We start from the raw sequence: 72,089 nt of genomic DNA on the forward strand, positions 1-72,089 counted from the left end.
AGTGAAAACTTCAAGAAAGTGTTGCCGTTTTTCACCGCAAGTCACTCTTTCTCAATTCAATTCAATTTCTTTTTATATAGCGCCTTTCGCAACAAGGTTGCCCCCAGGGGCTTAACGATGCAAGTGACCGTACATGTTGTGAAAACAGAACAGAAAAGGCCAGAAGACAATGGAGGAGAGGAACCAAAAACTCCTTAGTAAGGAGGGAAAAAACCTCTAGGGGTCCAAGTTCAACTGGCTGCCCAACCCCTTTGGGCATGCTAACGTTATATAATTAAAAAAAGGAATAAATGAAACAGAGTAAGTGATCTCTGCCAGGTTTTGGAGTCATTAAACACAAGTTATTATACATTCCCTTTAGTCTTTAGGTTTTTAGGCTCCAAAGCCTAGATTACAGACAGCAGTGTGAGCTCTTCATGGTTTCTTGCAACCAGGATACTGTAAAACAGGAGCAGATCAGATCTTCAAAGGAAGCCAGTCGCTCGGTGGGTGAATGCTACTTCTCATCCTTGCACTTGAGTGCGCTGAGGGGAGCGAATCTTTCTGCACACCTGCTGTGAACCATTTGAACCAACCAGCCATTCACACTAGGTGCCTGACTGTTCATGGTGCGGGAAAAGACTGTGTGGTCCAAATACTTGTAGTCTGCGACAATGCCTTTGCCTGCAATAATATAAGAATGTGATGTAATTATGACCAGAGACAACTGTGACCTGCTGCCCTTCACTGGGTGTGACAGAAGAGTGGAGGAACATGCCAGGACTATGGTGATAATGAGGAAAGACACACCTGATACTAACTTCATCTGAAATATATTGAAAAGATATCTGTTTAACATAGCTCATTTAATAGTTCAGGCCTTAGTATTGTGATTCTTTTGTACATCAAGACAAGTAAGTCCTTAACGTCCAATTCTAAAGAAGGATTGTGCAACCAGAATATGACAACCTACTCCTAGCACGTGATTTGCTTGAGCTTTGGTTCAGTTGGCCAGAACAATCTCTTTAAAATGAACTACTATGTAGTAAATTAATTATAGTTTCTGCAATAATTCTGTGCAGGCTATTATAATATTTCTGCTTTGCATATCAAAATACTCCCTTGAAAATGTATTTGACTCCAGATAAAGGATTCTGCGTGACACTATACTGTATTTGCTTGGGTAGGTTAGCAAATTATCTGAATTTAATCTCCGGTCTTTTACAATAATGCACACAACTGCAGGCAAATCAATTAAAAAAAATTCAAAAGTGAAATATTGCCTCAGCCCATGAGCTGACAAGTTCCATTTATTAAAAATATGAGAAGTGAAAAGCTACTTTCACGCAAAAGTAGTGCAATTCCATGATCTATATTCAGTTTTCAGGATGAGAATTGAAATTCTCAATACCAGTTTCCTCTCAATATTTTTTTTTTATATTTTTTAAAATTTAGATATATTTTCCCTATCAGACTTAGTGCACAAAGCACCTGCACTTGTGAATTATATTTGAGTGTGGAGGTTAATGAATTGTGGTTTTAGAAGCATGATCATTAAACTTGTTTTATATTTATTGGGTTTGTGAATAAATAACTTTCTAGGTGGAGTCTGCACTTCCAGAGCAGAGCTTTTCTAGACGGATGTTCAATCTATCTTCATGTTGTCATTTCAGGGCCAATGGCTTGATGAACTGCATCTGCAACCAATTGCATTTTGGGATTTGTTTAAAACAAATACTTACAAATAATACTTGCAAGTGCTTACTTCAGCACTTGCTTTTTAATATTTAAACTTCTCCTTTACTTCCCATTTAAATGTTATTAACTGACGTTTGGGGGAGATAAAAATGACAAAGTCAGTCTCGTGCAGCTATACCTGATCACCATCTTTACGAAATTAGCTCTATATTAAATACAAGCACCTCCCTTCGCATTTGTCTTAAGCCTCCCTCCTGCACCTCCCTCCATCTGAATGAGGTTCAAGCCTCTTCATTCTGTGGATAGGAGGCTACAAACATGAACCAAGCGGGTTAAGCCAAACCTTTCTCACCAAGCATTACCAAAGCATTTCATTCTTGAATGTTGTTGTCACTGGTGAAATGGAATTAGGGGCTTACAATTCCATAACCATTTTTCAGTTTTAAGGAAAAAAATGGCCCATACTGTATATACTGTCATCCCTTGCACAGTTTTCAAGTTTTGTTGCTCTAAAGCTTGTAGTCACGATACTTTGAAGTAGCACTTAATGTGTTACAGACACAGCTACTTCCACCTATTCGATGCAAAAATAGTCAGTAGGTGTATAGTTAGACACCTGTCGCTGTGAGTTTCCTTGGTCAGATTGTGAATTTCAAGCGAAGGTCCAGCCATGAAGACTAAGCAGCTTTCAAAGCAGATCAGGGATAAAGTCATTGAAAAGCACAGATCATTAGAAGAGTTAAAAAATATCAAAGTCTTTGGATATCCCTGTAAACAGTCTGCTTGCTCACCACGAAACAGAAGGTGGATTGTAGCACCCACTGGTAAGGAACACCACTGAAAGGCCACCTTTGGAATTTTTAAAAGAGCTACAGAGTTTAGTTGCTGAGATGGGAGAAAATGTGCATCAAGCATCCTAAGACCTGTGTGGAGTTTGCAGCAAACCACCTGAGTGTTCCTGCAAACATATGGCGAAAGATGTTGTGAATAAATCAGCCGAAATCGGATTTTGAGCTAAATGTCAAGCATTATGTTCAGTGCACACCAGACACTGCACGTCTTGAATTGTGGCTGTAATTGCGGTCAAGTGTGCTTCCAGAAAATATTGAGTTAACGACCGCATACTTGTGTAATCGGCATATTTGACTTTTTTCTCTTTAGCTTTTGTTAAATTTACGGCAACTTATCTGAATCTTCAGTCTGAGCTATCAAGCTGTGAATAACATTAAGTTTAAAGAAATCATATGCATCATTTTGTAATTTCACAAAATGGGATACATTAGGAAAGGTCAGAATAGTTTTGCAACACACTGTTTGTATTACATAAGAATTAGCTCTTCATCCAATCACAGTACTCCAAAACACAGAATTGTCTTGCAACTGCTTAATCTGGAAGAAAGTTTAATCAAATTTTTTGGTAAAACAGTTCTGGTAAAAGTGATCATTAGAGGTGACATTGGATAGCATTATACACATTTATAGGATTAATTCCAAAATAACACTAGTCATAGATTTATTTCAGGCTAGCATGAAGCTGCAGTACTAACTTGAAGGTATGAACTGATCTAACAAATTATAATGTAGACTTTTGTCACCTGTCATTCAGCTATTCTTGCAGTTATTCAAATAACAGTGTTTTGGTAGAAATAGTGTAAATACTGTAGTTATCACCCCTGCATGAAACAGAAGAGAATCTACATACAGTGTGTCTACAATATGTATTTTTATATTACAATTACAGTATTTATTTTAGTAGAGATTATTTAATTTATCTTATTTTTCATAAGTCAAGTTAAACGTTTAATTATGTAAATCTAAAAAATGTCACAATTTTTGAAAAGATGGCTTTTCAATTGATCGTTTATATCGACTTCCCATTAGAAATTGGAATCGGGTGAAGCAAGATCCAGAGGAAAGCAGATGGTTTGATAGTAGGACTGTAAGTATGTAAATAGGTTAAAGAAAGGTAGAAAATGTACAGCTCAAAAAACTAAACAAGCGATTTGAACATTTTATCAGCCCCTTTACAATGTAATGAATTCCAGAGTCTAAGTCATCTTTAAAATCGTGATGCCCTCTCCAACACTAATTTGCTAAGCGCAGAATATTTCTGGAGGCTTACCCTGCATTGGCATTTAATGGATGAAAAATGTTCTGCCCACATATTCTTTATTTAAATTCCCAGCTCACCTCATCCTGCTCAGTGTGTTGCACTCGCTGTTCCCGGCTCACACTCGGTTGGGTAGTCCTTTCAGACGTCTTCAGAGAAACTGGGTTTTAAGGCCTGTAGGTGTAGTATGTTCTCTGAAATTCAACGTTACTGGTCTGGCCTGATTCACTTGTCCCCTGTGTAACATGGGGTTTCCATCTGTCAGCACCTGGATCAGCAATTTTATTTCATCTCAGCCTTTGTTATGTATCTCTCTATTACAAGAGGGTCATAAAAATACCCTTGGTAATGTAAGGATATTGCAGAAAAGCAAATATGGATTTTTTAATATCTTTTATGGGTAGCTTGGTGGCACAGTGGTTAGCATTGCTGCCTCACCGCACTGGGGCTCTGGGTTCAATTCCAGATCTGGAGTACTATCTGTGTGGAGTTTGCATGTTCTACCCCATTTGTGTAGGTTTCTTCTAAGTGTTCTGATTTCCTTCCACACTTCAAAAAGTGGACTGGTACAGTAGGTTAATTGGCTCTGGTGTGAATGTGTGTGTGGTTGTGTCTGTATGTGCCCATAGACTCTGTATTGAATAAAGTGGTTAGAGGATGGATGCAATATTTTTTTATTCCAAACATATTACTTATGTACTTTAGCAGGCAAAAATGAATAATAATAGGATTGATTTAGTAATGCAGTACATCCATTAAAAGAGAAATAATTAGACCCTCAATAATTTGTTTTGAGACAGCTACAGTATGTATCAGCAATATGTTTGGCTGGAAAAAGCAGTTGAACTGTACATGCTGACTATTACTAATTTCTGAAGTACTGAAACAATATATATTTTATTAGTTTTAATAAATACATTAATAGTAATGATACAGTAATAATACTTTTCATGCATTTCTTTCTGTTTCTCCACTGTATGGGAAGATTTAAAATTGTATACAGTATATAACTTCTTTTCAGGAAAGGGCTGCACTTACTGGTCAAAAAAAAAAGAAATTTGGAAATTGAAAAATACCATCTGAATCGTAGCACAGTAAATTTCCCCTGTTGCATCCAGTGTTAAGATGCAAGATGCAGTGTTAAGATGCTAAGAAAATAATTGGGTTGTTAAACTTAAACTTGAAAAATATTAAACTTCATGGGCATCCACAATTAACGTGATTTTCCTGTCAGTTGCCAGCTGGACTGAAAAGCTCTGGGTCGGGTGAAACATTATAAATGACTAGCAAATGAAGAGCTGGAGAAGATAGATCTTTCCAACGGAACCTCGTATATAATAAGCCCCTTGCCAAATTACAAATAAACTTCTTTATCCTAATTATAATCTCCTGCAGACTAACAATTGAAAGTATGGATGTTTTGCTTGTACCAGTAAGTGACAACTCCAGTAGTAACTCTACTCTAATACTGTGGTAATATGCCGATGCATAATGAATTCTGTAATGTTATAAGGAGCACTGTAAGACCTGTGGGATTGTAGGGCTTGGTGTCTCCTTGTCAGAAAAGAGAGAAAATGCCAATGGTTCTCAAAGCTTTCAATCGGTTATTTTAATGAATAGGTAGAAGATACTGTACACGTGATTCAAAAACTGCAGTTTGCCCTGATGCAAGGGTGGAACAAGCAGGACAAACCCCTGAGAACTGGCAGTAGTTGTGATCTTTGAGTGGGCTCTAAAAACGGCTTCAAAGGCATGTCTGAAGTCAACATTCTGGAAACGCCGTCTCAGAAACACTTTTAATGAGCTAATTAAGTCACACTGGGGATTCTGTGAGAAGGATTTCACTAAGAAGAAACTAGAGCAGCTTAGAATGACTTTAAAGTTTTGTCATGTCTTTGATTTTCAGTCTCTAGTGAGACTACATTGGCAACAGTAGGCCTCAAGCAATTTATAAAAAATGGCAAAAATCTTAAAACCCATTGGACTCTGACCCTACAGGTACAGTATGGAGATACTGTAAGTAATGCAGTTCTAAAGTCTGGTGGTAATTTGTGGTAATTATTTGTGGTAATTTGTTCATCATTTTGTAAGTATTTTCTGTGCTGCAGCTGTGTTCCCAGCTGGGTCAGACACAGACATCACATGGCTAAATTTACAATTCCACTGCACGAGTGTTTCCAAATCGAGGAGAAATACAAGGAAGACGTATTGATGATCGGCTTTTTTTAAGTGAAAACACAAAAAACATGATGTTTGGAAACCTGCACAATCAATTTCTGCCAGTGGAACTTGTGCAGCAAGCATTTGCATTATTCAGAATGTGTAAAGGCAGGGTTGGAGAAAAGTAACTAAGCTTTTTACGGTATTTTAAAATAACTCCTTTTATTTCTCAGTTCAATGTGTGTGTCTATCAACTCTACATCTGCAGGGCAGGACATTTCTAGAGAACATCGCTCTGTAGTGCTAATCATATCATCTCCTTTACAGTTCTGCTTCCCATTAATTCAACTGATCCCTGCTGGATATTCCACTAAAATCCCAAAACAAGTTGCATAACACTCATGCAGGGGCTGCAATAAGTATTTTTACAATAGGCCTACAAAAACTGTTTGGATGCTCTTCGGAAAAGGATTTTAAATCAGAAAAAAACTAGGACATTACTAAATAGAGAAAACAAGCATGAATTAATCAGCATTACTTATATTTCCTTAGCTTTATATGACACTTTTCATTCCAAGGGATCACAAAATGCTTTACATATAGGAGGAGACCCATTTCATCCATCACTGAAATGCAGCTCCCATCTGGGTGACAGGAGGCAGCAGTTCTGCACCAGTAACCACACCACACTACACAGCACATCGGGTAAAGAAGTAAGGATCTGCTTCACCAGGTTACCTAAAAGGGAAATTTAGGAAAGACAAATCATACAGCAGAGAGTGGAATTTAGTCTGGACATGGGATTACCACTCCTACTGAGAAAATGTTATCTTTCATGACTTAGTAGTCAGGATCTTGTTTTAATATTGCCATTAAAAGGCACCACCTCCAGCAGTGCAGGGTCATCAAAATGGTGCATTTATGTACAGCATAGAGATTCTGGCTCTGAGGGAAGAACACCTTCTACTGGTCCAAACAATTTACCAGTAGTAACCAGTACCAGTAATAACCTGGTTGCCTGCTGAGATCTCCCATCCCAATACTGAGCAGACCCTAATATCTCCAATCTGATGAGATCAAGACACATGCCATGATCACTACCGTGACAGGAAGACTGCTTATTTATACACACTTACTGTACCACATTGGACAAAACAGATACAGTGTAAGTATGGTCATAGTATGGGGAGTTAGACCCATTTAATTCAGATTAACATCCTTCAACATATCAGAAATGCTGGGGTCGAAGTATAGAAATTCTGCCAAAGGCACTTATTTTTCTTTAGAGACCCTTTCAGTCTTTCTTCTTACAGTTTGTGTTTAAACTGGACAATTGCTGCTATTACCCCTTATTTAGAGCAGAGGTGGGCAGCTTCAGTAACGCAGAGCCACAGAGTTCTCTAATATATACTGTAATTTTGTTCTTATCTTCATTACCTAATTGACCTAATTATTTTGATAAGAAATGAATTCAATTATTCAGGACTTGCTACTAATGGGAAAGTACCCATGAAATCTGGTAGACTGTGGCTCTTCAGGCATGAAGCATCCCATCCCATCCCAGTCTCAGAGTCAGGGGAACTGCTAATATTTATTGTACCTACAGTACGCATATTTTAAACAACTAATTTCTGTACTAGACTGAAATGTTGAAAGAAAAAAAAGCAGTGCACATATTGTATATTCTATCCTCAAAAAAACCTTTGCTCCAAAATTGCTGATAATACTGTTAGCAACGAATCTCTAATTAGACTAAATGCTGGCAAATATTTTCGAGCAATTATTGATGGGAAATGTTGCAAGCAATTGCTAAGTGTACAGTCACCCCTAGATATGTCAATTTATAACCTGAAACATTGCGAGATTTGCCCCAGAATGCTCTGCCAAGGCTTAAAACACTTCATTCCGTGTTCTGGGGATTCAAAGAAGCTGATTAAACTGTTTTTTTGCAAGTTGTCCTGGAACACTGACACGGAAAGGCTTTGAAATTGCTTCAAAGGCATTATTTCCACAGCAGCAAGAAAATGAAAATGCACCGTGGTAGTACGATACTACTAAATCCTTCTGCAATCGTGACATGATGTGAAAGAAAGGCAGCAGTTTGAAGAACCTATTTAAATAAAGACATCTAACAGCACATTTCAGAATTATGGAGATATGTGTTCACAGCACCTTACAGCTCGTATTTATTCATTCAGGAATTGGCAGGCTTTTACTGGTTGTACTCTGTAATTTGACAAGCAAGAGGCTGATACAGATGTTGCTTTGCTTTAGGCTCCTGTGTCAAACAAAGCATGTAAAATGCATCCAGGTGGAGACTCCAGAGTAATAAGTGAATGCACAGACATTAATAAAGACTGAGCTGCTGTCCACCATCGTGATAAACATGATCGTGTGAAGCCAAGAGAGATTAGATCGGAGATGAATCCTGGATTTTCTGTAAATATTGACTTCAAGGTGAATTACTGTAAGTCTCCTTTAACATAATGAAATGATACAAATGTGAAACAATTACTTTGGACATTTTTGTTTTTATTTAAATAACCTATGGATACAATCCAATCATCTTAACATTACTTGACATGTGAGAATGGAACAGACTATGAAAATCAATTCAATTCTGAATCGGTGGAATAAGATCTGAAGAAAGGAAAATCCTTCACTTAAATCGTCTTCTATGTCCTTAAATTAGTATTTAGATAGATACTTTATTGATCCCGTGAGGGAAATTGCAGATGAATTGCAGATAGATGAATTATGTTACTATTTTAGGAGAATAACAAGTTAATATTTTAGGAGAATAACTGAGGAAAACAATCCATGCAGACACTAATTAAGTGGATTGAGTTTTTAATGTCACATTTGTCATACATACCCAGTTTTCCAGTAGAGAGCAAGTTTGGATATTTCCATGATATTTGTTCACTTTAAAATGAACTTCCCTCTGCTTTTTATTACTTTACCATGTTTTTACCATATTTTTTACCTTAGATTATGAAGATACCATGTTTTCCACTTACAAAACATTATCTGAGGTGTCAGAATATAAATGTAGGTGGTTTGATGATGAATACAATCATTATCATATCCAGCTGTAGCAATTAGCAGTATATGTTCATGCACAATGTACATAGAAAAGGCAAAGTTATTTCAATACATTTCCTCAAACGTCTGTTTTCATAGATGTTTATGCCTGTATTTCTGTAGTTACAGCAGAGCTGCAAAAAACAAGCTCAAATTTCAACTTTGTTTTTCGACCTTGTGCTCAGTAATCTTAAGCTCGTGTCATGAAACCACCACACGAATATGCCCTTCCGAGGCTGGCAGTGAAATGAGAAGCCGAGGACTGATGATAATGAAAGTGAATTCCCCTTTCTCTCTGCTGAATAGGCTGTCGATTTCAAGTAGGGCTCAAACAGCCAATAGCATGAAAAGTATTCCAAGCTAAAGACAGAGAGGAGACTTTACTGCCCAGTTCTATCTTTCTAGTACCTTACACTGTCACAGAAATGTAAAGGCAGTTGAAAAACACCCCAAATAAACATAAATCTACAGTATCGATGAAAATGAAAAGCAAAAACATTATTTTGAAGTTAAGGTCCTATAGACATTTTATAAAAGTACTTCGGTCTCATTTTCTGTTTCTTTTGTATTACGATGCAGTATTGGATGATTCTAAATTTAATATTGTCATCATAATGTCAGAGAGCTGGCTGTTGCACAACACAATATCACTTACCTTGTCTGGATGACCTGAGGACAAGGCCAGAATTAAGAAAACTATGTAGGAGTACATTTGAAAACAGTCAGATTTTTCAATAATGACATGGGATATATTAGCCTACTGTACATAAATAGAAAATAATTGCTTTCTCAGAACAAGCATTAAATCTGTCAATCTTCAAACATCATGGGAATACCTGGGTCTAAGTTGGACACATGCATTATCCTCCGGTTCAATCAATAGATTGATTGGATTATACTGGAACAATCAGTTGTCTTTTCTGTTATCACCTTCACATACAGTAAGAGTGGAGGAAAGCGATTTCCCCCCATTTCACACATAAGTACCCTGCAATGCTCAACACCCACTGCCCCACCCTAGTCAGGGTGAGATATTTGAAGATACATCAATGTACATTGCAGCACAAAAGTCTGTCTTCAACTACTGTATGTGCACATGCACAGTTTGGCTTCCTAATTTTTGTTGTTGTGCTGTGAAGAACTTTGAAAAGTCACTTTTAAAGGTGTTACATAAAAATAAACTTTATGATTATTATCAAAAATTAGTTACCTAGTTGGAATTGAAGTCGTGTTCAAATCTCTCTGTGCCTTCTTCATATCTAAGAAAACTGTCAGCTCTGCAGTGTGTGATATGCGTGATGTGTGTGATATTTCATTTCATAATTAGTTTTCAAAACATGTATTACATTATATGGTGTTCTATGTATAGCCGCCTTACAGTGCTGAGGTCCTGGGTTCAATTTCAGGACCTGGGGTGTTGTCTGTGTGGTTTGTATGTTCTCCTCATATTGGTGTGAGTCTCCTCCAGCTGCTCTGGTTTCCTCCCACAGTCCAAAAACATACACATGGTGGATTAATTGACTTCTTTGAAAATTGTCCCTGGAGTGAGTGTGTCTGTGTTGGTGTGTGCCCTGCGATGGACTGACGTCCCATCCAGGGTGTACCCTGCCGTACACCCTTTGAAAGGCTCTGGCTTCCCTGTAACCCTGAATTGCATGAAATCGATAGCAGACACATGGATGTTCTTTCATTACAAGGATCAAAGATCTGTGAAATATCGCCTCCACATCTAAAGAGATGCTGTGTAATGAATCTTTATGTCTACCTTTCAACTACTTGTTAAGTGATTTAATTCACTGGGCAGAGTGGCCAAATCAGATTTGATAGAATGATTTTATAAAATCAGTTTTGACTATCGGTGATGATCAGTTTAGATTACTGCACAACTTGTGGTTTTGCAGTGCACACAGACAACATAGCAATCATTTGCAATGTACATGCATATCTGCTGTATGATTTTTATAAATCAATGACTATAGATACTGATGTACATTGCATGAGGACATTCCATATGGGGAAAAAAAAATAATTATAGATTGTTACAATGTTGTAAAAAAGGGGGAAATATATTTCATTACATATCTCAATAAATGCACATAGTTCTTCCATTTTAAAAAAAATAAATGATAATTAGCATCTAAAATTTACTTTTACAATAAAGATATTTGTTTCTTTGTGTAATAAGTCTACTACTAATAATAAATGTTTTATATTCCACTCACATCATTAGAAGAAAAATAAAGTATACCAGATTCCTATCTTCCATGGGAATTCTTAAGCTTTGTCAGCACTGTGTTCTGACTGCAAAATTACAGTACACCAAGTTCCAAAAATAAATATACCATTACAACACTGCAGTCAATGTGGCACCAAGAATGTTTCGCTGTGATAAACACCCCAGGTGAAATTGGATTACTGTTTCTGCAAGCTTATCACAGCAAAGTGTTCCCCTGTGGATGTTTGTAGGTGAAAGAATTATTGGAAACTGACTGATTCTGCATTATAAAGACCTAAACATCTAAAGACAGGGATGTGTGTGACTTCTGTGCATTTAGTATAGATAACAGATGATATGTCTAAAAAATAGCTTCTCTGTTTATTTCCCTTTGAAATATTCAAGGATATCTGCCATGCAAACCACATTCTGAATTTCATTGGCATATGGTACACTCTAGCAATCTGTAACTAAAGGACAAGAAGTAAAATAGGATATGTTTCCAGTAACAGCTTTAAAGCTATTGTGTGGAGTGTTCAGAAAAAAAAAGTCATGATTAATTAACCTTTTATTTTCAAGAGAAAATGCAAACAAGCCATCATTACATCATTGCATTTTTTTCCAAGACCTCAGGTCTCACAATGTGGAGCTAAAACACTCCTGTAGTAAAGTGGTCAAAACTGAAAATAAAAAAAATAAGAACTTTAAATTGAAATGGCTCTTGTGTGTTGTCCCTAGCTGTCAAATTAATTCAAGATTACCTTCATAAATTATAACTAAAAACATGTCCACACGATATTCTGGTGTTGATGTTATGGCTTAATTCATTAGCCTTCTTAGTTCCCTGGTTCCACTCGTCAGCTGTTTCATCAATATTCTTTTTAAAACCGATCACTCACATTGGTTCACTTAAACAACGATCAGGTTATAATGCTCCAGTTACAGTACTAGCACAATCATCCATCTGAGAAACCTGCCACATGGGTGACTTTCCTGAAATACTAAACTGCAACGTTTGTACTTCTTGTTCTGTAAACTAGATCAGTTTAAGAAGATATCTTCCACATCTGTGAAGTACAGTAGTAAAATATTCACTCATGCCAATACCAAGAGAAGCTAAATCTATCACAACATATGCAACACTGCCTTCAAGTTAACAATGTGTGCAGCACAGTGATGGAGATTTAAACATAATGTGGTTGTGGAATGGAGCGTCTGATGGCTGGTGAAGAGTTAAGTACTCGGCCGTACTCTGCTGCCAATTATCCAAGACAGTCAGAGCTGTTAAGTAAGACCCCATACGGATGTAAATTTTAGCTCATTGTAGCGGAAATGAGAATAAGGGAATCAGAACTAGAAGTGAGAGAAAAAGTTGCTCTTGGTTTACCATTTTCCAGCAGGAAAAAGTATCACACACTGGTGGCAGATTGAGCGTGGCACAGGTTTCTGCCATAAAAAGGAAAGAACAACTGATTCCTCAGACAGAGCAAGGTCCATTTTTCCAAAAGCCAAGTTTGTGTCTTTTCTTTCACAAAAGTCTGTTCACACTGGCTTGTCTTGTCAGCCCTCTATTGTTGTTGTTGTTGTTGCTAATGCTGCATGCGTTCAGTTCATTAACTATTTTGCCCAGGTCCTTCTCGGGCTGCTTGTCCTGGTCGCTGTCAGGTGGCGCACACGCTTTGTTTTCCTCCTCGCCCTCTTCCTCTCCCTCCTCCTCCTCCTCCTCCTCCTCAGCAATGGAGCACAGCCTCGGAGCGCTCCTGCCTTTATCCATGGGCGGCCGGTAGTGGCACTGCCCGTTCAGAAGTTTCCTCAGGGGCACCAAGGGGATCATGTCCTCCCCTAAGAGCTGCTGCTGCCTGTGCCGAAAGTCGTTCTGCCTCTTCAGGCGTTTGAACTCGTTGAAAGCCGAGGTGGACGTCTGATAAAGGTGCAGAGCCATGACCCTTGCCTTCTCGGGCTTTGAGACCAGAACGGCGTGGCACCGAAGCACCACTGCTTTGTTTTTGATCTGATGCCGGTAGACCCAGGCAAATATCTTTGGTCGCCAGGGGTCCGCAGCACAGTAGGTGATCCGGTGCAGGAAGTAGAAGTGGCCCGGCTTCTTGGACCCCTTGTCCGTGTGGCTCATGCGGATGCCATGTGGCCCGATGGTCAACTTCATCTTGGTACTCTGGCCGCCATAGTCGCTCTTGGTCCAGATCTTGCCCACTGCCTCCTCAGTGCACCCCTCACCCTTGGCGGTCAGTGTGACGGCATTGCCCAGGTAGCGCACTGTGTACGTGGGGTCCTCTTTATTGAGCTCCACCTTCTGCCTCTTGGTCTTGAACATGCTCCCCAGGCGCTCAAAGGAGTAGTCTGGGAGCAGATCTGGGCAGGAGCGCATGAAGGAGGAGATGATGGAGTTGTAAGTCAGCCCCGTCGTCAGGCTCTTGGGTTTGGGTTTGACTTCAGCCTCCACCAGGACAAACTTGCTCCTCTTCCAGGGTAACATTGTGCAGGGCCCAGAGTGGTCTGAAGTCTCTGGCCGGAGTGCGTCTCCCCCTCTCTGGCTGTCTCCTTCTCCGCCGGGCGAGCTGTGTGTCTGGAGCAGTTTCCAACGCTTCTGTGTGTTCGCAGGCAGAGCAGCAGCACACGGCAGCAGCTAGTCAGGTCCATCACTTGCTCCTCCTCCACTCTGCCTGCATCACGCAGGGAGAAAACCCAGCCTGCGCTGATGAATGCTGGAGAGGCTCGCATCTTATTAACCATTTGAGCACTTAAATGGCTATTCTATCAATTTTCTAAACCAAAGCTACATACACTATCTACTGTACACACTACTATCTTTGTTTTCCTATTTTCTTTTCACATCTGCTTTTCTTGTTTATCACCACCAAGCATGAGAGAAATATTGCTTTTGTCATAGTGCCTCAGGGGACCCACTCATCTCATTGACCCAAATGTCAGAGAGGCTAAGAGCAGGGTCAAGGGAGCCTTTTGAGTTAATTTGATTCTTGAGAAGTCTGATATTACACATTGTATAATAAGTGTGTCACACAGACCCTGTTTTTTTAGTCACACACATTATATATACTGTACATGTAGCACATCATTTATATATGTATATATATGTGGGTGTTTTATGAACATTTACAGTAATAACATAATTAGCAGTATTTTATTTTAAATCCATACTTTAATTTAAAACAATTTGGCAAGATCAGCCAGCACCCTGGAATGCGCTTACAAATTGGTTTAAATTGGGAAAAAAAATGGTAGAATAAGGACAAGAATAGGCTCGTGAATTTGAGGTGTTTTGTATTTTAATTTCATGGACTTTAACCACCTGCTGACTGCTCCATTTCCTAGTTTAGTTTTCCTTTGTTTTCGGTTATCTTCCGTTGTTTGTTCGAGCAGCAGAGTAAACATCTATTCAGTAAGTGCATATATTTAACGAGCCCCTTTCCCAGCAGACAAAGCTGGTGGAATAAATCATTTTGATGAAAACAAAACACAAGGTAAAGAGGAGAAATCAAATGCAGTAGAAATCTCAGAAAGAAATCTAGCCTTCATGCATAAAAGAAAATTGAGATGTTTGAAAAAAGACAAGCGAGCATGGCACCATAGTGATCAGCATTACTGCCTTGCAGTGCTGGGGCCCTGGGTTCAATTCTGGGCCTGGGGTGCTGTCTGTGTGGAGTTTGCATGTTCTTCCCATGTTCTTGTGGGTTTCCTCCCACAGTCTAACAACATGCGGGTAGGTTTTTGAAAAACTGGCCCTGGTGTGTGTGTGTGTGTGCGTGCGCCCAGGATAAGCCCTTCACTGGCCCTGTATTGGATAAAGGGGTTAGAAGATGGACAGAAAATAATAAGAAAATAAACTTCATATGTCTGACTCTGGCATGTTTACTCTCAGCATGGTTTCTCAATTCTCCCATGTCAATCCACAATTCGGTTCTGTGATCGTTGTCCACACACTCTGCACACAGAGAGACTGATACCCAGGCAAACGTCCCCATATTAATATCTCCTGGCATACTCTTTTCACCAAAGATACTAAGTGCAGATGATGAATTTGTGTCCAACAATTTCAATCCAGTCACAGCAGAGGATCTTGCTGTGATAATGTGCCACAAATATATCCTCACTTTTAAAATCTGTTTGAATCGCTTTGAAAAATGAATTCCATGTTAAGATATGCACTACAGTGCTGCTTCTAGAAAAAGCCTGCAGAGCAGTAGGGTGTCCAGGAGTACACTTGCTTGTGCCTTAAAACTATATTGCTCCTGGCTTCTTAGGCAGTTTCTGATTTAGTGAGTGAGCCACTAGGGATCAAGAAAATACAAAGGAAGAAGACATGTTCACAAAATCCCTCCACCTCATCCTCACATCCATTTCTCTTTGATTTATTATTCAATCTCATGTAGCCAGCAGCGCTACCACCTTGTAGCCTGACCTCATCAAATGAGTGAAACGACAGGAGGCTGGGACAGGTCAGTTCTCTGCTGGGGGAAATAAGGAAAGTCAGTTTGCTTCTGGACATAGTGTGTGTATGACCTGTACTGTAAGTAGTAGGTTCTACACTTCCCTCAGAAACAAATTCCAAAACCAGTATGGTGGCAGCTGACATTGGCCTGCCCCTTAGGTGAGACCTGTTCCCGGTACTGGGGTGTTAAATTCCCTGCAAACGTCAAGACCAAGAGTGAGCATGAGCAATCTGTAATAGTAAGAAGATATCAGATTGATTCAATATTCCTGTGACAAAGGCAGTGCATGCCTTTGTCACATGACCTCTCTTGAGTTTGTCATTTGCTGTTCAAGGGTCCTGTTTTAATAATAATAATAATTAATAATTGCTTACACTTATATAGCGCTTTTCTGGACACTCCACTCAAAGTGCTTTACAGGTAATGGGGATCCTCTCCACCACCACCAGTGTGCAGCCCCACCTGGATGATGCGACGGCAGCCATAGTGCGCCAGAACGCTCACCACACATCAGCTCTCAGCGGGGAAGAGAACAGAGTAATGAAGCCAATTCATAGATGGGGATTATTTGGAGGCCATGATTGGTAAGGGCCAATGGGAAATTTGGCCAGGATGCCAGGGTTACATCCCTACTCTTTTCAAGAAGCGTCAGGACCTCGGTTTTATGCGTCATCCGAAGGACAGTGCCTGTCTACAGTATAGTGTCCCCGTCACCATACTGGGGCATTAAGACCCACATGGACCGCAGGGTGAGCGCCCCCTGCTGGCCCCACTAACACCTCTTCCAGCAGCAACCTTAGTTTTTCCCAGGAGGTCTCCCATCCAGGTACTGACCAGGCTCACACCTGCTGAGCTTTAGTGGGCTGCCAGCTGTGAGTTGCAGGGTGATATGGCTGCTGGCTGTTTTGTCTTACCCCTTTGGATCCACGGTCTATCCTTGTCTGTTGTGCCTCTATGTTGTCAGGTTACAGAGCTGTGCCATCCTTTGGTTTGAATGGAGGGGAGCTGGGGGCTGGAGCCAGGGTATTTAAACCCAGCACTGATGGTGGGGAACTCAGTCTTGTCTGTGTCGCTTTATTGTGTTCTGAACACTTTCTTTGTTTTGATTTCTTAAGTTGGGTACCCTCAAGATCTGATTATTTTTTGTGTAGAGCACTTGTGTTATTCTTCCTATGACCCTGTGACCCTCCCTGACTGGCTTGTTCCAGAACACTTTCACTCTCTGATGTGGTGGACTTCCGTATCAGTTGACTGCGCTGGAGCAACAAGCTGCGCCTCTTCAGTTTAACATCACGCTTCAGAAACGGAATAAAAAAAATTGCCCGAAAATGAAAAAGCTCGTTCAAGGCTTTCAGTCTCTCCAAACAATCATCTCTGCAGTTTCTGCTATCTGTACGGAGAATTCTGGTCCTGTGTGTGTTTGACAGAATACAACAGATGCGGAGCAGTCATGCAGAAAGCATCTGGTATAAGACGTAAAGCCTGATAATCTGCAAGAAACTGGGGAACACAAAAATGGGCAAAGCTACTATTTTTTACATCTGGAAAAGTCTTTACTCATGATGTCCTGTACATGCTTTGACTCTACTGCCCTTTTACTAAAGATATTGCTCTTGAAGTTCCATTAAATAAACATTAGTATCATAAAGCAACAGGTAAAGGTTTATTTCGTGCAGAAAAGAAATGACAGAAGACACAACGTTTCAGCTGTGGAGCCTTTTTCAAATGATAGGGAGAGAGGGAAAATCCAGCAGTTGAAAAAGCAGGGGAGAACAACAGCCAGGAATGGAGAGGACGTGGGAGCAGGGGGGAGGCAGAGTGGGCACTCAGGTGGTGTGAAGTCGAGAGAGAGGTGAAGAGCCGTGTGAAGTTGAAACCTGCAAATGAATACAGAGGATTAGAAGGAAACAAGTCTGTCGTTGAGAGAAGGAGGAAGTGTGATTCTAGTTTCAGGATAATTTTGGTTTCAGATGTCTTTCTGCAATAGGAGTTCCGAAACCCCTCTGTGAGGACACAGACGGAGAAACCAGTATGATTATAACTATTAGAGGTGTCTGTGAGAACACGGACAGAGAGAACAGCATGAACTGCAGTACGATTTTTTTTTAAGATCTGTCATTATGAAGCAAAGGATTTTAAGAAGGAACAATTTTTACATCTACCCTTTCGTTTCAATGTACAGGAGAGTGTGATGTTCCGAAAATGAAGCTCCTTGCCTTTAGCCATGAGTCCTTCATGAAATCATGGAAATAAATCCGCAGCTACATGCGTGTTTGTTTTTAAAGAAAGATTAGCTTTCTGTTTTTTATTTTGTTTCTGTTTAATTTTGTTGCTGCCATTTTGTTTGCAAAGTCAAACATGTTTGTCAGTTTCAGCTACATGTCCAGAGTTGTTTTGAAAAACAACAAGTATTACCATTCTACCACTTTCAAACACCTTCAATTCCATAGCTGTGAAAACCCTGCAACAAGTAAGTTACTCACAGCAACTGTAAGAGCAATAAAGTAGGGATGGCATTTCTTAAATTTCGAGAGCAAAAAGTCTCACTGACAATGCCTGAGGGAAGCCTGATAGCGAACAGCTTTGAGCAGTAGCGAATTAACGTTTGGCCTTGTGAGATGTGTGGGATGGAAAATGTTTCTTCGATTCCATTAATTGCCTCTCTATATGACAGGATTCTAAAATCTCTGTGCCTTCTTTGCTGCAATTTTGTCTGTGACAAGCTTCTTTCTCCAAAGTGCTAGGTGAGATTCTAATTAATTTAAAGCTTGGTCTTTAAGCAGTCTATCTTTTTAACTGATATGAAAAGATTGGCTACCAAATCACAATAGATTGCTTTCGTGGGCAAGCCAAATTGCATATTTGAACATAAAGAGCAGACTGCCTTAAACCTGGTTTTGTGGAAATTACCTCTATTCCTGCCTCCGTCTATGACATGCTCACTCTTCTGAGGATTCCAGTGCTCGGAATGCCAGACTGTTAGCTTGGTCACTCTAGTGTGAAAATAATGGGAAAAAACAACTAAGAAACAGTACTAGCAGTCCTACAAAGGGGCAGAATGACACTGACAACAGGTCTTGAACCCACAGATGTGTCTACTGAAATTTCTAGAGTGGGAAAGAATATCAAAAAATAACTTTCTCCTTCCAGTGACATTAGTCTCCCACTCTTACATAAAAGTTGTCATCACCTTGGCTTTTGTATACATCATAAAAAATATTTATGAAGGGTTGATTTTTTTTATGGTCTTCCGACACTGTTTTTATTGACTAATGCATTTCATTTGTTCTGCTGTAGCCTGTCTAACTCCACTGGCGTCGCTGCAGAAATCCCATCTCTTCCTCATACTGCCTGTATTGTGCAGTGCAGAGTGACACAGGCGCAATTCAATTACTGTTATCTAAATTGAAAATTTAATCCATATCCTTTTGTTATTTTTTTTTATTCTCTACTTTTGGAGATATCTGCTGTTTTTTTTTGCTTTATTTTCTGCCACATGTTTTCCTCCAGTTGCAAAGCAAATTCTGTTGGACTCCCAGTTCGGCGTGTGGCACTTATCCAATGCCATCAACAGGAAGAGGAAAGAAATACGTTGCAATGAGCAGATGATTTATGGTTTTGCATGATGTTCACCAGTAATACTCTTTGGCAAAATGTAAATGATGAGAAAGCGACAGTTTTCAGTGTATTTCTCCCACCAGCCTCTTGTTGCTTGATTAATTATACCATAACCACAGAGTACTAGATAGGCCAATTACAAGTCACAAAATTAAACGGAAAAAAATCAATTCCAGTTTTCAGTTACAAAAGAAATTAAAGCATAAAAGCCAAAGAGGATCCTACTAGAATGTGGACAATGGCTTAACCTTATCTCCTTGACTTATCTTTTAATATTTCTTTTGGTTTAAGTATAAAACATGCATTGGGAAAATGTTATATTCATATTTAAAGTATCTACATTTAAGGGATTAGTTCCTAGAACTAGCAACGTAAGAATAAAAAATAGTAATAGAAAAGAGAACAGAAATTAAAATCAAAGCATCCTTTTAATTCTAGTATGTAAGGCACTTTCTAATAACAGTTGTAAGAATGCAGACATACAGCATAAAGAAAACATTTTGTGTCACTTGTGCTGACAATGCAGGTATACATATACAGTATAATTATTAAAATGTTATAAATATACAGTGAATATATACCCTGTACTCTATATTTTTACAGTGTGTATGAATCCACTGACGGTTTGAGTAATTTTTTTTACAAACCTGACATATTTGGCTGCTTACCATTCAATATCAGGCTGAAAATCAGAGACATAATTACTTTCCTCTTGTTATTTTGATAAATAGAAGGATTTCTGATTCATTAATTTTGTCTGGATCATACATGCCAGTATTTGCTTTGTCATTCTGGAAAGAAACTTAATTGCCATACTTAAGCATGCCTAATACAGTGTTTCAGTGTTTATACAAGAAGCAACCAAATTAAACAAGATATAGCATATGGAGCCTGTTTAAAACACACAATATCCCATTGTAAATATGCATTTTTGGCATTCTTGTTGTCAGTGCTATAGCCAATAAAAATCTTCAAAATACAGCATTGTGCACATAGCATTAATGGGAAATAAATATCACTGCTGGGATGTTTGTTTTTATTTTAAATGTCCTTTACAAATACATAGAATATTAAGTACCATTCAAAAGTATTCACCTCCTTCCAATGGTGTTCCACTTTGTTAAATTACAAATAATGTCTACAGATTTTTTTCAAAGTAAATATTTTTCAATAAAAATACTCAAGGTAAACACTCCTATGAGTGAAAGATGTCAAATGTCATAAAAAAAAACAAAATCCATAAAACGTGTCAATTGCAAAATTATCTGCTGTGGCAAATGCCCTTTGCTGTGGCGAGCCTAAATTAGTTCAGGTGCACAAAGTTACTTTGGCAAATCCTACAACGGGTTGAAAAGTTAAAAAATGCGATTACTCCCAATTTCAAAGAAATATACAAATATTTATCTTTGACGTAAAGTGAAGAAAACTACAGTTAGCCATTGAATTCACTTTCACATGAAGTGCAGAACAAAGCACTTGCAATTGCTTTATACAATGTGTGCTTAAAGTGGTGGGAGATCTTTATACAGTATATTGTCCCAGTAAGGTCTACGTATATGCTACAGTATGTGTCACATAAGGTTACAAGGGCATTGTTTCCTGATGTTGCATTCATTATTCATGCCCTAAGCCTGCTATCCTCTCTCATCAACTTAAGCCCATTATTCATATTAAAATGTCACAACAAAGTTATTAATCAGGCACTTTTCTCCAGCATACTGGTATTTTAAATACCCTGGAAAGGAAAGAGACAAAATGAGAAGCAGAAATGTTTAATACTGGAGTGTACCCAGTGCTTGGGGATAATAAGATTTTAGAAACCCTCTCAGCCTGTGGAAAGGAATACTTCAGTCAGTGCAGAGCGTGTCACCCGTGATTTATGATGGAGAGAGCTGGGTATTGATCTTGAGAATGAAGCGCAGGCTGTGAGCAGCACAGGCAAGGCGAGATCTGTGCTTTGTGGAAAAAGCGTAAAAAGGGTTGTTAAAACATTGTGCAAGATTCAACTTCAATGAATAGGATAAGTCAGAAAAGGGTTGAGAGTACCATCTCCTGATATACTGTAGGAGTAGGTAAAAAAGGAAATGTTAAATTTTTAAGTCTTAGCAAGAACCCATTCTGGTTTAAATTTTAATATTTCATGCTAATATCATTTGCGAGACTTCTGGACCGAATTGCAATATACCTTAGTGTGTTTTAATTTCTTATGGCCATTCTCTGTACTCCTGACAAAACATTAATATCTAAATGAATGGTTCTCCAGTGCTCTCCAAAACCAGGGAATGGACAGGCTCACTGTGTTGCAAATGTAAAAAAAAACCTTTTCCTTTACTCATTAAACAGATTAATAAAAATATTTTTCCTGGGAATTCAGACTTTTGTTGTCTTTCTTCATTCATTACTAAAACAAGTCCGTGGAAACTTCTCATTTTCTGTTTATTAATTAAATATTACTGCCCATCACCTAGACAGTTTTCCAAAAAAATATCTAAATATTTTTTCTTAGGTGTACACGCAATCCATTGAATCTCCTGTACTTTTTTGAAGCAATATTTTATTTCACTTGGAAGCCCTATGATACACAACAATAATGGGTTAAAGAAAAGGGTTAAAGTTCAAGTTTATTGTCGTTGTACTTATACACAGGTACAGTATATGGTATAACAAAATGCTATTTAGCTAGCTCTTAGATGGTAAGTAGTACAAAAAAAACAACAATACAATTGTATAAGAAAAGAAACAGGCAATGTGCTACACAACAACAGATAATGTGCAAAACAACAACAGGAAACAGGTAATGTGCAAAACAACATCAGTTGTGCAAAATCATCCATCAACAGAATGAAATAAAGGATAGAAAATGATGGGGAGTGAACTTCTTGACATGTGAGGTAGAGGTAGATTTCAATGCGTGTTTGAGTTTTGATAAAGAGATAAGGCACTGTGAGGGTTCAGATCGTGGGCGAGAGAGGCCGGTAATTTAATAGTTTGATAGTGCGAGAGAACCACATCTAATCATAATAACACCGACTGTACTGAAGAGCACCATTTTTCATTCTCACAGGACATGAGACATTTTTCATTCTCACAGGACATGAGACACACAGTACAGGCGTTCTGAAAGCAACACACAGGTGTTCAATTAGATTCAAACCAGGAGAAATTGGACTGGTGGCGATGTGCAGAATGTAAATGCAACATCCAGTGTCATTGGTGTGGGATACAGTATATCCAACTCGCAGCCCATCGCTACAGAGACTGTAGTCATTGTAATGTCTGTAATTGGACATCTCTGTTGTCGTGGATTCCGATTGGCTCTACTTTGTCTCCCAGTGCTATGCAAAGCAAGGTGGGAAGTTGGCACAGGCTTTCTTGGTTTTCAGAGAGTGGCAGCTGGTGTTGCCCTGCGTTGACCTGAGTTGCCATAATCATGAATGCTGACTGTCCGCTGGTGTTACTGCACCTGCTTAGAGATGATCAATGAATGAACTTGCTGACTGGAGAACTGAAGCCCCAGCATCAACATTCCCAATAAAACTCTCTCTCCTGGAATCACTGACATGTACTGTAGCTTCAGGGCAACGTAATGCAGGTGAACATACTGTATGTGTATATTATCTATAATGTACAAAATATTATGTACTGTATAATGTATCCATCTGTGGCACTGTGGCATAGTAGTTAGCATTGTTGCTTCACAGTGCTTGCGGCTCTGGGTTCAGTTCTAAAGCCCTTGGTGCTGTCTCTGTGGAGTCTGCATGTTCTTCCTGCATTCGTGTGAGTTTCCTTGCTTCGGTTTCCTCCCACAGTCCAAAGGCATACTAGCAGCTTAAAGAGCTTCTGGAAATTTGGGCCTGGTGTGAGTCGGTGCATGTGTGTGTCCCATCCAGGGTATACCCTGCCTTGGGCTCGTTGCTTGCTGAGATAGGAGGTAGACTTTGGATCCTCTGTGGATTAAGAGGTTAATCAGATGGTCCATCATTCTGGATATATTTTGAAGCCCAGAATGGAATGTAGCCAATTCAGTGGAGCTAAAACCTCTACTGTTATAAACAGTGCCATGTGCTTTATAATGATCAGTCGGTTTCATTCAAAGGATGGTATACCATGCAGCACAATGTCCTTGATCACCGTACAGGAGAGAGAGCGCCACCTACTGGTCGACCAACACCACTTACGGTTTCTTTCCCTGGAGATCATCCACTCCAGTACTGACCAGGCCTAGCCTTGCTGATACCTGAATAATCAAACTAGAAGGTGGGATGATTTACAAGTGACAGAGATGTTCTAGGTAGTTTTTAAAGAGCTGTGTTCACAGAGACCCATGCATATGTGAAGTGTGGCCACCAGTTGCTTTACTGAGTAAAGGCTTTTAAATCATTTTAAAGTATTGTCATGCTTTATACTTGTTGTGAGGCAAAGGCTTTAGAAAGGACAATGCCAATAACAATGAAATTGATCCAAGTGCTCTAACTAGAAGTGATATGCTTTAACTCCAGAACAAAACCTGCATGTCAATACCATGAGCCTGCAAACAACCTGTTCCTGAAATATGAACAGTACATTGTATACTGTAGATCCAATAGGCATATTTTACTGAAGCTTGTAGGTCCGCAATTTACTGCAGGTCACACACATATTACAAGTCAGTGAGGGATTCCTTATATTTTAGCCAGTGTGTGTGTACATATCTGTCCTTTGGATGAGACGTAAAACCGGGATCCTGACTCTCTGTGGTATTTAAAAATCCCAGGGCGTCTCTCAGAAAGAGTAGGGGTGTAACCCCGGCGTCCTGGCCAAATTTCCCATTGGCCCTTACCAATCATGGCCTCCTAATAACCCCCATCTATGAATTGTCTTCATCACTCTGCTCTCCTCCCCACTGATAGCTGATGTGTGGGGAGCGTTCTGGCGCACTATGGCTGCCGTCAGATCATCCAGGTGGGGCTGCACACTGGTGGTGGTGGAGGGGATCCCCATTACCTGTAGAGCGCTTTGAGTGGACTGTCCAGAAAAGCGCTTATAAAGTGTAAGCAATTAATTAATTACATATACTGTATAGAGTATATGATAATGTGTATTGAAGCAGTGTACTTAATATACACATCAATGTATTTAATTTCAATGAATACATTTAAACTTTTGTTTGTGTGCTGCAATATAGCATATAACTAAATAAAATGCATGCTACATGTTCTTATACAGTATGTGTGATGTTTTCCATAACTGTAATTTAATTAAGTTATTGAAGTGCTCCAACGGTACAGTAGTCACAGTCTACAGTATATACCCACTGCCCATTTGGCTATTTTTATGAAGTGCATTATGCAGGCTTGAACATCAGTTTTATTATTCAAGAACAAACGGACAGAGACAAGATTACTGCAGTCTGGCAGGGAGACATCATCTCTTTTAATTGAATATAGAAATTGAGGTAGTAGCGACTAGGGATGGTACAGCCTGTTCAATATTTTAAACAGGGCTTCCATTTCAGTTCTGTGCCTTTAAAATGCATTCAGTGCTTTGAAGGCGTTTTAATACTACATCTGCACAGGAAGTGAAACTGAAAATAAACGCAAACAGATCTTGGCAGAAATTAAGCTGCAAAGTATGAATGTGGGCATGTTGGTGGGTGTACAGTATGTATGATATAGGTCATTTTGCATCATTTAAGTATTTTTTCTGATGCATAATAATTGTGAGTGTCTACTAGAGTATTAATTGTGAGGGCTTTTAATCAAAATCATTCAATTATGTTTTGATCAAAATGCAGCTTCCCCACTTCCTGTTCTGATTTATCTCATCAAAATCACATGCCATTATTTAAAAGTTTTCAAAGTCGTACTCTTATTGCTTGAAGATATTTTAAATATGACCTTAACATTTGAAATATTACCTGCGTCTGTGGCTGGAAGGTTGCCGGTTCGTATCCCGCGGCCGGCAGAGGAATCCTACTCCGTTGAGCCCCTGAGCAAGGCCCTTAACCCCAGCTGCTCCAGGGGTGCCGTATAAATGGCTGACCCTGCGCTCTGACCCCAAGCTTCTCTCTCCCTGTCTGTGTGTCTCATGGAGAGCAAGCTGGGGAATGCGAAAAGACAAATTCCTAATGCAAAAAATTGTATAGGGCCAATAAAGGGATCTTAACAGTCCATCACTGTGAACCGGACATACAGTACAGTATTGTATCTAGTCAAAGCCATTGAAATTAAGATATTGAATAAAAGAAACATAATAATTGCTTTGATGTAACCACAATGTCATATAAACATTTTAAAACATGTCTTATTAAAAGGAAAAACATCACATAATCCTGTGGCAATGATCTATACCTCATAATGCATTGCAGGCAAGAGATATTTTCTGTTAACACATAACATTGTGTTAATTACTGTTAAAGTCAAAGTACTGGATTTTCTATTTTCTTAACCTTTAATTTCATAGATGTTCTCATTCACCAAGATATTAAAATGAGAATGTGCTCTTCAGAGTAAATAAAATCTTCTCATGTCACAGCCGTGCAGTTTGGCTTATATGCTCACCTCATTCTCATGTTATTTGAAATGTTTTGCACAGTGTACTTGTCATCAGTTTAAGATGTATTTATGCATTTGATTTAGCAAAATGTCAATTCTTTGCCATCATATAGCATTGAAAAGTTTCAGCAAGCTGCACCTTAATCTGGGAGAAAAAAACTATTAAATCACAAAGCAATTTTGGACAAACAATACATGACACACAGTGTATGGTACAGATCACATATCTCAGATCATAAATCACAGCATTGTCCAAAGCCAATTTGTTTGATTACAAACCCAATCAGCTTGGTAGGGGCTAAAATTAATATTTAATTACCAAGTTAATTAACAATTCAATTAACATATGGTCTGTGCTTCAAAAGACATATTACTACTAAGACTCAAAAGGTGAAATACAGCACAACACACCAGCAAAAATCAAGTCTAAATAAATATAATTTATTGATTATTTCAAAGGATGGCAACAGGGTAAATTCCATTTTACAGAGGCAGCTCAAAGGATCAGAAAATCATCTTTCTTGAACAAAAGAAACCACAGTAAAAAATAATGGAGAATTCATCCATCCTTTTTCCAACCACTTTATCCAAAGCAGGATGGCGGGGGAGCCCGAGCCTATCCCAGCAAGCACCAGGTGCAAGGCAGGATGGGACACAAACATTTCAAATGTACAAAATAGTACCTAGTCTCTAACAAAGAAAAAACTTACATCCAGTGTGAGAGTTGTGATTTCTATCTGGTGTTTTTTACCATGGGAATATTTGATACTTGCAAATTTCTAGACATTATTGTCATAATCTATTAAGCTGCCATTATTATCTTGCACAATTCAATTCCTAATAACCATAAAGACCTTCTAGTCCATAAATATGTAATATTTAAATAGTTAAAATATAATTTTTACAACAGTCAAACAAAATGTATTAATTGAAATACTGTTTTACAATGTGCAAACTGGGATGAATAACAAGTTCTGAAAGTACAGTCTATAGTAAATGAAAGAAGATCAGTACAATGTATCATAGCAATACAGGGAATAATTGTACATAAAAGTGCGGTTTGAACAGGTAAATTGAGGAAACGCCAGAGGGTCACTGAGACCTGATGGTTTTAGGTACCTGTTTCCATAAGTGCAGGAAAGGGAAGAGAAGGAACAATTATTTTAATAAATAACTGAGGGACCAACAGAATATCAGTGGAAAGGATGAGGGGATGCATACTGAACATCATTAATTGGTCACCGAGGGAAGAACTTCAGAAAGCACAGCATAGTTCTGTTTGCTCATTTTCTTAGAACCAAATCTGAAGAACACCAAGGGCTCCAAAAAGCCCAAAGACACTCAATATGTTCGCAGTATGTTCTTCCCTCTGGTCCCCTCCAGAGCGCATTGTCTTTTGTAAACAGGTGGGAAGTTATTCTGAGATGCTTGGCTTTGTTTCTGCGATTTGTTTACTTCAGTGATTTAACTTGACAGCTAAATATTGACTCTCCATGTGGGGAAAAAAAAATTCTATGAATTGAAATATTCCATATTAATTAAAATGATTTAAATGCTGCATTTTTTTGCTAAGTAATTTCAGGTTTATTTATCACTCATTTGTTTTGCTTTCCCAGATTTTAAGGAATCGGATGACGGATCACTTACACAGGACAACAACTATAGCTGCTAACATAACTGTCACAGAAGACATATAATCCTGAATACAATCATTAGGAGGCTATAACAGTAACAGCATGAGTCAGAGTCACCAAGCTGTGTCATTACAGCTTCTACTTCTGTTTCAGTATGGCCCTCTACACATCACCAGGGATGAAGTTTTCTGAATATTCGAATGACAAACTGGGCTAAGGGGTATCATTTTCCTGAGCAATCACAAATATTTTCAATAGAGACTACAATGTTCCATTGAAGTCTCTGTAAGGAAACAACATTGTTGTAGTGGTGATCCTGTAATGCTATTGGGGCCATTCATGCCCACCCAAAGAGTTAGTTTATGATTAATAGTGCTTTCGCTGCACAGAATCATGGTATGTTGAGACCCAAGCTCAGCCCATTGGTGCCTGATGATGGTGAGACATGGCGTTACCATAGTAGCAGCACCTGCACTGCATGTCAAAGTGCTAAATTGTCTGGTGGCAGTAAGCAGGTGTTGGGCTTTTGCAGGGTGTATCTTAATTGTTTTGGCAGCCATAGTTGTGATTTCGCTTGAATCTTCTCAGAATCTTCGCTTGAATCATGCAGTGATCATGGGTTGAGGTGCATCATGATACCTTAATCTGAGCAGATACACACCTGTCCTTTGCACATCCAAATTCAGAAGTACACATCACATTCCACACATAATCAGGAGATAATGAGGAATACAGAAAGGGAAACTTGGGCCGCAAGGGGTTTATCAATGTGCATTGCACAATTGATCACTAGGGTTGACTATACATATACCTTCTCTTTCTAAAAGTGTTTTGGTATGCTGTCATTTCAGTTATGGGTGGCACAGTGGCGCAGTGGTTAATATTGCTGCCTCACAGCCTAGGGCTCTGGGCTCAAGTCCAGACCTGGGGTGCTGTCTGTGAGGAGTTTGCATGCTCTTCTCGAGTTTGCGTAGGTTTCCTCTGGGTGCTCCAGTTTCCTCCCACTGTCCAAAGACATACTGGTAGGTTAATTGGCTTCTGGGAAAATTGGTGTCTGTGTGTCAGTCTGCCCTGTGATGGAGTGGTGTCTCATCCAGGACATACCCTGCCTTGCACTTGTTGCTTGTGTGGGTAGACTCCAACTGCCCCCCTGACCCTGAATTGGGAGAAGAAGTTAGAGAATGGACTGATGAATGCTCCAGTTATATATATTAGTGAAACTATTAGTGAATATTAGTGAAACTTTATATATACTCTGAAAAAAATGCTGAAGCATTCGAGCTAAGCCCCTTTTGCACTGAGGCCTTTTTTGAGAAGAAGAAAACCTATCGCATCTATCCCATTGTTGGGGTGTGACAGGTAATTATTACTATAGACAGAAAACTATGTGATGTCTTAGATAGGTTAAAGGCTTCTGAGCACAACAAAGAAGTCTTCAGTTTATAAGGAACTAAAGATGTAGGCAGGATAAAATAAAAACCGGTTTTCTGATTCAATGTCGCCATCTGCCGCTTGCGGGCTGTTCAGATAATCGCTCTCGGCAATTCAGGTTCCCGGGACGGTCGTTATTATCTATCCAGGGTGCGGGGTGTTTTTTTTTTACGTGGGCCTGTGGTTGAATAAAGTACATCTTTAAGTTAATATTCGAGTCACGGAGCCTAATATTGTTAGAATATTAATACTCAGTGAATATTCCGATTCATAGACGAAATATGTTTGTCTTCTTCCTAAAGACATTCTTTGTAACGGATGCCAAAAGACCACATTAGAAGTTAGAAGTTAGATAGAAAAGTTACGGAGATTGTAGCCACTTGGACCAGGAAGGTAAGAAGAATCTTCCTTTGACATACTACAAATAAATTGAAGATTTTGCACCTGGCTGTAATTCCTAAATGTCATTTTTCGTGTGATTAGTGTTTTTTTAAGCAATTGCAGCTCCCTGTTGACGCTGTGTTTACGTAGCTAGACAGGAAGTCGCCTAAAACGTCCACAAATTGACCTACTGTAAACACGGCACGTTTCTTAGTTAAAAATGTAATATAAGCAGTAAGCACAATGTTACAAATTATAATTTTTATTTATTGATTGCATTTATGTTCTCGGCGTTAGAATGGCTAAAGTCGACAAAAGCACCGGAAATGCAGGTTTTAAATCCATCACAGTTTCAACGACGTAAAATTTAACAAATCTAAAGCTTGAGGTTTGCAGTTGTATGAATACCAATAAAAACGAGATTTTCGTTTGATGATTAATGATTAACGTCGACACGCTAAGTTATTGCTTTCGTAGCATTGTCGAAATGCTATTTTTGCGGTACGTTTATTACAGCCAGGGTTGAGTAGGAAAGCTACCACAGATGTTAAGGAATAAAGAAGTTAAACATAGACTAACATGGGCTCCTTGTCACAAAAGGAAGCCATAATAACATGCTTACGACTTTTCTACAACCTATTGGATGCATTTAAAAAATATTTTGCTCTCTAACCTGTTAACGTCCATAAGGAAAAATAAATAGTAGCTACTGTATGTGGTCAACCCAGTGGCCTGTACAGTATATTTCCTAGATAATAATAATTTCTGGACACTCCAATCAAAGCACTTTACAGGTAATGGGAATCATTAGGGGGCCATAACTGGTAAAAGCCAGGGGGAAATTTGGGCAAGACACCAGGGTAACACCCCTGCTCTTTTTGAGAAATGCCCTGGGGTTTTTTACTGACCATGAAGAGTCAGGACATCAGTTTTAAGTCTCATCTGAAGGACGGCACCTTTTTTTATAGAGTCCTCATCACTATACTGGGGTATAAGGACCCACACAGACACAAACCTTAGCTTCCCCTTAGATATAGCTGCTGGCTATCTGACCTTGTAAAAGCAGTAGTGATTTTAATTTTATGAATCTAAGTGATCTAAATCAGATATTTTTAAATGTGTTTTTTCTTTGCATTTAATTGAAGTTTTTTTTTTCCTGTGCAGAGCTTCCAGTGAATCAGCTTTTATTAGTTTTTTAATAGGACTAACAAAGAAGCTTCAATTAATTGCAGTGCTGAAGACCCTTAGAAAATACAAGGACAAGGACCTGTGTTCAGGCTCAAAAAGTCCTCAGGAAAACACTCCCAGGACTGAATTTGTTAAATTTGGAAAAAGATTTCTGTTGTAGAAAAGGATCATTTTCCTTAAGCTTTCTGGAGAATTTGGAAGCCCTACCCCAGAGTTCTGTATTAAGCCTGTTGCAGTCCGAATATCCCGGAAAATGACTGACCTTGTTATAATCCAAGCCAGCAGTAGATTGTTTCCAAGTAATTGCTGTGGAACAAGAAGAGCAATGTTTTAGGTTTTAAATTACCCATTCATCATGCATATTTCGCTTGTATAGACCAATTCCACACAATTCTTGTGAATGGCAGATCTGTATTATGTTCCTTTTATTTCTTATCTTGTGGAATTGTCTGTAAAGAGGCTCGATATTATTGGCAGTAGTACTTCTTTGTGCCACTTGGTGGCAGTGTGTATTATGAAACTATGCGATTGTACATAACCTCTTTAAAATATGAATACTTTTATAATTAAATATCAGCTAGCAAGGAAAGTGATGCAAAATTGCATAAAACAGGTCCAGGAGAGCCCCAATCCAATATGTTTTATCTTTCACCCTATTTAATGAGTTTCCAAAGCCTGGGGCTTAGATATTGATCAATTAAATATTTCATTTACACAATTAAGATAACTTTGGTATTTGAAAACTGTCTCTTCCAAATGATTTGAACTGTTCATTTAGTTGAAATATTAATAAATTAATGATTTTAGGATCACCTATAAGGTATAAAAGGGTAAATCTCATGGTGGTAGTTTCCTCCTCTTTATTCTAAATTCCTGTGTTTCACAAAAGTTAAAAACTGTGAATGTACACTTTTTTCTCCAGTTCTAATTATGATGTTATGCTGTTCGAGTATGTTAGGCGTATGTAGTAACAGTGCTTTTCAGATCTATTTAGACATACTGTTTACCAGTACTTCAAGAAAACCAAGCATGAACATTTAAGAATGAAATAGCTTGCATGCTATTTACTGATAAACAGAAATAAAACTTTATGATTAATATGTGTCCATCTATTGCCTTTGGTTGCATCACTTTGTTCTGGAGGGCTGTATTTTACTAGGGTATCATATCTGAATTTTCCACTTCTACACATTGCATAAACTGTTAAAAGCATTTTATAGTAAGTTGATGAGTAATTGCTTGTTCTGCACACAGTGTAGTTACTCAGTGTTGTAGCCTGCCTGCTTGAGAGGAAACTATTCTAATCATTAGCTAGCAGAATGATGTTGCAAAATAATTAAAGACATTTACAGTCAGTACTCTCAAAAGCTATAGCAGTTATAAATTACACTTAGTCTAATTCTTTTATCTTTGACAAACAGTAATCTGATCAGATTAGGCTCTTGGCCAACTTCCTTTGCTGTGTTAAATTAGATTTCTGAGGCTGCATTGATGGCATCTCTTGTTGCAGTTAAAAAAAAGCCAGCAGTAACAATATTGGCTTTTGTGGTGACAATAACTCCTGTCATCAGGTTGATCAGTCTAAGTCTTTGGATCTAAATCCAAAGCAATGAGTTTCCTTTGACTGGTTCAAATTACGAATTAAACTCTAACCAACTAGAGCCTAAGGAAAAATACCTGCATATAATACAAAGCCAAGTGGAGAATTCTTATCATGCACAATGTTATATAAAATGTCTTTGAACTTACTGTTTTTATAGAGTCCTGAATTTTTAAGGAATTGTATTCAGTCTGTTAACTTTTTAGGTCTTCTCTGTCAGGATGACAGAATCTAGCCTTAAAGTTTTGATATGCACTTCAGTCAGAATTAATTCTCACGTTCCCCCCAGGCAGCTCTGTTTGACAGAGCTAGCAGGGTTCTATGTGAATTTGTGTGCTGCAGACTCTTCTTAGAGAAACAAAGGAGGGAGATTTTTTAGGATTCAGTGCAAAAGGAAAAAAGCACTGCACTGGCATTAAACAGTAGTACACGTCTAGACTTAATTGTTAGAAATGGGGTTGCCTGGAATCCCATTTTTACTGTACCTGTGGCTTATAAAAGAAATTTAAGCTTGATCTTTCACAGTTAAAAAGTCATGAACTACTTTCTGATCATTTTTGCATGCACCTGTTGGAAATCTTCACTTTTAACAAACCTACAAAAACACAGTACAGGCTGTGATTTCTATTTGAAGACAGTGTATATAGTGCCCATAAGCTACCTTGTGGAAGTCTTAAGAGCATAGCATTCTTGTTAATAGTACCATTTGCTCCATTGCAGTAGTAAACTACTTTCAGAATATGCAACATTCTGAATATTAAAATAAACTTGATTAAGAGCGGGAGCAGTTTGCCTTATGTTGGCAAGACCGATTGTATTCTTTTACTATTTAATGTGTAAATGGTTATGGTAGTGAGTTCAGCAGACAAACTAGGGTTTTCATTTGCACTGTTGCAATTTTCAATCAGAGTATTTAATTGAGTGATGCACCTTGCAGTCTATCAGTCTGTTTAATCTACATTATATCCTTTGTTCTGATAAATCTATTCTTTAATTAACTTCTAGCCTTCCACTTTACGAGATGGAACACAGTGGAAGGCCTTCTGCAGCTCAGATTGTGCTGCTAGCCACCAGCTCAGCTTTAACTGCAGTCTTCTACTCCATGTACAGAAGGAAGGCAGGCACAGCCTGCAGGTTAAAGGTAACCGATTCATTTCTTTGTCTTTTGTCCTGAACTTTTTAGGTGATAGAGGCAGCAGATTTGACTGCAGTCAGGAAGATCTCAGATCTACTTTGTCTAACCAAATAATATTAAAATCAAAAGTACCTTCCAGCGGAAAACTATATAGTAACGCTTTACATTACATTTGTAAATGCCCCCTGGCAAATCATGGCCTCCTGATAATCCCCATGAATGAACTGGTTTCATCACGCTGTTCTCCTCCCCACTAATAGCTGGTGTGTGGTGAGTGTACTGGTGCACTTAGGCTGCCATTACATCATCCAGGTGGAGGCTACACACTGATGGTGTAGAGGACAGTCCCCATTACCTTTAACATGCTTTGAGTGGCGTGTCCAGAAAAGCACTATATAAGTGTAAGGAATTATTAAATGTTGCAGTATAGCATTTTAGATTTTTTAAGCATGGAGCATTATACAATCTGAATATTGGTATGTGATGTTTCATGTTCCTGTTACGTTTTGGGTAGGAAATAATAATTATTGGTATTTCTAAATTGAAGTTTCAAAGGGGAAAGTAAAACTGGTCATTATAAATTATTGCACATCAAAAATGAATAATTCCGCTTGTACACACATTATTCTTTGCATGGGTAAGAGTGTGCCTAAAGATCTGACCAAACGCACAAATTGACCCAGTCTTATTAGGAACATTAAGTTAATATTTTATTGCAGTACAGATTTATAAAGTTAGAATTTGTGCTTCAATTTTCTTTTCAAGTTATGTTGCTGTTTTCTTTTCAAATTACTTCGTAGGAAGCCAAAAAAATTTCCATAGATCAAGACCTCAAGAACATCCTCATTGATGCACCAGGAAAATGTATTCCATATGCAGTAATCGAAGGTAGTGTGTTTTTTATCAGCATGCTGCTAACCACTACATTTAGCTTTTTGGAGTTGTGTGGTCTTGGCATACCTGAGGAAAAGTACACAGCATTGTTTAGATTTCCGTTCTGTCTACATTTTAGAGAGGAATTTAGCTTTATTTGTCCATTGTATGTTTAACTGAAGGCAAAACATGCAGGATTTTGAATTAATTGTCCAAAAATATCCTTAATCATTTTGTAGTTGATCCTGTCCCTTGAACTGTTTGCTACAGTTGGTTTGATTGTTTAATATTCCTTTAATGTAACCAAAGGATAAATAGTAGTTTTCTTCAAATATTTATATTAAACGTAGTGAAAAAGCAAAATGCAGCTGTATTAATTAGCTCAAAGCCATATTCTCTATATATTTTAACATGTATTCATTACACAGGGACAAAACAAAGATTGAAGTACTATTAGTGTGAAAGGTGCAAAATATATCCAGCTACTGTGTCTCATGCCAGTAATCATAAGCAGTAGTTGCAAGAGAGAATCTTACACAGCACCAACAATATATTATTGCACAAGTAGGTAATGAAAGAAATGGGCAAGTAAACAGTCTAGAAGAAGCTGTTAAGGTTAGAAGATCCCTGTTTACCCATAGAAACTGACCATCATAAAATGCTGCTTATCCTTGTTTGAATGAATCCTGTCTTGGTTACTTTATTCTATGCTGTGGAAGGCAAATTAAGATTCACAAAATTACTGTGGAACTCCTCATCTGTATTCCCAGATCGGTTCCTGGAAAATGCTCCTTGACTTGGCACTTCTCAGATGGTGGGGGGGATCAATCTTGTATTTTCTGTGTTGTCCGTTGCTCCTTGTTGCTAAAAAAAAATACTTCTGCAAGGTTAATTGTGCTGGGACTGAGCTGCTAGGATCCTTGCTTACTTATTGCATTCAATCCGTTTCTGTAGGTGTGGTAAAATCGGTCAAGGAGACCTTAAGCAGCCAGTTTGTGGACAACTGTAAGGGAGTGGTTGAGCGGTTGACCCTACGGGAACACAAGATGGTCTGGAACCGCACGACTCATCTCTGGTGAATAAAGAAAATCGTCTTAGGACATTACTGTTCTGTACAAAACAGCTTCTTCACAGTGTGATTCCTTGCACTATAAGAAGTACTGGATACCAAAGAGTTAGGCGAGCAGCAAAATGCAGTTTGAACTTACCAGAATGTTTCTGCATAAAACTTAGTGGATTATTTTGGGGGGTTCAGGCAATCCCTGCGTAAGTATGCACTTTCACTATTTTTTGGCGTATCTGCCATTGTTGTGCATCTATGCTTCCGTCTATAGAAGCACATGCTTGGAAATAAGATCATAACTAATACTGCTTTGACAGGAATTAAGAATTCAGCTAGTGTGCCGTATGCCACATAATCACAGATCAGTTATTAAGGAGTGTTCACGTGCATTTCAACAAAAAAAAAATCTTAGTTTTTTTAACTTTTACAATATGTTCTTAAAAAAAGAGGCAAGTTAAATTCCAGTGTGAAAGAAATAAAACAACGAACCAGACTAGTGTTTGAAGTGTGCTATGTCAATGTGTGAAAATCAGATATACCAAAAATCTAGTAATTAGCTTCTAATGTTTTGACATACTGATTATTTAGTGCTTAGAATAAGAGTGATTCTGTTGTTTCAGTATGCAGTTCACAATAATACTAAATCGTGAGTCATTCATTAAAATTTGTTTGATTTTTAACTTGTAGGCTTTGAGGCACAATGTACTATTGTACCATTATCACTGTTTCTTGATAAACGTATTACAGCAGTCTCCAGATGCTATTCATATCTCCAGTGAAATGAGCAAAAACTTACATATAACAGAAATATTTACATATTGACTAATGTGCCCTACTTATATATATAAATGTTATACTGCAATCTAAATTAGTTTGCACAGTGAAATTATATATACAGTACCATGAGTAACTGAAGTATAGAAAACATAAGAGTCATATTTATTCACACCCCTACACTTAAATATTTTGTAAATCCTCCTCTGGCAAAGATTACACTGACAAGATGCCTCCTTTAGTGTGCTTTAGGGTTCTGGCACTTCCGAGCGGGGATTATTGATTATCATTACAGGCAGAATTCTTCTTGGTCTTTCCTTTTACAAACTGCCTTTTGAGCTCAATCTACAAATCTGTGATTGGATTGCGGTCAATAGATCGAGGTGGCTAGTCGAGAACATGTATTTTGCATGCAGTTAACTCTTTCATTGAACTTTTTAGTTAACTTCTTTCATTTTTTTTTAAATGTTAGCTGTGAATCACTGGCATGATATAGAAAAGTGCAATATTACACAATGGGCATTTTCTCTACTTTTTCCCAACAAATATAATTCTGATGGGAATGTCCAAAAAGCTATTTTTTTATTTCATCTGACTGTAAGACATAATGCATATAATTATAAAAACTTCCAGGTGTCATTCAGTAGTTTGGCAAATTCAAGTATACTCTCAGAAGTAGCTTCTTCCTCTGAGTTCTTTTTCTCTCAAATGGTCTTGTAATGCATTGACAGGCCATCGCCATTCAACAAATCCTATCTGATTGGAATAAAAGCTTAAATTAATCGATATATTGCTTCACTTTTCAATGCATGGAAATGTTAATTGAACATTTTTTCTGGTGCTTTGGTTAATTCTTACATTAATTGAAAACGGGCAATTGTGTATTAATCAGACAGATTTTTATATTTCAGTGTTACACGAATAGTACTGATGTACTTATTTTCCAAAGAAAAACTAAGGATTTGCCTTTTTTAGGATATGCATCCCAGTTATTGGATGTATATCTATTTTTTACCTAATTACCCGATTTTGTGCCTTTCTGCCACCAGGAATGACTGTGAAAAGATTGTCCATCAACGCACTAATACAGTGCCCTTTGACCTTGTATCCCACGACGACAGTGTTAGTACTGCTGTTCGGGTCATCAGACCCCTGGATTCTGCTGAACTGGACCTGGAAGTGGTCTATGAAAACTTCCACCCCACAGTGCAGTCCTTCACTGATGCTATTGGCCACCTCATCAGCGGAGAGCGGCCAAAAGGCATCAGAGAAACTGAGGAGATGTTGAAAGTCGGGGAGAGTGTCACAGGAGTGGGAGAGCTGGTGTTGGACAGCAACCTCGTCAAGCTGCAACCTCCCAAGCAGGGGATGCAGTACTTCATCAGCCGATTGGACTACGAGTCCCTGCTGACAAAACAGCAATCCAGAGTCAAGCTCTGGAAAGTCTTGACCATCGTTTTTGGGATAGCCACATGTGCAACGGTCTTTTTTATCCTGAGGAAACAGTATATCCACTTCAAGGAGCAGCAGAAGCTGAAAAGCATCCGGGAGGAATTCAGGGAGATGCAGACAAAGCGCCTGCGAGAGATGAACTTAGAAGAAGAGTCCATTTCTCCAAACGCCTGCATCATTTGTCTCAGCTCTGAGCGCTCCTGTGTGTTCTTGGAGTGTGGCCATGTTTGCTCTTGTGATGACTGCTACCATGCGTTGCCTCAACCAAAAAAGTGTCCCATGTGCAGAAAAGCCATTTCAAGAGTTGTGCCATTATACAACAGTTAGAACATTATTTGACCCAAAATATTCAATTTCTTACCAATTGGCAAAGGGAAGCACGTGCTGAGTGTTATTAACATGGTTCTCAGAAACATTGGGTGTCCCTATAGATGCCAAAAGAAACATTACAGTCGAGTTTCCCATTTTGAATAGTTTATATGTCCAATACTGTTGCTTTCAAGAAGTCAACTTGTATTCAGTGCACCAGGTTTCAGAAGCTGCTGTCTGCCACACAGGGCTGTGGGAGACATGCCGTCTTCACAAGTGATGATTTATCTAGCCGAATTTGATATAATGGATGTGAAGGAAAATTACGGACACATCACTTAAACACTCCGAGGTAAAATGTGATCACGGTTAGTTGTATTTGTGGAAATCTTGAATTTTCCCATTTAGAGAAATCGTTTTAGAGTTCTGAACATCCTCCTTCACCTGCCATTGAACATTTTAAGGAAAATTGAAAATTGTGAAAGATGGTACATGTTTTTTTGTGGTAGTTCAAATGTACTTTTTTCATTGCTTATCATTGATAATGGGATGTGTTTTCTGAGAATGGGTACCACCTCTTCACTGCAGTTATTTTAGACTCATTTACTGATGGGTTACATAAGTTGGTTTATCCAGATGTATAGTCCTAGACACTATATTAATATTACATTATGGTGGAAATTTTTCGTGGTACTGAAGCATTCACTGATGGGCATAATTACCAGTCATGTTTACGATAAAGAAGTTTAGAAATTGAAAAAAGGAATATCAGCAGTACAGATAAACTTTCTGTAGTACATTATCGGTGAAAATATTGAGTAAGTATAAGATAAATAGAATTGGATCTTATTTAGCAGGTTCTACTTCATGTTATCTGGGAGTTAAATGTGTTTAGTCAGGGCACAATACTCTGTTGTCCCTTTAACGATACATGTGTCTTTGTGGCATTTATTATTTCAACTTCTAGTATCTTATTTCACATGAAGACAAATTACTTTTCTGTCTGATCATTATGCATTACCTCCCCTCAGCATTTTGAATTCTATCATTTTTGGGTTATCGAGGACTAAGTTGATAATGTGTTGAATCACTAAGATATTCTGTCAAATATTTCTTGTGATAAATATTTCTTTTATCTGCGACTGTTATTTTTTTGTTAATGGGGATGGAAAAAGATTGCGTATTTAATAAGTTGCATGGTTTGATTAGAACTTTGAAAACTGAATGATTGTGAAAACTCCAAATAATATTCAGCTTGGAATCTACACTTGTACATTTTAAACGTTGTACCAAATGTACATAATAAAATATTGTATTTTTATTGGTCAAAGAGTTTCTTCTGAGAATTGTCATCTATACAGTATATCTTCAAAATCGATATGTAGAAGGAGAAAAGAAACGTATGTTTGTTGGTCAGCACAAAATTATTATTTTGTGTATATTAAAATGGGTTAAATTGTCTATTACATATATTATCAAGTTATTCAGTTAAAAATGGTTCCATGGTTATTACTTCTCATGGGGTAAAGCAATTTGTTTTATTTCATCCCAGAAAGACTGCTAATTAAGATTTAGCTCTTTGTGGCATACAGCTATTCATACATTTTAAAATAATGCATTCTTATACAGTACCACCCAAAACACAAATAGTTTTATGTAGTTATTTTTATCTCTTATTACCATGGGACATACAGTATGGGGTTAACTGGTCCAGCACTCTGGTGTTGATGAGACACTTGTTTATTCTTATTTCCTAAAGCTTGGTGTAGACTGATTTGTCTTGCTCTTTACAGCTGAGATATCACAGGTTCAGACAGGCCACAGCTCTGTCTGAGAACACTCCCTAATTAGACACTTCATGTATTGAAAGGAACCCGATCCTTCAGGTTTTAATCCTTTGCCTCTGTAAGCCAGGAGATAGATTGTAACTGTGACCAGATAACTAAATTATTACTTAAGTAGTTAACATAGTAGTGCTGTACATGTCTCCTTGCCTGGAGGGCATTGCCCAGTCGGTTTATGTCTTTCACATCTTTTTAAATGATCAGCCATCACACTGATTAGTGTACATTAGAAAAAATAATAGTACCTTAGAAATATATCAAATTCACAACTCGCATAAGGAACAGGACAATTCAGATCTAGGACAAAGTGGCATATTTAATTTAGTTAATGCCTTTTTCGGTTTATAACAGTATGATAAAAATTGATGTGAACATGCCATTCATTCCATGAGCGGTCATTTTCCTGTGCCCTGAGTGAATCCATCGCAGCACCAAGCCTTGACGTGACTTGAAAGTTCTCACGTCTCTGCCTCCACACATGTGAAGGGTAATGCATTCCAATTAATAATCCATTCATTTTTAACTGCTTTATTCAATACAAGGTCGCAGGGGAGCCAGAGCCTATCCAGGCAAGCAGCAGGCTCAAGGCAGGGTACATCCCGGACGGGACAGGGACCCAAAAACACTCGCACTAGGGCCAGTTTCCCCAGAAGCCAATTGTCTACCAATACGTCTTCCAGAGCACCCAGGAGAAAGCCACTCAACATGGAGATAACATTCCAGGTCCAGAACTGAATCCAGGGCCCCAACTGTGAGAGGCAGCAATGCTAACTGCTGCTGGGACTCTCCCATTTAATAATACATATGTTAAAAAAAAAGTATTTTATGATATAGGTGCACAAAAGTGTGGTTTAACTGATTTCTGGTTAAGTTCCTGCATTCTGCTCATCGAATCACTTTTAACCAGTACCAACTACTAGAATCGGCCTTATTGATTCCCTTTAAATTTTTGAGGTTCTTAATCAAATCTCCTTTCTGATATCTTGTACTGTGATCGAAAAGATTAAGATTATCCTCATGACTCATCTCCTTAAACCCCTGGAACAGAACCTGTTGCTCTTCCCCAGACTTTTCTCTAATACGTCTTGATCCTTTTTATAAACTGGCTGACTAGAGTTTAATGTCGTATTCCAGATGTGGACCAACTAATGCATCGTACAGTTTCTTGAAATGCATGTTACAGCATCTTCCAGGTGTTATTCATACCTCCAGTGACAAGTGGAATATTTAATATTGAATAATGTGTCTTGGTTAAATACTATATGTATGTGTTATACTGAAATCTTAATTGGTCTGTATAGAGTGAAGTTGTATATACCACAAATTGTTGAAGGGCCATACAGTATTCACACCCCTATATTTAAATATTTTGTAAATCCTCCTCTGGCAGGGATTACCCTGACAAGATGCCTCCTGTAGTGTACTTTAGGGTTCTGGCACTTCTGAAAGGGGATTACTGGTTATCATTACAGGCAGAATTCCTCTAGGTCTTTCAGAACCTTTGGTTTCCTTTTACAAGCTGCCTTTTTGAGCTCAATCTACAAATCTGTGATTGCATTGGGATCAGTAGATTGAGGTGGCTAGTTGAGAAGATTTATTTTGCACACAGTTAAATCTTTCATTTTTTAGTTGAATATATGCTGTGAATCACTGACCAGCAATTGAGAAATGCAATATTCCACAATGGGCACTTTCTGTACTTTTTTTTACTAACACATATCATTCAAATAGGCAAGTTCCAAAAAGCTAATTTTTTTATTTCATCTGGCTGTAAGATATAATGCATATAACTATTAACATTTCCAGTTGTCATTCAGTTGTAGTTTGGCAAATTCAGGTAACCTCTTCCTTGCAACCTGGCCATGAATTCCACATTGAATGGTAGTTTTTGATCCTTCGTATCCTGAAAAATCAATTTTGTGCTGGAAATGTCATAGACCGTGGTGGCAAGATACAGTATACTTGTCTTCTCTTTCTGGGTTGCCCCTGCATCAGTAGCCTTAAATGTCCAAATAATGGACACTACAGTGCGCTGTGTACAGGCCGACAAATCTTCAGTGATATTCTCCAGAAGAGCTCTGCTAAAGGACGGCAGGAATTACTTTTATGTTCCAGTAAAGTGTTGTTGTTTTTTTCCCGAAAGCCATGAATCTAAAGTCGTACCTTCATTCCTGACAATACCAGTATATTAGTTTTCTGCTTCCCTGATGCGTCTGCACACCAGCCAGCCTCAATTTCGAACCCGAATGCTAATCAACTGTGCGGATATAACCCAGGGGACAGCTCCACTTACCTAGAGTAGATCATCACTAAAATCACCGATGAAGCACAGGATCAAAAAGTAATTAAAAAAACCCCTAAAACTGAAAATCATGTTTTAGAATGAATGTATTATTTTTATTTAGGGGAGGTGTTTACATCAAGGCCATTGGTTACGAAACGTGATGTCTTTTCTGAAGATGAAATAGTTAACAGTGGTCTTTAATGCGGCGTCTTTAATCACACCTTTGTAAGGATAGTTATTCTTACGATTTACCTACACTGTACTCGAGGTTTCAGAATTAGGTTATTGTTTATAATCACAACATTTGCAATAAAGATTGGATCGACGTTGTGAAAGCACCCCTATTGTGTCTTTTTTTCTTTTTTACAAATGTAGATAACTGCCTTGGAAATGACCTTCTAGCGTTAAAATCACCAGGACAGGAAAAAGGAAATGTGGTCGTTTTTTCGTTGTGAAGAAATCATTTCCAGAGTCAACGAATTTTGTTTTCCAGTGGGACGAAGAGGATATCAAGACTTATTAAAGGTTTTTGAGAACCTTAAAACAATATATCGAGTGCAGCCAGGAGAGGGAGATACCTGCATTTAGTACTTTATACTCCATGTTTTAATAAACGAAGCATCATTGTGATGGGCATGATGCTGCAGTACTGTAACTGTACTCCCTGTGGTGGGGGTAATTACTGTATGTGATGTGAGTTGTAATTGCAGCTCAGAAATATATGGGTAAGTTAAAACGACCACATTTGTACCTCATAGCACCCTCACCGCTAAGACAGAGTCCCTTGTGGTAACTGCATATATCTAATAATCGCTAGATGGCATATATTAGGATATGTGCATTGATTTACTTGAAATGCATTCAAGAAATCGCCTAAGCATTTCTGAAAAGATGTTCGAGAGTAAGGATAACTGTTAAAAGGTTTACTATTTTTCATCCAGGGATCGTTAAGAACGAGGTGCAAACGACGTACCACACATGAGTATATTATATATCCTACATGCAGCAGCAGTTTATTCTCTTGAACCGCCACTGGAATTCAATTGCGGTTTTCAGACCTCACTAATGCTTTCGGTACCTATGCACAAAATAGCTTCTTTTTATTTTTATCTGTGAAAAAGGTCCTTATCATTCTGGTCACAGTAAATGATAAGGCACCCATTCAGCGACGTGCACATCCCTTTTACGATCTTCTATGTAAAGTAAAGGGCTGAAACTCTGAGCCTATGATGCATTTATTGACTTTACTGTCGGTGAAAACAGCAAGCAAGCAATCTACAGCCCCGCATGTCAACGTGAGCCCCTCTAGTGCGAACGAAAGTGCTAGAAACCGGGGTTTGTCCGGGAGGGAAAGCCCAGACTGTGTAGTACGGGGAAGGGGGTGTGCGTGTTCTGTCGCGCTTTGCATACTGTACTGCATCTTGCGTACACCTGCGCACACGTGCTCCGTCTGTCACGCTGCTCGAAGTTTGCTTTTGCGTGCCTTCAGATAACATTTGATCGTCTCCTGACGCGAGGGGCCTCCAAATTGCCTGAATGCCCCTTTCTCTGCATTATTCGAGCGAAGGCGTCGGCCAGATCTTGGGTGTTTTCTTGAAAAAAGTAAAGGAAGAGTAGAACGCCATTCTCCACGGAGACGGCGAGTCGTCGACGCGAAGCGAGGGGGAATTGCACCAGGAAAACAGCCTCAGTGACGTGTTCTCCCTGCCAGGTCTCCGAGGGATCTGTTTGTGCCTCGCTCTTCGATTTGCATTTTTTTTTTCCCCTCTCTCCACGGCAGCCTTTCCTGGCTACTTTTCCGACCGTCCAAAGCGGCACGATTGTTTTCCACGCAGAAACATTAAAGCGACAACGTGAAACTTTGAATAATGTGACTGTTGCAAAGAGAAACAACATTTCTGATTGTGTCCACGGTGATACATTGTTTTGGCAAAAGAGACACCACGGTCGAGAGTTTCCCATTTATTTGTGTGTGCGTTGCTTTTGATTACGGTCTTTTTTCCCCCCCCTGCGGCTTTTTACAATTCATATCGATTACTGCCGAGTCGTTTTTGGAGAGAGTCAAGACATCATGTCGGAAGTCTTGCCTTTCAACGAGGAGAAAATTACTCACTATGGCGATGACGGAGATGTGGGACAGATCTCCTTCACCTGTCGTCTCCAGGATACCAATAACTTCTTTGGCGCAGGGCAAAATAAAAGACCCCCCAAACTTGGGCAGATCGGGAGAAGCAAACGAGGTGAGAGGATTTTTGGACGTTTTGGGTACCAGCTACCGCACATGTAAAATACTACAATAAAACGTAGTCTACAGATGCGCTTTCGCAAGATTTTGTTTAATAGCAATGATCAATTGGTATATTTTAAGCAGTTCACATATTAAGTACGTGTTTATGTTTACCATGTTTGTTTCCCGTTAATAACTATACAACTTCACAGGGAGCGTGTGAACTGTGTTTAGCTCTCTTGTACCTGCCTTTGAACTGATAAGAGCTGAAGTGCTGTGTAATTTTGTACTTGCTGCAGGACGTTTCTTAATACCAATTTGGCAGTAATAGTTGTAATGTGAGGTGTAACCTCTAACTATACGATATAGTGTGGCTTGCAACATTTAACATTTTACATAGAGATCAGTAATCCTTTAAAAAAGCCGTACTGTATATAGTTTGCAATACATCAAGCCGTTCATTAGTTAAATGAGCCCGGAAGTTTCTACATTCTCTGCAGTGTAATTGCTAGATGTTTTTTTAATGCGTCTTTGATTCTCCGCTAGTGAAAATATTGAGCAGTTATGCATGGAGCATGACGTATAGGATATAGGCTGCTCATTTATTTATCTGCTACTTTTAATGTTTCATTTACACCCCCATTGAGGAACGATACTGTGGCCATATGAGATTTAATTGCACTTTCTATCCCTAAGGCTGTGCAGACTAGAACCAGTTTATTATTAACTCTGACATTCACGTGGTGCTGCAGTGTGAATGATCATTAGCAGAAACCATTTTACCCGAGTGGATAATAAAGCTATCAGTTAGCCATTAGATCTTGTTTTTTCTTCTTCTTCTTTACAGTTGTCATTGAAGATGACAGAATCGATGATGTGCTGAAAAATATGTCAGACAAGCCACCCCCGGGTGTCTAAAACACTTCCAAAGACATTGCTTAACGGAGAATTATAATATATCGCCCTTCCCTTTTGACAAAAGCACTTTGAAGTCCTTCACGACTGGGCCGTGATCCTCTTTGCTTTCGGTAACCCCGTTGCCCAATTTGTGGGCAAGAAAAACCAAGTGAATGATACCACGCAATTATATATATATACATTTCTTTTTAAAATGGCGTTTAACGAAAAGCTTATTAATTATCTTGCCCTGCCTAAAATATTTAAAAAGTGAGAAAGAGTTGTTTCCCTAACACGGAGCCGGTATTGTACAACCCCGAAATGTGGACTGAAGGAGAAAGAAAATAACAGCTAAGCACACTATGTATCTTAAACCTTTGTATTATTTTGCTGTACTCTGGCAGACGCTGAATGAGCACTTTGTTTACAACCTATCTTGCAAAATTATATTATGTGCACAATGGGTGTAAGTCGCCGTTAACTTTCATGTTGAAGTTCTTTCTGTATAAACACATTTCTGACCTTTTTGAATACATTTTTTTGCAGTGTTGATAGAATGAACAATGTTTTATATGGAATGAAAAACGAAGGTGTTACATTTTTTAATTAACTATTTTCATGTTGCTCGATTTCTTTATTGCGTCGTGCAGCCTGCTCAATTTCCAGTGAGAAGCTTATTTTATATAGTCGAAAGCTATTTCTAAAATACCCGTATTTAACGAGATTCATACCTGTTTTTCGTTATCAGTGGTGGTCGTTACACTTTATAAATGAATATATTCTATGGAACATAATCACGACTGTGCCAAATATCTTGAAAAGATGCCAGCCAAGTTGGTTGTCTGTGCTCTCGGTAATAGTAATTTGTTTTTGCTATTTTGGCTGCCACTTTTATGTTATAGGGCTCTTTCTTAATGGTAAATACTTGCTCTTGCATGAAACGTGCAAAACTGACTCTCTGGCAAAGAAACCTGTATATTATTACTATACATTTGTTTGCAACTTTGAATGACAGACCTCAAGAACCTTCTTAATTGAATATTGTATATGTTGCACCTCTATATTCACTTAACAGGGCTATTTCTGCAATGTATAATAAAAATATTAAAAAAACAGACAAAGCTGTGTGTGTCATTTTTCTTCTAACTCTGACCTTTCACCACTGCAGACACACCTCACTTGGAGTCTTCCATTACATTAAATGCGGAAAAAACTGTGATGCTATGTTTGTGCTGTGGAAGGAACACACCTTTCTCACGGATTCCTGCTGACTTTTGTCTGTAACCTAGCCTAGAGAACAATACCTGAGATTGACTAAGGCATTACAGAATCTGTTGTGGAGGAGGGACAACAGAAGTAAGAATATTGGAAAAAATAATGGCGAGATAAGACACTATGTCATCTATATTCTTTTGATCCTTTCGAAATATTCTTCCCATGCAGATATACAGAATGTAAGCAGCAGATTCTGAAAGCCAAGTTCAGGAAACTATAAATGAAACCGTTTGACATGAGGTTCTCTTCCTTGATTGAGTGATTGTGAGGAAGAGGGTAAGGCAGTGGTTATTTAAAAGCAGACTTTTTTTTCTGTCCTGTATGTTTATATAGCTTGCATAACAGGCCACATTTTTGCATATTGTGGCTTACTGTATGTATGCTGTGTTGTGGATTCAATTATAAACATTTAATGTGACTGCTGATGCATAACAGTTCTGCAGCTATAAACTTGCACTCATACTTTAAAAATGCAATACATACTGTATATGTGGATGAAGAAAAGCAAAGCGATCCAGTACTTTGGTCTATTAGAGACCTGCAGGACCTAGTCCATTGATTTTCGAGCAAGATCTATTTTATGGTTATATGTTATGTTCGTATGTTGTGTGGGCTGATTATGAATCTGTACTTGATGTAACATTAGGTGTTGTCCACAGTTCTCTGGCCTCCAGTCAGGTTCCTGATGTATGTTGAACGCTTATACGTTTAATGCACTGGTACCAGTTGTAATTTATATATGACAGTGTAGTCTGTTCTAATGTTTTTGGAGAACTATGTCCAAAATCGGCTGGATAATGTGGCTTTAAAAATCTAAAGTTAATGTACGGTCGTACGGCCGGTTGTTGGCTGGACATACAGAGCCTTCAGAAAGTACTCATGCCATCATGAATGATGAATAAAGACATCCAAAAACCAGATGCTTAATGAATGTTTGATTGTTTTAGATAGGGAAGTTTGGGATTAACCTGTTTGGTTAAGGGACAGCCCCCTGGCCATAGAACAATAAGACTTGAACCCCATTCAAAGAGGGGAATTAACCAAGGGGCAGCTGTGTACTGTAGGTGTTGGGGTGGGTTGAAGGGCTGGAGGAGAAATGCATGAGACAAAGGCTAAAAGAAGAGTTTGCTTCAGGTATATAAAATAGCTAATTTTGGAAGATATTATAATCAGAACAGCTGGGTAAGTTTGACTTGTTATTGCTATCGTCAGTTAAGAACTTCCATTTTTTCCCCCTTGATTAAAACAACATACGCAAGTTTGTGTCTTATTGGGTGTGGCTGTATCAGCTTTGCTCTTCTGGATGTGAGGACTTTTTGCTCATTCTTCCTTGATGACTTGCTCAAGCTCTGCCAGGTTGGATGGTGTGAGTTGGTGACCTTCAATCTTCGTGGTAGGGATGGTGTTACACTGGCGATGAGCTGCTGTGTTTGGTTTGCTCTAGGCATAGGCAAGACAAAGAGTTCAATTTGTGGCTCACCAGACCAGAGAATCTTTTGCGACATGGTCTCAAGGTCTTCCATGTACCTTCTTACAGACTCCAGCCTTGCAAGACTTCCATCTAGCCACTCTGCCGCAGAGGCTACAGCTGTGGAGTGGTGCAGAGATTGTCCTCTGGACAGGTTCTCCCATCTCAGCCTCGGAGCTCTGTAGTTCTGTCTGGGTGGCCATTGGGTTCTCGGTCACTTCTCTGACCAAGGTCCTTCTTGCTCAGTTTTGGGAGGACGGCCTGCTCTAGGAGTCCGGGTGGTTCCATATTCTTTCCATTTCCTAATGATGGTCCTGGCTGTGCTCCTAGGAACTTTCAACACCATTGAGAAATTTTTGGTACCCCACCCCTGATCTTTGCATCCTTACAGTTCTGCCACAGAGTTGCATGCAGAGCTCCTTGGTCTTTAGTAGAATTTCTGCTCTGACATGCGCTCATAAGCGAGGGTCCTTATATAGACAACCAGTATATATGTCTGCTGAAGTCAAGTCATCAAGTAAACTAACAACAGGTGGTCTCCATTCTAGTTTAAGCGTGATATCACAAGTATATTAAATACACCTGGGGTCCATTTAGAATATATATAATATACAGTTTACATAACAAAGGGAGTGAATACTTATCAAATCAATACATTTCAGTGTTTGCTGTAAATTGCATATAATATGTCTAGAAATTGTGTTCCACTGTGAAATTGTAGAGGAATTTGTGTTGATCAGAGACAATAAATTTCATATAAATGTATCTATTTGAGTTTACAACATACTGTAACAGATTGTAGAAAAACACAAGGGGGCTGAATAATTTCTGAAGGCACTGTACATTGTGCTGAACTGTGGTTTAACCCATGCCTGACAATATAAATACAGTATATACACATCTTAATGGAATTAATAGAAATAAATAACGTAATCCAATAAGAATTTGAAGAAGAGGGGAAGAAGCTTCCGAGTTTTCTTAAGAGAAGACAAAGAATGCGGCGATCTCTTACTTTCAGCTGATAAAAGTGTAGTTCCTGATGTTAATAAAGAACCACTTGTTATTCATAGAGGAAGTGCAGATCGCAACTAAAAAATATAATCGGAACAATGAGTACAATGCAACTAACAAGCCAGCTGAGTAATACATTTAAAAATGACTATAGCGTTGGCTTGTGGTGTTATTTAACAGAAGTTCGGGAGGAGGGCAATCTCGCACTTCTGCTCTCCAACGTACTGTATAAATACTGCCCAAAATTCTACGTGTTTCCTTTCTGACACTCGGCATTTTGGCGCTCAGCTTGGCTAAAGCCTTAATTTTGTCTCGCCTGTTCACCACGACTGGACTCACCCTCTTGAGCGAGCAGCTCTGCACCTGTCTGCTCCTTTCTTCCAGTTCTCCTGTTGTCAGCTCAGGTCGGACCTCCAGTTGATGGCGCCTGCTTCCTTTCCCATTTCCCCTCTCTCTTTTCTCCCAGTCCCACTCACTTCACCAACCTCTGCTTCCCATTTGTGGTCGAGCGACCCGGCTTGATCTGCAACTTTTGTCAGAGTCTGTGCTACAACAGGAAAGAAGAAAATTGAGGGCAAGGAGAATTATCATTAAAATAGGTTTATAACAAACGTTTGAACAGAAATGGTAGATGCACAGAAAACAAAACCCATAATAACCAATCCCAGAATTTACATCACACACAAAAAAAATAATTCGACTCTCCTTCGAGTGTGAATAAATATGCTTATGTTTAATATGCCTAGGTGGTTTTTCAGTCCATTGTGGTGGCAAAGTAGAGAAAGTACTTTTCACACTGGTCCATAGTTTCTCCTTGCAACCCAGTCCTGATCGGAAAGGTTTAGTTTGTAGTCTAAGGTGTCAGGAAGAAAAGGTAAACACTAAACAAGTTCTCCATTCATAATTATTCTACCTGGATACAAATCTGAAATGCTAAGTAGAATAACATTTGTCTTTTGAAGACAAAAAAGTTTTCATGATTCTCCCAAGAGTCGACTCTGGTTCTGTACCTGGGTTTATCTTGTTCTATATTGTTCTATATCTTCTTGATTTCAGAAAAGGGCTACATTATAGCCTCAAAGCCATTGTTTATGACATCCCACCACCCTTAAGTCGTGAAACAAGCTGTTTCCTTTGAATCACAACATTTACATTACATTTACACTACATTTAATCTTCAGGGGCCTGAATCATTATTGTAAAGTCTGTGCTTATACAGGAAGGTCAATAAAGTACAAACTTATGTGGGAGAGGCGAGTTTCAATTGCTTTTGAGTTCTTACTGATGATCCTGCTGTGAACCTTTGGAGAAACTGAACTTCTACAGTAGTAATTGCTTTAGTAGCTCTTAACACGCAATTGTGTCATTATGTCCAAAGAGCACATTACAACTAATAAATTAAAGTAATAATGCATAAAGATGGATAAAATGGTAAGAAAGTGATATAACACACAAAACAAGAAGACTTGCAGTTCTATCAAATAATTTTTTAAATTTCACAATACGGAAATACAGATTTTGCTGATATAAAATGGATTTCCTTCTCAATTAATTTCAGTTTGCATAAAATCACATTTCTCCACATCAATGCATTCAATTTAATAAATGTTTATCACCTCACTGGGGAAAATGATATTTATTTTTTAAAGTACTTTATAGACTTGGTAAGGTTTATTCAGAAAACCCTTTTTTGAATAAAAGAACTGTTTTCTCTTCAGAAACTAGAGTAAGTTTTTTTTGTTTAAACAATGTACTAATATTAAACTATATAAATATTAAACTAAATAAATACTATAGAAAAATTTGAATGTTTAGTATAGAAAAACTAGAATGTTTGTTTTTGTTATATAACCTCAGAATAAAGTACAATAGTACTAATTAATAAAAACACCTCAGTAAACTCTATTACCTGTACAAATTTTAAAAAAGTTTAATCTTTAGAAGAACTGAGCAGAAACTTCAAAGGTAATCACCACTGGTGAATAAAACCTACTTTTTTTAATTATATAGTGCTTTTCCTACTAAACACCTTCAAATTAAAGCTATTGTTTCCACAACCCTACTTCAGCAGTGTACTCAACAGGTCTCATCGCACATGATGAAGTTGTGCAGGCACTTTGAGGTACCTGAGATGGTAATTTAGCTCAAACCGTAGTGATTTGATGGTGCACATTTACTGAGCAGTTAGGAATTGGGATGGTAAATTAAGGTAGTACCTAAGAACTGCTAAAAAACAATGAAGACAATGGCAACATATACACAGGTGTTTTCAACAATGCAATACACTAATTTTATTAAGACAATAATAAAAATGGCAAAATTAAGAGCAAAAAGTATATGTGAATGCATTGCCTGTGCATCCATTTTCACCATTTTTCATAGTATTCCCTGTTTCATACTCATCTCTGACAGATGCCTTTTGCTCTCGGCGTGGCTACAACTTGCCTTGTCCCTCTGGTGCCTCGTTATCTCCTCACGCTCTCCGACCGCAGTTCGCCTCTTCGGTGCCCAGATCGGAAGTCGCTTTCTCGCCTCTTCCTGCTCCAGGAACTCTTTCACCTCAGCCACACCACGGAAAACATCCGGCTCCCTGCCCCTGCCACGTTGACTGCTCTTCTCGTTGTTCTTGGGATGTCTTCCCCCCCCCTCTGGAGCTCTGAAACAGCAGTGGCCTCTTTCTTTCCTAACCCACACCTCCCTTTGCCCTTTTCCTCCATTCCCGCTAGTGTAGCGGAGCTAGTTCGGATACGGTGACGTCATGGCCCTCCCTGCGCGTAGCAGGGACCTCAGCTGCCTGGGCTGGGGGAGGTCTCCTTTAGCTCACTCGGCTGGTTCCCTGTTGCGTTACGCCGGAGACCCGGGTTCGCACCCCAGGTGCTGCGGACGGAACGGGTGGTGGGGGGCACGACACCGCGCAGAACCGCGACAGTCACACTAGCGCCACTCTCAACCCTCTGGAATTCTCCTCCGAGCATTCCCACCCTGGATTTGTTTCTTCACTAGGCCACCACCAGTCACTCCAGCTCCATCTTTACAACAGCAAGACCAGGCGCATGACCTTTCAAAGCTGACCCCCTTTTTAACGTCTGTCGAATGTCTTACTTCGAAGTTCGTTTTAACCTTTGGCAGCAGGAGCAAACAAACACATCCACTCTGACGCCCAATCAGATGGCCGGAATCTGATGAATAATTCTATGATTTCAAGCTTCACTTTCTTGTTTCCTTAAAGATTTCCTTACAATTGATTTCCCTAACACAGACACCCCGTCTATTTTGAAAAAAATGGGTGACCCTCTTGCTAAGACTTCTAGTCTCTCTACAGCCATGGATTTTCTTGGAATCATTCTCAGTTCTGAAGAGTTTTCCTTACCTTGCCGGTTCTATCTCTCCACTTCAGTCAGCTAAGTCTTCGGCTACAAGATAATTTTTTCCCCTTTCCTGGGTAACCTCAACTATGCATGGTAATCATTCCTAAGATACCATCTTAGCAGTTTCCTCCTTGCATTACAATTTAACCCCCATTTAAAATTGCAAAGCATGACTTTGATTGTGGCATTTCTTTCTAGAAAACTGGAATGGACCAAAACTGACAAAGAGTTTCTCTCTTCTTCTGAAGACCCTTAGCTTTTCACTAATGCAGTCCCTTCCTTTGGCTTTGGAGGCTAATATCAAGGGCATTGACCCTGGGAATCTAAGTTATTCCTCAATTTCTCGTTCCACCTTCTGACATTCGTCTGCTTTGTTTGAGTTATATCGAATCAAATATATCACCGCTGTCTTTGGTGTCATAACTGGAAATTGAATCAATTCTTATTCATTAAGATGCATTGCAGCCATCTATTATCATTTTAATCATAAGCACTATTATCAATATGAAAAAATAAAATCACTTATTTTTATTTGAACGCACTTGAACCAGTTTCTACAGTAGCTCACATTCTAGTTCACATTCCAGGTTCCCCGAACAGTAGTGCTGACTTTCTTCTGTGTTTCCAGATTTCGGATTTGGTTGATTCTTGACAGATTCTTTTTTTATCGAGAATAACCCTGCAAGGTTGTAAAAAATGTTTCTTTTTATAACCTTAAAATCTTCTCCTTTATTATAAAGGCTGTTGTAGGAAATCACTTGCAACTTAATTGTATAAGCCAGGTTATGTACAGTTAAGGTTCACCTGATCAGAACTTATTTTTTCCCATAGTGGATCGCTTTAAAAGTCTGTATCGCATCTACAAATTATATTCATCACAGGTCTCCAACGTTCTGATTCTCCCTTTCAGTGAACGATTGTCACTTAACAGCATTAACTGTTTCTCTAGCTGTGTGCTTACTATTAGATCTGTATACCATTCTCTTGCGATGTGTTGATAAAACCTTATAATTCACATTTGTATTGCTGTCTTTTCCTTTATGCGATGCTCTAAATTCACAGCATCCATTTCATTGTTGATTCTTCTTCTCATCCCTGCTTTTCTGATATAAGGAGCGTGTCCATCGATCCTCTTAAGGTCTCATTTCAAGAAAAGTCAAATAGAACAGTCACTTTTGGCAATGTATTACATTAAAAGCCCGATAAATTGGCCCAGGAACAACGAACTTCAGAAGCAATGGATAAAATCTGTACGTGCTGATGGTCTAGCAAGCCTCTGGACTGCCTGGTCTCCAGCAGACTCCAGTAATTGTTCAGATGTCGTCTAGATGCTTCTTGATTCCTTTTGAGGGGAGGATATCCATCTTGGCTTCTAATCATGGTGAGAATCGAATCGGTGTGAATGAAAAACGAGGACTTATAGAGAAGCCTGAATCCAGGGTTTCCCTCATAGTGTGAAGAAACAGTATCTGATGTAAAGAAATAGCAAAGAAAGTATCTTCTTACTTGCAGTATCTTGCAGTAAGGCACTGTTTAGGTTTAGTGATGTTTTCCTTAACTATTGATTATTGTTCGATATAGTTTTCATTTGGTACTTTTAAGTTTCTGTGTTCGATAACAGTTACAGGTACACGTGTACCTGCAATATGTATACAGTATATACTGTAGAAACATTTTGTGATTTAACAGACAGCCACCATTATCAAACAACACTTTTTAATAACAAAATGTAACATTTTATTATTAAAATTGTTGTTGTTTTATTATTAAAAGTAGCTTATCAAAACACTTTAGAGGAAAAGTAAAAGTTAACTAAGATAGGGGATAACACAATTAGCACAGTACACACAAGAGATTAGAATTACAGTAGAAGACAAAGGATGCAGACACAACTTAAATTAAAGCCTTCGTGAGGAATCTGTATTTGAGTGCTCTCAGGGTAGTTGACTCTCTGACAGAGCCAAATAGGTGGCTATTAGGATTTTGAGGTCGACACAAAACCTGATAGGAATCAGGTGATCACCTGTACACAGTCTGGTCAGGATTCTGGCTGAACATACTGAAGTTTGTTCAGTGTGGATTTAGACACTCCAGAGAGTAAGGTGTTGCAATAATCTTTACTAGAAAAGGCAAATGTGTTGACCAGCTTTTCTGCTAGGACGTAGCACGTAGCCTGGTAATATTTCTGAGATAGAAGCTTGATGTCTTTTTGTACCTGTGTGTCAAACGTCAAGCCTGGATCAAATACCATCCCAAAATTCTTCAATTTAGATTGAAATTCAAGTACAGTGTCATCCACAGACAGGGCTACTGCATTGGCTACACATAGTTAATGGGAGGGGCTGGGAAGCGTGACTTCAGTCTTGTCACTGTTACGAAGCGTTTTTTCAGGACCCTATGCAGACAGCAGTATCCGGAAGGGAGTGAACAGACACGGGGAGGAGACGAGGAACTGGGCCTGGTAGACGAACAGGGGGGCGTGACGAAGGTGTGCAGGTGCACAGGGGGCGGTGTGGTCCAGGCAAACATTCCAAGGGGAGTCCAAAGGGAAATCCAGTGCAGGCAAAAGTCCAGAGGTGGGTGTTCCAATCCAAGAGACATGACAAAGTTAAAACCCGGAGCGGGATCTGGCGAAGGGTCGGGGAGAAAAAGGGGGAACGGGACCAGACACTCCAGGTCCCAGACTCGGCTGGTTCAGGACGCCGATAAGAGGCCAATGCCCTCGAGCCGCGGACGTAGGGTGACTCGGTGGTAGGCGGGCCTCCGGGCGTCCGTGTTCCAATGCAGAGCCTGGAACAGAGTGAGCGTCTGGCTTTTGTAGGGAGGCTGGAACAGGGAGCAGGTGCACAAAATCAACTAAAATGTGAAAGAGCCAGAGCACCTTTAAGGGGGAGGGATTACAATTGTGACAGTCACAATTTAAATTGAAAATGGAAATAAGAAATAAATTTGGGGTCATCCAGGTTATGTTAGAGATTAGAGAGTGCAGACACAGCTGCTTCAGTTTAAGGTTTAGTATGACATATATTTTAATATCATCAGCATAGAAATGATAATTCAGACAAAATGTGATTTAAATAACTTACCAAGCAGTAATAAGTAAATGTATTGCATTGATGTATCATTTGATACATATACTGTATTTGCCACATTATTTTTCCAGAGCAGTGATCAAAATTAACAGAAAATTCAAAATGAATAATAACTTGTACAAATGGATGTGCTTTGATTTGAAATCTCCATTTTTCATTATGCTTCTTAGCATTCTTTTGGCTTGTCACGGACTTAGTGTATGTTATCTTATATCAATTAAGATCATTAAAACACATGACAGACGAATATGCTTTGGGGAGTTATGATGAAAACATTGCCCACAGGCATAATAAAATCTGGCATAAATTAGTCCTTATGCTCACCCTTTGAATTCCAAGCACTTCAAATTTGCCTGGTTTCGCTGCCATGGCAACACTGGCTTCCTGTGCCGAATGCCCGACCAAGCCAAGAAAGAGCTCCTGTTTTATATAAGGAAGACACAGCGTAATGGGTGCACCAAAATTATTTTTTCAGGGTGCTGCTTTTTTTTACATATATACACTTAGAAAGAATTTAAAAACATATCGCCCATATTTTATACAGTGTTATTGCTCTTCAAAAATTGAGAAAGCTGAACAAAAAACTTTTTCTCCACTATCCCTTTTTCTTCCACTAACATTCCTTATGAAAAGAATAATAACAGGCATAAATATGTAGATATGAATGGTACTGTACAGTCCAATTTTAAAATAATGAATTTTAAAATCATAGAATAAACTGTCATGGGCCATGTAACTCACATATGTACTTAGCATCTCTCAAGTGGTTCATATACATCATTGAAAATGCCTTCTTTCACATTTGTTATCCTTAGTTGTGGTAGACTAATGCTATCTTTCATTGACTGACAGTCCTTTCGATGCCTTTTGCTCAATGAAGGACACAAATCCCTGGAAACATTAAGGGGAGCTGTCTCTTATGATTCCAAACTGACATGACCAGTACAGGGGTTTTAACATGGCATAGGATTGTACTAACCTTGCTTTCCAAGAGGCACTGTTAATCGATAAGCATTCTACACAAAGCTACAGTACCACCCGATATTATGCTGACTGACTGGTCTAGCTGCATAAAGCTCAAATGAAGAAAATAAAAACCTAAGAAAGGTTCTAAACAAGATGATGTCGAGGTTGAACTGACTGCGGAGGATAGAGATCCTATGCGAGGCTCTAGAGTGAGGACCTAAGTTCAGAGACGATAGGCGAAGGCGTAGTGGAGGAAGCAGGCTGGGTTTGAGATCCGAGAAGGCGTTGTGGGAGCGTCGGTACTAAATCGGCAGGCATAGGCGTAGTCGAGGAAGCAGGCTGGGTTCGGGATCCGGGAAGGCGTAGACGGAGCATGGGTACCGAATCGGGAGGAGTAGGGGTCGTCGAAGAAGAAAGGCAGGGTCCAAATACCAGGAGAGTGTAGAAGGAGTGTCAGTACAAATTCGGAAGGCGAAGGCGTTGCCTTCACCTTCGCCTTCGCCAAAGGAGAAGGTCAGAGTCAAAATCCAGGAGTCAAACCGTAGAATCAGGAGAAGGTTTGTAAGAATAGAGCTCAAGGAGAAGATCTCAATCGTGAGAAATGAAAAGGGGGTCTGGTGAAGGTTTAAATAGAGGAGAGGTTGGTGCGTGCACGTTTGGGAAGGGAAGAGCTCGTGGGAATGCGGGAGTGTTTGCACGTGTGAGTGCGATTCGTGACAGATGAGACCACTTAGCCCATCCTGCTCCCTTGGTAGTTTAGTAGCCGAGTGATTTCATCAGCGGCTCCTTGATGAAATGCAGAGTTCAATTTTCTGGGCGGTGCAATGGCTCTGTGGCTGAGGATCTGCGTCTGTAGCTGGAAGGCTGCCACTTCCTGCGGCCGGCAGAGGAATCCTACTCCGTTGGGCCCCTGAGCAAGGCTCTTAACCCCAGGGGTGCCGTATAAATGGCTGACCCTGCGCTCTGACCCCAAGCTTCTCTCTCCCTGTCTGTGGGTCTCATGGAGAGCAAGCTGGGGTATGTGAAAAGACAAATTCCTAATACAAGAAATTGTATTTGGCTAACAAAAGTGATCTTTTACTGCCTAGCTCGGAAGCCCGTTTCACGTGCCCTCAACCCATACCAACCATATTCTGTTTGTCTTTCAAATGTAATATTGTCTTTTATACCAAGACAATACCCATTCCTTGGGGACCATTACCATATTGTGTTGCATGACCAGCTCCGGACTGGATACGCTCCAGTTTGTAGAAATGAGAGAAGTCGCTGGACAGGGAAGCTTTGTGTTGAGTTTATTTCATGTACAGTATGGGCTCTTCCAAAAAAATAGACTTGGACATGGGGATTTCAGAGGCTTTGTTAAATATCAAAACATCCTTCTGAGGTACTGTGTATGTCACATTTAGGAAGAAGATACTTAGGCATATATTTAAACCGAAAATAAGAAGTACACCTAGAATTGGATAAGTGATTATTTAAAGTGATGATGACAATGTGATAAAAAGTACAGGATTTTTGTAACACTAACATAGCATGTAGTTTCCACTATCCAGCTGCTCAGAAACAGGTGTTTGAGTCCCTTTTCTAATATGCATGGAGCTTAAGACTTTCACACACAGATCAAACCCCACACATTTGCCAGTGCAGGCTTGGAAAGTTGAATCATGAACACTACAGTCCACACTTCACCCTAAATGACTTGTATTGGACAATGATTCCTTGAATCCACAACTGATGAGTAGTTTAAGGAGAAGTCAGAAAAGTTCAACGATCTGCTAGTTTGAAGCACAAATGAGCCGTAAGTGCAGTAATGAAGGGGAAATACATTGACTAACACCAGTGAGAAAATGTAATTATCTGTTTCAACAGATCTAAATTATTACCTCTTGTAGCTTGTCTGCACAAAGTTTCCACAAACCTGGCTGCTTGAATTTTCCAGTCTTTTTAAAATTCAGGCTGAGCTTGCTTTGACTTTGATTTTGAAAGGTATATCAACCCTCTGCTCACTTTTGTGTGAAGCAGAAAATTAAGGCTCCTCTTTTAATCAGGCCTATCAGCTCGTCACACAAAGTGAATTAATATGTTCTGTGTTATTTTATAATACCAGGCCAGAAACGTAAAAAGATTCAGAACTATTAGATTTTGTCACTTACAGACCTGCGTCAAAATATTTTAGACAGACTAACTCACTTTAATTTGGAAAGTTTTCTCATTTATAACATGAGAAAATGTTGCTAACGAGAAAGTACACAAGACAAAAGCATGCATGTCAAAATGAAATTACATTTCTACCGATTAAGGTTTCTTGAGAAATTAATATGCAATTTATGTCTGTGTAGTTTAATTAAAAAGCAGTACTGTTTCAATTCATCAGGCCTAAAGACCTCTAATGTTGAGACTTTTCTCATTTTCTTTACAGATTCAGAATATGTTTTAAAAATTGCATTCACCTTCTGTGTGTTTTCATTAAGAAACAAAACATTATGATCTGTATGTATGATATTTCTTATATTTTCTTCACAAGTAGAGTTTGGATGCTTGTGCCGTGTTATGAAAGCGCTTATGTATTTTCCCATAATAGAGCATGTAGCTCTGTGAGAAGCAAAATTTGGCATGAGGTCACTGCAGTGCAGTGGTTAGCATTGCTGCTTCCTACTGTAGCTCTAGGTTCAATTTGAGACCTGGGCTGTTATCTGAGTGGAGTTTGTATGTTCTCCTCGTGTTTGCGTGAGTTTCCTCTGGGTGCTCCAGTTTCCTCCCACAGTCCAAAGATATTTTTGTTTCTAACAAAATAAACTTCATTTCACAATAGACATCTTACAATGAGTCCACACTCGTAACAAATAAGGGCAATCTCTGCTAAATTACAAATGTTCTTAAAAGGCTGATTGTCCTTTATGAACCAGAGCAAGTGGATGCTGGGGCTGGATTTGCACAATGAAAGAGTCTCTCCAACCCCTACCACTTGCTGTTGTCCATACCTTTCCCCTGTCCCAGCTCTGAAACTGCGGTCGTCTAGTCCTCTGCAGGAGCTCAAAGGAACAGGGCTTTTCTCCTTAGTAACGGTATAGGGCCCACAGTCCCTTCCACCGTTCCTTCGCTACAGTCCAAAGATATATTGGTACAGTAAGTTAATTAGCTTGTGGAAAAATTGGTTTTGAGTGTGTCTGTGTTTGTATCTGTGCGTGCTCTGTACCCTACCTTGTGCCTGTTGCCTATCAGGATAGGCTCCAGCTCCCCTGTGACCCTAATCTGGATAAAGTGGTAAGAAAATGGACAGGTGGATAAAGTCACCACTTGCTGAAATGAACAGGAATGTGATCCTTTGCAATTGTAGAATGGAGATCAACACTGATGTGTTTAAAACATGCTTGATAAGCGAACCCATAAAAAATACTGTCTTCCTGTCTCTGTTAAAAAGCTCTGCTTTCTCAGCCGTGAATTATAGGTCTTAAAAGCCATAAGACTCATCTGCATTTTTGCTAAAACTGTAAATTTGAAAAGCTCTTATCATTACACTGTACATTTTCCACTATAAATGGTCACCCTGGACCGTTAGCCTTTTTAACATGGTAAACGGTTGTTATTATTTTTTTATTTTTCATATCCACCCTGTGATTTAATATATCTGTTTAGGCCAATACTCTATTCACTCGCCAGGGTGAATAATATAATTTAATAATATATAATTTCTTTTGCCCTGACTGTGCCCAGTAGAATCTGCAGTGCCTATTTTTTTTTTCAAAACAGCAGATCCAAGGCTGAAACATTGTTACTATGGAAACATGTTTGCTGAAGAAGTTAAGGGGATCAAGCTAAAAGCTCACAACCATCGACATCCTATTTTGGAATTTGTTTCCAATTCTTAATTATTGAAAACCAAAGTCGGATGATAAATAACTTAATGACACAGATTTAATTAAATTAATGCTTTACATGTTTTTTTTTATAAAAGCCCCCTCTCATTGTCTGAAAATTGGATAATGAAAATCCAAAGCATGGCGATTGTGTTTCTAGTTCAGCTATGAACTGCTGTTTTGTACTTTCTACTTTCTACTCACTTTATCACTTTTGCAAATGCTTTGTATTGTAAAAGCACATAAGTAAAATGAATCACAAAAAAGGGTTCAGTTTAAGAGAAAAAATAATTGTTTAAGGCACCTAGGAACCTCTTTTGCAATGAATAAACTGAAATTATGTTGAGTTTGACCATCAATTTCTTTACTACTCAAACTAGGAATAGGATTTATTTAAAAATGGAAACAAACTGGAATAACACAATTAGAATTGATACATATTTTGTTCAGTATAAGGTTATATAGAGACACACAGTAATGAAAACTAAATTTGTCTCTCTTACTATAAACTGATAAAAATGGAATAGAAAATGAGGAAAACTGCACAGCATTTACCTAGCTTTGTGGAAACCTGATGGTTCTGGGCTGCCATATCGCACTCTCATGCATATACCCTATCCAGCATTCACTGTTTCACAGCCTCAGCTGCTCAAACCTGCTGACTTGAGCTGGAAGAGAAGACACAATATGTGACAATATAGAATAGAAAGTGGGTAAAACTACAATGGCGGAGAATTTTCCCAGAGCTACAAAACAAACCAAATTTTATTTTTTTTAAGAGACAAATGGAAATGCACATAAGGACTGCAGGTGATGAAATCTGAGCAGACAAAAGTGAAAGAAAGCTGGAAAGGTTGTCAACAACTAGACTCCTTAGTAGATTGAAGATTGAACCTTTGAAACCCTCATTCTAGGAACAGAGCTTGAGAGAACTTGTCAGGAAGCCTGAAATCAAGAATCTGTAGTTCACTGATTCAAAGTGCCTAAAATTCTCAAATGAATGTCCCAGCTTTTGGAGAGGGTCAGAAGATATAGTGAGCTCTGTCACCAGAGAGGACACAAAGAAGGAGGGAAAAAGGAGAAAGCCCTATGGGTATAATGGTAAATCTCCTTATACTACAAACTAGGTATTGTGATGATGTGGTGTCAGCAGTAGGATCAACAGTTAAAAATAGGTCATGATATAAAAGTACTAGTGCACCCTGTAGCTAATCTATAGGAAGCAACATGAGTGCAGCAAAAGCACTAGAGAGTTTACAAGCTCAAATATTGCCTCAGAAAGAAAATAGTTTTCCCATTTTCGTAACAGAAACCAGACTTATTTCAGATTGTAGTCTTGTTGCAGCATGCAGGCGGCCTCCATAAGACAAAGAGCAGAGTTAAAAACGCAGATTTGATTTCAATTACCTGAAGCGCCCAGAAGGGCAGGCAGTAAATTAAGGCTGCAAGGGAGAGGTTATGTAATCAATGGAAGTTAGTGAAGGGCTGAAAGAAATCTGTGTGCTACTGTGAGCGAGCGAGAAGAAAGCCTGACAGTGAGAAGAATTAGACTCAAGAGGAGCAATTGAAATGCGAGATTAGGCGTGAAGCCAGGGGGTAAATGTTTAAAGTGCAGAAAAAAGATTATTGTGAAATCGGTTGCAAAGATAATGTTCAGCTACTGAAACTCATCAAATTAAAATTCTTCAGCTGACTAGTGGCCACTGACTGCAGAGTGTCTGGTCTTTAGGCATAGAGCTCTCTGAAATAAACAATCCAGATAAGGTCATGTCATTAAGCCATTATTTTCATCATTGTTTTTGAATTAAGAAGCTCTTATGGGAACATGGCAAGCCATTCTGTCACGCATCCCGCATGCACCTCTCGGAGTACTCACCTGCGCCCTAGTTAGCAATTAGAATTGCGCTCGCCCTTTTTTCTCCCATTTAAACCCGCTCACTCCTCTCATTCCTCGCTCACTGTTGAGATCGACTTCTGCCTTTCTCTTGTGTGCGTACCTCTTCCGACCCGACTTCTGAATTATGACCCTGTTTCGTTTTCGACCCCGACTTCGTCTCTGCCTAGCGTCTCTTGCATTTGGATACCTCGCTGCCCCGACTTCTGGATACCCGACCCCGCTCTGCCACCGACCCCGACTTCGTCTCTGCCTAGCGTCTTCTGGATTCATTTGCTCTCGACCTGATTCTTTGGAGAACCCGACCCAGCCTGGCTACCCCAACCTTTCGCTCCCAGGATTTCGGACACGTTCTCTCTCAGCGCCGCATAGGGTCCAACCACCTTTTCTTGCAAGTCCCGAGGGACTTCAGTGACACATTCTCCTTTAAAAGCCTATCCCCTGAACCTGGCTCAATCCGAATGATCTTGGATGTCTAGATCTGGGCCCCAGCAGTCACTAATCCACCCCAAAAAACACCTATCTGTATTCCTTTCCTGGAGCGCTAGTCCACGATCATCCAGATTACCCTTTTGTTGACTACCTTCTAGACAGCTTATGAAATGGATTTTCTACAACTCTCACTTCAATCCCAACATCATCCTATTCCTGTCCCAATTTTCGTTCTGCTACTGCTGAACCCGATGCAGTCGCCGACTGGATTCAAGCTGAGCTCCGAACAGGATTTTCTCATTAGCCCCTTCCCGGAGCCTCCTTTCTCGTCAGACCGTATCAACCCTATTGGCACTGCTACTCTTGAGCTTTCCTGCAAGAAAAGCCTTACCATCGATCTTTCATCCCCTAGAGGCCATTCTGTTAGCAGTGTTAATTCTGTCATCCCGCGTGATCAGTTTTCTCTCCACTACATTACCATCGAGGACACCATCCTATACATCAAATTAGCAGACCTCGGCCCCTGGTGATCCAAGGCAGATATTTCAACGCTTTCAAGCTCCTGCCTGTCCTCCCATCTCTTTGAAATCTGTTCAGAATCCAATAGGGCGATAAGTATTATTTTATCTCTGAATTCTGAGGCCGCAGCAGCTCTAAGTTCTTTGATACGCTCTTGGAAACTCTCTGCTGGATTTCGCTTAACACCTACAGAATACATTTTCTCCTCCACCTCCTTGAAGACTTTCTTCTCATCTCTCTGCCGTCTGATCACCCTGCACTCATTTTAACTAATCTCACCACTCTGTTTTCTTCCCTTGGTGTTCCCTTGTCTCCCCAGAAAACTTTAGGTCCTCTCACTATTCTGGCATTTTTAGGCATCTCTTTGGATACAGTTAAAACCGAAGCCCACCTTCCTCTTGACAATCTGTCTCATATCTGCTCCCTCATCTCTCGTTTTCGTATTTCGAATTCCATCCTTAAATGCAACTTGCTTCCCTTGCTGGGAAATTTCAGTTATGCTATCCATATTATAGGCAAATCTTTCGCCTCTCATCTTTTCGCTCCTTCTACAACCATCAGGTCTCTCAGTGCCCATGTTGCCCATGATGCTTGGAAGTCAGTTTTACAGGTATTTTCAGTGTGTAGTGGTTTTGTAGCTCCTGGCCTTCTCAAATCCAAGAGCTCTCACCCCACATACGATCCACTGCCCTTCTGGAACTCTACCCTTATATTTGTTGTTTTCCACCTATGGGGACACCAAATCCATCATCTTCATTATCAATAAAGGAAGGCCTCCCCCCAATTTCAAGCCTCCTTCACTCTCTCACAAGGATTTCTATTACTCATAACCTACTCATCATAGCTCAATACCTGCACAGAGTTTCTAATGCTGCAGCAGATACCAATTTACTCAGCCTGATGCCCACAGCCTGATGCCCACAGCACCTCCTTTCCTCTTCAAGATGCAGAGTTCCACAATCTCCTCTTCTACTAGAATCAGAGGTGAGGTTCTCACAGTTTGAGTCAGAAGGAACCCCTGGCCACACTGTTCTCAAGCAGCTCTCACCTACTAATTCTCCTCTTCCAGGTCCAGAGGAGGAGGGCCTAGGGTCCAGGGCAGGTCCAGGTCTAGGAGGTCCAGGGCAGAGGGCCTAGCTCTGGTGAGAATCAGTGGACTTCTTTTTCTCCCTTCTCAAGTGACAGTGACTGGGACATTCTCTTCATTCTCCACCCCAGGGGCAGTGCCTCCTGTCAAGGGGTTCCTTCTCTTCCCCCCTTGGGGGATTTATTCCCAGTTGTGAGGTAGCACCTCTCAAAGCGATTCTCAGGGAGTTTTTCTCTTTCTTTTCTATCAACTGAGGAGTTATCTCCTAGTCATGAGGCAGCCCCTCTCAAGTGACTCTCAGCGACTCAGGGAGGTTTACGTTGTAAAGTCCCAGAAGCTGCCGAGCCAGCCAACCTGTAAAGGTTGACACGGGTTCCCAACGCGGTCTGGGTTTTCTATACTTTACGAACCCCTTCTTCTGCCCTGAAAACGCCTACTGATGTGTTAGAAGTCATTGGTCCAAGGCAGTTAGACAACATTTCTGCACAATGGCTCTCTAACTCGCCCGCTAATAAAACATTGTGCAGGAGTCTTAGAAGACGTGTGTAGTCTTGTGTAGAACACTCTCCTGTAGGAGTTTTTTCTAAGCAAGAACTTTGGATCCCTGAGTCCTGGAGACCACAAGTATTTTGAATCTCAGAATCTAAGGGGAATCACCAAAGGATTTATTAATGCATTCCTAAGTCTTTTATTCTGGAATCTTCCAGCATTTCTATATACTGTATATACTGTATACTATATACTGTAAGCCAGGGTTGTTTATGGCTACATAGGCATTTATTAGTAAAAATCCTTCAGTTTCCTTCAAATAAGTTTTCACTCTTAGCTGTTTTCTTTAAATGAGAAAGCAAAAGGCATCCCTTTTAATGGCTTGAGCTACCTCAAGCTGCACAGCGCTGTCTGTCCTAGGCAATTCCAGCTCTGTGCATTGGGAGGAACATTGCAGATCTCATTGCCTTCATGCCAAGATAAGATGTGTTGTTGTGAATCTTTCCCAAGAGGCTGCATGGTGAATAGGGCTTGAAGTAAGCGCCATGCAGGCCCGAAGAGTTTAAACGGCTTCTGTTAAAGACCATACTGCATTTCCCAGTGTGATTTATACTTTCTTTAACACAAAAATGTAATTTAGCAATATTTTAACAGTTTTCCTGGGAGCAATGATCTGGCCACCTCTGATTTTTAGTTCAAATAATAAAAATAAATTCTTTATTTCTTGTTTCCTTTTCATTTTTAGCGAAAAGCCTCTTTAAGAAGTCAGAAAACAGTAAAAAAAAAGAATATAAAAACGATATATATAATATATAGTTTTTATATATTATTTTATATAAAAATACAAAAATTTCTTTTGACACAAATTAATAAAGAATACATTTAAAAAGCAATGAAACATTCATCTGGGTTAATGTGCTGATCCACAATATTTTAGAATAAGAATTAATTCTGTAAAACAATAAAGAGGAAAATGTAACTTTCACCGGATCCCCTTTCAATAAATATTTTATATTCCATTTATTTTGCCTTTACTGTATATCTTATTTTCTTCTGCTATTGTTAGCGCATTGTTTTGCATGAAGGAGTAACTGGGGACTTGACCATTTAGTAATGGACATGAGTCTTCAATGCTGTGTGCTCAAGGGATATTTTTCAATCTCTACAATCTGTTCAATCTGTAGTAAAAGCCAGGGAAAGCTGTATTCTATGTTTGTCACAACTCTGAAGAGCTGCAAGCTGCTCCCACCTAAGCTCAGAGGCACTTGTCAGTTTGTGAACTGCTGCATTAAGAATCTCAGCCAAAGGCAGTCAATGATACAGCACGTGCTTTGAACACTGGTATTTGGACTGCAGAGTTTAGCTTGCAGTCTGAGCAGGTAGCAACTTAGGTTGAAGATGTATTTTGGAACATTCAGAACTGACAGGTGGGAAAGATTGTAAATGGGACACAAATGCATTAGGCATTTGTATGGAATAGTGGAATATTTCTATATCATTATAGGGAGCTAGGTGCAGGGAGTTTTCAGCAGTCTAAATTTTGCAGTACTGAGAATACGTAGGATGGTTAAAAGGAATATGATCAGTAGAAAACATGCAAACTAATCAATGGAAGGAACAAGTACAATTTCTGGTCCCTAGGCAATCAAAGTTAGAGAAAGTTAATAAATCCCTGAAGTGATAATGATTAAACGCTAGAAGCATTTAAAATAGCTAGAACTACAATTTTAAGTTTGAACTTTGACAGTTATGATATTGTTTGAATTAAAACAAGAATGTCAGTGATAATAGATTTGCTGGATATACAGGTATTAAATGTTAAGGCAAGACAGGGCTGAATATCCAGAAGGAATAGTAGTATTGTGCTTTAATGAAAATCTAAATGATAAACATGCTACTATAGCTGAGCCACCAAACAAGAATCATATTTGTACAATAAAGCTTTTATTGGGGACAAGTAACATGGGTTCTGCAGATGAAGATCTTGCTTAAGCAATCTTTTAGACCTAGAAAATAAAAAAGTACTGACAAATCCTTCACAGCTATTCAATTCTCAACAATTGGCTTGTTGTTAAACATAGTTATTCTCTGGATACTGTTACAGTATTAACATAGTGATAATACACTCTATTATTTTGTTATTTTCTGGGTATGTTTTGCAGCCAGTAACAGCATTGTCAGGGAAAATCAGAGCTTTGATAATTGACTTAGCTGGCAAGGAATATTACAGATCTTTTATCACACCACAACTGAAATATTTTCTCTCCCCCAGCACTAACACAGATTAGAATTTTTCAAGCCTGAGATGACAGACATAAACTACATGGTTTCTCTGCAAAGCTTTACTGATGTCAAAAATTCTAAATTATATTGGGGTGAAACTAAACTCATGATCAGGTTTCAGAAAAATCTGGGAACATCATAGGAAGTATTAATTTAACCCTAAATTTAAGTTTCCCAAAAGAAAAGACACAATTTATTTGAAACCAGACAGGTTACACTCATTTGAATTAGTTTAAACAATTTAATCCTGCACGCAAGGCTTAAATTTATTTTAAATAGTGCAAAAAATGCAAGCACACAGATAATACTAGTGTACCTTTATTAAAAAACAGATGCACAAAGGATCATATATCAAAAGGGAACTTTCCTTGTCCTGAAACAAGACTGCAATATTTTGTCAACCAGTTTCATCAGTTGCTTTTCTGGTTCAATAAACATTCTGCTGTTCCTGTCTGACACAGCATGCAACGTGAGATTTGTCAGTTGTAGTATCATTCTAAAACCTGCTGTTTGAAACAAGAGATTAGAAAATGAAATAACACCAGTTTATTTCAGCTCAACATGAAGAATCACAATTTTATCTTGGTACCCCAAACGATCACAACATATTGGACAAGCTTCAATTTTACATTATCATAGTTAAAACACCCATTTTTAAATTCTGAATAGAAATAGCATGATATAATTTTTTTGTGTTTTAGAATAGACAGACTGTCCCCTTCCCTTTTTGATTGATTTGAATGGGTATAGCATATGTAGTTAAATTCTTATGTATTAACTAGATTTCAGGAATTATCTTCAAGAACAAATTAACAAAATTTGTACAAAAAGCCCAAACAAATATCAGACACGCTATGTTGTTTGGCTCTTTGATGCACATGATTTTCCAATTCCTGAGACCCAAGAGGAATAACATCACTATAATGCCGTCGTTACAGTATATACAGCATGAGCCCAGCTACACTGGTAATTTCAAATTTGCACTGTAGATCCTACCCTTAGGCAGATCAAGCAACTCTAATTCAGCAGATACTGTACAACAGGCCAGGTTTACTGGAACCTTAAACCTCAAAAAGAGGTCTTCAGGTCAGTGTCACAGGAACTAAATCCCTGTCATTTGTCAAAGGATTATATTTTAAATGTTAATTAATGGGTTCTTGTACACTTCGATTACTGTGATTTTTAAACTACTAAATAATTGTAACATTGCTCCCCATTGTACAATACTGTGGAATGTCATCCCTTTACATTTGGTTGATTATGCTTGACGCTACGATGTGTTTCACAAGGGAGACAGAAAATAACAATACCCTGCACAAAGAGATTACACTTAAGAGAAATATTGCTTAAAGGTTAGTTAGTCTTGCCAAGTATTGTGCTGCATCTTAGACAGAGAGATGCACACTTAGTATTCTGAAGAGATTCTGCTCATTCCAAGGTCTCTTACCTCTACTCCAGAGAAAGGAAAATTACTGCCCTGTGAGACAAAGTCAGCCAATTTGTATCCTTTTTACCAATTGCAGTGAGACGTTCAAAATCCACTTAAAGCATTTTACCCTTGAAAAGGGCAAGTCTTAATATTCCCCAATGATATAATTAAACTCTGTTCTCTTCACACTTCACTTTTCTAGGAGTCTATGTTTCTCTTGGAAAAAAAAAGAAAGTAGCATTCAGAAGAAGCTTTATTGCTGTTCCCCTCTATAAAATGATATGAATTGGCCAATAGCTGTCGAGTCTAGTACTGACCCAAAAGAATAACAGTCAGTCAGATGTGGACTCTAAAATACAGTAAGTGCTGCTGAAGATGAAGAGCAAGAAATCACAGAACTCAACAATAATTAAAGAGGAAAGTCAGCTTCCAGTCCATCTTTAGAAAAAGTGCTGTTAAGTGTATCGTTGTTGCTGTTAAGTGGCTTCTCCTGGGCTGCTGTGTAATTCCCTTTCTACACAAACTGTTCTTTAAAGCCTTAGTCAGTTAGATTGGGGTTTTTCTTCCTTACTTTAAAAAGTAGTTGTTCAGTAGTTTGGTAGAGTTATAATAATAACAACCTGACAAATAGAAAGGGACAGCACATTTCCCACTTTGGTGCTACATGTGGATATGCGATCTTGTGGAGGAACACTGGTAGAGAAGAAAGCGAATGGGAAGCAGGCAGGCATGTGGTGGTACTCTTACCGAAGCCAAGTTTGCTGAGATTGGAACCCTTTGGAGGGCAGAGGAAGTCACAGGGAAGTTGCATCCTGAAGAGAGTAGGTAAATTGTGCTGATGCAGACGTAGGACAGAAACCAGCAGGGTGTTCTCACTGGCTGAAGTTTGCTAGAGCTGAAAGGGTGAGGACGTACTTTCGTGGGTGGAAATTTGGGGACAGGAAAGAGTCATGGGCCAGCACCCCACCAATGGAATGGCAAAGGAAGGGAGGGATAAAGGAGGGGGAAACCAATCAATGTAGCAGCCTAGGCAACTGGCACAATAGACGGCCATGGCTGAGAACAAGGTCGCGCAGACCCAGCACAGACTGATGCTAGGGTGGTAGGTCCTATGAGTTGGTAACTCAGGAAGAAAGGGAGAAAAAAGTGGGTGGGGAAGAGTGGAGCAAGCAGGTTTGAGTGTGGGGGGGGGGGCGGGGGTGGGCGGTGAGAGTGAAGCAGCCACGGTTGACAGGAATTCCTGGGAGGTTGAACGACATCAGAGAAACTGAAAGAAAACAGCAGACAGCATGGCAGGTACAGAGAGCTGGTTGTTTTCCATGGAGGATTTGAGGGTGAAGTGCTACTTGTTCAAGAAGAGGCAAGAAAGTGATTCAATCCTGACAGTGGGGTAATGTGCAAAACTTAAGGTTGTTAGTAATGCTGATGTGAGAGGCACTTCCCTACAACGAGAAAGAAATGATGACTGCTAGAAAAGTTATGTGCACAGTGGTTGGCAGCTGGCGAGTATTTATATATAGGAGCGAGTTATTGTGAGGTTAGAATTTGAATCATTCTCAATTCCTGCTAAATACTGTGAAATAATTCAGTGAGTTAAATACTTGAACATGCTCTTCTCACTACAATACTGCTTAAAATAATTTGTATTTACTAAAGATTTCTATCAAAGATTAAATAATGGAAAAACTTTTAAAACTTCTTTAAGAACTTTTTTGACAAATCAAATAATTAAATTGAGATAACTGTGTGTTTTGGCTTGTGCGGCAGTAGTTTTCTTAAAAAGATATTTCATAAGACAAAGAAGAGCTAGAAGAGCTCTGGAGAGTATAGTTGGTCTACAGAGCATAGTCTTCCTTGCTATGAAAGGCTGAAAAAAAGATGTTATTATCAACTGGGCATGTGCAATTAATTTCTCATTAAAGTGAAGTGATTTCATATGCTACCTACCTCTTTGCTGTTTCAGTTCTCCCTCTCCCTTAAACTTCCTTTTTGCTGTCCCCAAAGAACACCCCTGATCTCTGATGCCCACCCTTTCCCTAGAGTACAACCATACAGCATCAGCCTGCACTGGACCTGAGCTTCTGAATCTCAGCCCTGGCCAGCCCTGTTGCCCATGCCAGTCATAGCTCCAGATAATAAAGGATCCCCTTCCTTCTCACTCTCCCCACCATTGGCGTCCAACTGGTGTAGTGTTGGCCCTCTACTTTAATCGCAAGTTTCCACTAATGCTCTCTTAAGAATACCAGACTCTTATTTGTCCATAGGACCGCTGCTTTAGCTGCCATTTTTAATTTTTGGGGGGTTTCCTATCAGTTGTTGCAAACAACAACTCTCTACTGGTTCCTAATCTTCTTTCGTGTCAGTGCAGATTTCTCAGCCAATCAAGGTTTTGCGGACCAGTTTGCTGAATTGCATTCTTTTACTTTAGTTATAAGCACTTCTCATTCTCTCCATGCTATGACCCACATTCAATATTTAATGTTTCTCCAAAACCTTGTATAAACAAACTCATTTGTTTGATTTGATCAAACAAAGCTCATCTCCAATAGCTCCATAATTGAAGAGATCAGCATCAGTGGCTTCAGGAGTTCCCATCATCCCCTTTGGGAATTTTGTTATTTCCTCAATCAAATGACAAACATTAAAATATTAAGTATGATTTCTTTTTTGGAATCCTCTCATTATGTTAATTAGAATTTGACTAAATCACTGAAAGTGAGTTATTAAAAAGAACTTCAGCAGGAAGTGAAACTGTAATCTGTAATCATTTTCACTCTCTTAAGTATTAGTATTTAGTTGCTGACCACCCCTTTTCATGAATCTTTTCTAGAACCACTCCTTCCACCCCGTCTTCAACTGTAGCAGCCTCCCTGATTCATTCCTTGTGAGGGAGGTGGGGTTTTGTCAGCCTTTATCACTTTCTCAGCCAGGTGCATCAATGCCAAATTATAATATAATATAATTTAATATTATAATATCAAGTATATGGTCTCTTTGCATTTGGCATCTTACAGTACTTACTGTACAATTAGACCGAATTACTGACTTTTTTTTCCTTTACCTGTCACTTCAGACTAGGTCAAACACTAATTAACGATGTTATTGAACAGAAGTTCAGATGGAGGTCAATTCAAACATTGCACTTCTACTTCCCTGTGGAAGTGCCACCGTGCATTCCCTCGAGATCAAGCTGCCCTCCCTCCACTCCTACATGACCATTGTAGCAATTCTCCTAGGCTTATACTTCATAAGTGGAGGGGGAATGTGACGATGCTGATCTTTGCCCAGTACAGCCATGTCCTCAGCCATGCAAGTTAAAGCCAATGTACTAACCATGCTATCTCTGTATTTGTCAGCTTGTATCTTTAATAGAAACATTATTAAAGCATACATTAAATGTTGTAGTTTTCACTCATTACTGATAGTTTTTCTTGGCGAATTGATGTGAACAATATGAAAATTGTCTAAAATGTATTAGTTAAACAAAAATGTCCTAATTAATGCCTTCTCTACAGATAAAAACTGTTAATGTATTCATTTAATTTTTAACATTTATTTGCTTTGAATTCTTTCAATGCTTTTATCAGTAAGAAACATGATAGACAATAATTGCTTTCTGTTTGTTTTTGTAGCTGTTTGGGATAATTAATGCAATACTAAAATCTTATCTGGCAGCTTAGAAAAGATGTTGCCATGAAACATGCATTTCAAAAGTACTGCCAAGAAAGAGATTCTCATCTTAAAAGCTGCTGAATACATTTATCTCTTTTTTATAAAAACAGGCTCCTCAATTAAAGGGACTGCATACGTGTGCTGAATTTCAGAACAAATCTCATTAGAGGCTAGCTAAATATAAACTAGAGATACACGTGACAACAGACTAACAGCCAGGCAGAAATTAATTTCTTCAATATGAAGATGAACAGGGTAATGATAATAGCACTATCTGACCATATTCAAT

General features: G+C 39.0%; 3 protein-coding genes across 3 annotated transcripts; 2 read left to right on the top strand and 1 right to left on the bottom strand.

The window, feature by feature from the left end:
- Nucleotides 1–11,799: 11,799 nt before the first annotated feature.
- fam43b (family with sequence similarity 43 member B) lies at nucleotides 11,800–13,866 on the bottom strand. The gene has a single exon (XM_088938057.1). The coding sequence runs from the start codon at nucleotides 13,738–13,740 to the stop codon at nucleotides 12,775–12,777; it is 966 nt and encodes a 321-aa protein (XP_088794183.1). The 5' UTR covers nucleotides 13,741–13,866; the 3' UTR covers nucleotides 11,800–12,774.
- A 15,191-nt stretch (nucleotides 13,867–29,057) lies between these two features.
- On the top strand, nucleotides 29,058–39,036 carry mul1 (mitochondrial E3 ubiquitin protein ligase 1). The gene is made up of 5 exons (XM_088938427.1): nucleotides 29,058–29,324; nucleotides 33,106–33,241; nucleotides 34,036–34,123; nucleotides 35,063–35,183; nucleotides 36,995–39,036. Exons 2-5 carry the CDS (start codon nucleotides 33,122–33,124, stop codon nucleotides 37,722–37,724), a joined length of 1,059 nt encoding a protein of 352 aa, XP_088794553.1. The 5' UTR covers nucleotides 29,058–29,324; nucleotides 33,106–33,121; the 3' UTR covers nucleotides 37,725–39,036.
- Nucleotides 39,037–42,719: 3,683 nt separating this feature from the next.
- Nucleotides 42,720–46,079, top strand: camk2n1b (calcium/calmodulin dependent protein kinase II inhibitor 1b). Its single transcript, XM_088937947.1, has 2 exons — nucleotides 42,720–44,074; nucleotides 44,909–46,079. The coding sequence occupies exons 1-2, from the start codon at nucleotides 43,906–43,908 to the stop codon at nucleotides 44,977–44,979; spliced, it is 240 nt and encodes a 79-aa protein (XP_088794073.1). The 5' UTR covers nucleotides 42,720–43,905; the 3' UTR covers nucleotides 44,980–46,079.
- The last annotated feature ends 26,010 nt before the right edge of the window (nucleotides 46,080–72,089 follow it).

This window comes from Atractosteus spatula, chromosome 20 (assembly GCF_055471065.1).
Source record: "Atractosteus spatula isolate fAtrSpa1 chromosome 20, fAtrSpa1.hap1, whole genome shotgun sequence".
NCBI lineage: Eukaryota > Metazoa > Chordata > Actinopteri > Semionotiformes > Lepisosteidae > Atractosteus > Atractosteus spatula.

What these genes read in the sequence shown, in the direction of transcription:
- fam43b (XM_088938057.1), bottom strand. Translation starts at nt 13,740, where the DNA reads ATGTTACCCTGGAAGAGGAGCAAGTTTGTCCTGGTGGAGGCTGAAGTC.
- mul1 (XM_088938427.1), top strand. Translation starts at nt 33,122, where the DNA reads ATGGAACACAGTGGAAGGCCTTCTGCAGCTCAGATTGTGCTGCTAGCC. An exon ending in TCCATATGCAGTAATCGAAG is followed by an intron (nt 34,124 to 35,062) that starts GTAGTGTGTTTT and finishes CCGTTTCTGTAG; the next exon opens with GTGTGGTAAAATCGGTCAAG. An exon ending in AACCGCACGACTCATCTCTG is followed by an intron (nt 35,184 to 36,994) that starts GTGAATAAAGAA and finishes TTCTGCCACCAG; the next exon opens with GAATGACTGTGAAAAGATTG.
- camk2n1b (XM_088937947.1), top strand. Translation starts at nt 43,906, where the DNA reads ATGTCGGAAGTCTTGCCTTTCAACGAGGAGAAAATTACTCACTATGGC. An exon ending in GATCGGGAGAAGCAAACGAG is followed by an intron (nt 44,075 to 44,908) that starts GTGAGAGGATTT and finishes TCTTCTTTACAG; the next exon opens with TTGTCATTGAAGATGACAGA.